This window comes from Mytilus californianus, unplaced genomic scaffold, assembly GCF_021869535.1.
Source record: "Mytilus californianus isolate M0D057914Y unplaced genomic scaffold, xbMytCali1.0.p SCAF_10, whole genome shotgun sequence".
Lineage (NCBI taxonomy): Eukaryota > Metazoa > Mollusca > Bivalvia > Mytilida > Mytilidae > Mytilus > Mytilus californianus.
Genome location: NW_026262582.1, coordinates 7,481,421 through 7,553,509, shown reverse-complemented (window position 1 = coordinate 7,553,509; position 72,089 = coordinate 7,481,421). Strand labels below are relative to the sequence as shown.

Sequence of the window (72,089 nt, the reverse complement as noted above, 5' to 3'; positions counted from 1 at the left end):
ACAAACAATGACTCATGATTCACTCAGAAGAAGCGCTACTTGAGATGAAAGTGTAATTGCAGTTCATAAGTGCCACGCAAATAAGACGTGAAATTGCAAGTTAATAAACTGCCTTAAAATTCATTGAAGCTACTTTTGGAATTTTGTCACGAAACAATGGAGCTGGTGTTCCCCTTAAAAAGCCTCGCATAACTGATATTTATTTTACACGAGAGCCTGAATGAGGGTTCGGTCTTTATTTCTGTATTGTTTAATAGAATCTGCCGTTTTTTTTCTCTCTAGTTGATTCAATGCCCGTTGTTCCATATTCTGTGAGCTTCATCAAAACCCTCACACACTTGCTCTTGCTGTGAAATGTTCAGGAGAATTGCTGATCTCCAAACTTTAACAGTAAGTTTAACACGCGAAGTGACTTTATAAACTGTGATGTCTTAAACGGGTGCTGTTTGTATTTAACGATTGCAAACTAATGGTACTGAAAAGTTAATAACAGCAACAGTTTTACAACACTAACGAAAATCGTATGATCATATTTGTTCTCTGTTTTGAATGCTAGTAAACTTTTGTTGTCTCATAATATAACTTTCATGAATTGTATTTTTAATGTTGCCTGTATTGCAGTCTTTACTGATATTGATAACATTTGTAATATTCCAAAGGGAGACTACTTGGATTACTAGCTTAAATGAATGACTAGAAGTTCGTTAGAGCCTGTATCTATGTATGCTAATGACTAAAAAATCACCAAACTTTAGCGCTTTGACAAATCTATAGAAGAAATGAGGTGGAAGACAACAAAAGGAAAATGAAAACTCATAAGTCGATCGACCAACAAATCATGGCAAAGAAAGAAAGAAAAGAAAAAACGAAATAAAAAACAAGTTTAAAACCCTAAATAAAAGAACTGAGTAATGAGCAACATTAACCCTTTAAAAACTAGAGATGATCTAGTAATACTCTGTTTGGATAATTTAAAACAACAGGAGAGTGGTTCCCCGTATGAAGTCTCACCAAGCTGAAATTTTTCACTAACATTTTTTTTATTTCTTACTATAGAGGAGATGTTCTAACATCCGAGCTTTTATATTTTTACACATATTTTATATACATAACTACATATACTAGAAAACATGTCGATTATCATACTTGATTCCTATTATATTGTTATTTTTATTTTCATGTGCTATCAGTGTGCAACACAGTGTATTACCGATCTATTGCAGTATAACGTATTACTGATCTCGTGCAGTATAGTGTTTGTTTGATCTCGTGCAGTACATTATATTACTAATCTCGTGCAGTACTGTGTATTACATCTCGTGCATACAGTTCAATGTATTACTGATCTTGTGCAGTACAGCGTTTTACTGATATCTTGCAGTACAGTGAATTACTAATATCTTGCAGTACAGTGTATTATCGATCTCTTGTAGTACAGTGTATTACTGATCTCTTGCAGTATAGTAATAGTGTATTACCGATCTATTGCAGTATAACGTATTACTGATCTCGTGCAGTAAGTGTATTACATCTCGTACAGTACATTGTATTACCGATCTTTTGCAGTACATTGTATAACTGATCTCTTGTAGTACATTGTATTACTGATCTCTTGCAGTATAGTACTATTGTATTACCAATCTATTGCCATATAACGTATTTCTGATCTCGTGCAGTACTGCGTATTACATCTCGTACAGTACAGTTTATTACTAATCTCTTGCAGTACAGTGTATAACTGATCTCTTGTAGTACAGTGTATTAATGATCTCTTGCAGTACATTGTATTACCGATCTATTGCAGTATAGCGTATTACTGATCTCTTGCAGTACAGTGTATTAACGATCTATTGCAGTATAGCGTATTACTTATCTCATACAGTACAGTGTATTACTGGTCTCTTGCTGTGTATTACCGATCTATTGCAGTATAGCGTATTACTGATCTCGTGTAGTACAGTGTATAACTGATCTCTTGTAGTACAGTGTATTCCTGATCTCTTGCAGTACAGTGTATTACCGATCTATTGAGGTACAGTGTATTACATCTCGTACAGTACAGTATATTACTGATCTCTTGCAGTACAGTGTATTACTGATCTCTTGCAGTAGTGTATAACTGATCTATTGCAGTACAGTGTATAACTGATCTCTTGTAGTATAGCGTATAACTGGTCTTGTGCAATACAATGCATTACTGTATTTTTTTCCTCTACTTAAAACTTAGACGTTTTCTACGTAAGTGGTTACAGCTCATACGAATGTCGTTAAAATCACTTGTCCAAGAAACGAAATATCATTAATACAACAAGACGTAGCAAGCCTCGCAAGTCTCATATTTATCATGCACGAGGGTCAGGGGAGGGGGGGGTCTTCGTTTCTTCATTGCTAAATTCCATATGCCGTTTTCCCCTTATGACTTACTGCCCAATTTTCCCTATTCTGTAAGCTGCATTCCAATCTTCTTACAAGTATATTTGTTCGGGAGATTTTCTGATCTCCAATGTTTAAAAGCAAATTCTATACAATAAGTTATTATACTGAGATGTCTGTAAAGGCTGCTGTTTCTATTTAGCGATTGCAAATGAATGGCACTGTAAAAGTTATAAAAAGATGCAGTTTTACAACACTACAGAAAAATCTTATGATCATAATTGTTCTCTATTTTGAATACTAGTTAACTTGTATTGTCTAATAATATAACTTTCATAAATTGTATTATTAATGATGCCTGTAGTGCAATTTTTGATATTTATAACATTTGTAATATTTCCAAGGGAGACCACTCGAATGAAGAGATGAAATAAATAACAAGAAGTTCGTAGGAGCCTGTATATACAAATGTATGCATTATAATGACTAGTAAATTACAAAACTATGGCGCTTTGGTAAATCTATAGTAAATAAAGGCGGTAGATACCAAAAGTAAAATCAAAACTCATAAGTCGATTAATCAACAGATCATGGCAAACAAAAAAAAGAAAGAAAAAAAAAACAAAACAAAAACAATTTTAAAACCCTAAATAAAAAAAAACTAAATAATGAACAACATGAACCCCTTAAAACCACGGATGATCTAATAATACTCCTTTTTGGATCATTTAAAACAACAGGGGATTTGTTCCCCCGTAAGAAGCCTCACCAAGCTGAAATTTTTCACTAACATTTTATTATTTCTTTCTATTTGGGAGATGCTCTAAGATCCAAGCTTTTATATTTTCACACACATTTATATACATAAATACATATACCGGAAAACATGTCGATTATCATACTTGATTCCTATTTTTTCGATTTTCATTTCCCATCAATAACACTAGTGAAGCAAGACTAATGCTTACTCTTCCGGGACTACATGAGTTTCCCTAGAAAATAGGAGTGTTGCTGAAACTTTACTTGTAGTTGTAGTGCCTTTATTTATCTATGATCATAGTGTTGTTGGTCTTCCTCGTGATTTTTTAATTGCCTCCAACAAATACAAGTTTACCTTTTTTGTTTATCTTGTATTATTACTTTGCACCCGCCTTTTTTCCACAGATGGTATTTAATCATATATAAATACGAACAGGAGAGAAAATTTAAGTTTATCTAAAGAGAGAAATCATGATGAGGATAAATTAAAAAAAAAAGATCTGGTATGTTTTTAATGGTACAACTATTCACCAAAGACCAAAGGAGGTACATGTTAGGAACTAGTGTAGAGAGGGCGGTAGGATATTTATCGGGATGTCAGTTGGGCCTAACCCCGCTTCATACCGGCAGAAATAAAATACAAAAATAAAATAACCAAGTTCACAGAGCTTTCAATAGCAATGCTTCTAAATTAGATGTTTCCGGTATTACGTAAAATATCATTTACAGATTTACTTGATTTTGTATTTAAAGTGGAGATGTGGTATTATTATCAACAAGACAACAAGTCGCATCTCAGCTTTCAATAACGAACAAAGCTGATTTCGGTGCCCAATAAGCTGTAAAAGGCCACAGGGTGGTGAAATATGAAACAATTGAAAAGAGAAAACCTACGGCTAGATTTACAAAAAAAAACCAAATTTGACAGACAGCTAAACTAACGAATACCTTTGGATTTCGATTCCTGGATTTGAAAAGTCTCACAAAGAATGTGGCGGTATTAAATATATTGGTGAGCATTCCTCCCCCCCCCCCCCCCACCTAAATATGGCACAGTGGTGAAAAGCACAGCTTATGAACAACCTGTAAAAATTTGTTGGAAAGGGGCTTTACTCATCAGATCTGTATTGATACCGATCGCTACAAGTATAAGTTATTTCAGTGCATTTTCTAAATATTTTGCAGTCTTTATCTGAGTCATCTTGAGATATAAAAATGTAAATATTATGGTTTCGAGATACCGAGATAATATTACTCTATTGGTGTGGCTTATCACCGATAAGATGATAAGCTGTGTCATTTTAATATTGCTTGTATGAACTATATAAAATTTCGATAACTCTATTGACATTTAACGTCTTAGTCAATTAGAGTTGTCCTTCTTACTTCATTATCCAATGTTATTCTGTAACAGAGATGAGGTCTGAATATTGATACTAGCTAATAAAAAATGCATATAATGAAATTTTCTTATTTAATTGTGCATTCATAATTTATATTGTTGATGGCTCTGATTCTGACTGATGCTTATATATAAAATATACATGTACACTGTGATGTTTATTGTTGTATTTATCAATTGTATCAATCAATTGTAACTGATTTTTATGCCCTTTATGTGCCCTGTAATTTGGGAAATAAAAATATTCTATTCTATTATATTCTATTCTGCAACAGCTGACTCTTGAAAAAAAAATCGTGTGATTCTCACTTCTCTTGTTTGTTAAATAATTTTTCGCCATTTCAAAGTTTGTATTAGGTTTTGGACTTTCAAATAGTTTGGCCTTGAGCATCACTGAAGAGACATTAATTGTCGGAATGCGCATCTGGTGCAATAAAATTGGTACCGTTAATGTTATTTGAAACATCATTCCATTTTATGCCCATGATAACGAATTACAAAATAGATCGATAATAATGCAAACAAATCATAAAAAGAAAGTGTGTTCAGGAATGTTACGATAAAAAAAATTCAAACATTGAGTCGATGCCTAGTTTCTATCATAAATAAAACTTTTTCTCTTCATTTCGTCAATGATAAAATCATTTTATCCTTTTACACAATATTTGTATTTCCCATTATAAACTTTTTGTATGTTTACATACTTAAAATAAATATAAATGCCCGCGTTTTCTTAAATCAAGAGTATTTCTTTTCGATAATCTAAGCCTTTATTTTCGTGTTTGTCTTTTTCGTTTAATATCACAAAACTATTATGTGATATGTATTATGTCAATTGATTAGCAGTGTTATCAACGTTAAACTGAAATGAAGAGGTTTCTAAGCATGTCAAATTTCTGACACCTGTCACCGTCACCTTAATTAAGGACATACAGTCCAGTGGTAAAATTATTATTATCTCTAATGTCTCTGTTATCTCCCATTATTAGGTGAGATATGAAAATTACAATAAAAATGATGAGAAAATGTCAAAGTAATGGCGATTTAATTAAAACGTTGCAATGCCTCCGGTTATAGTAGTCAGACACAGTTGACATCTATTGAAAGATTGAAAGACATGTTACAAAGTTATTCTTTGAAAGTATGATCGTAGAAGAAGACGGCCAAAACATGTTTTACCCGAATAGTAAAATCGATTAAAAAACTAAAAAAGCACCAAGTCTAGAATTAATAATATATTTTCTCTGTCGGTAGTCTAAAGTTGAGCAGTGAGCAAAGATTAATGACAAACTGATAAAGTAGTCTAGGTTTACTTCATGTCGGTAGCCGACAGTTGAAATCTGCGCAAAGATCCATGACAAACTGATAAAGTAGCCTGGGATGTTGGTAGCTAACTGAAGAGCAGTGAGTAAAGATTCATGACAAAATGATGAAGTAGTTAGGTTTTACTTCATGTTGGTACCCTACAGACAAGCTATGAGCAAAGAACCATGACACACTAATGAAGTAGTCTGGGTTTACTTCATGTCGGTAGCCGACACTCGTGGTCTAAGCAAAGAACAATGACAAACTGATGAAGCAGTCTGGGTTTACTTCATGTTGGTAGCCGAAAGTCGAGCAGTGAGCAAATCCACGACAAACTGATAAGTTAAAGAAGGTTTACTTGATATCGGTAGCTGACAGTCGAGCTCTGAGCAAAGGTCCAAAAATAGTCTAGGTTAACTTCACGTCGGTAGCCGACAGTCGAGCTCTGAGCAAAGATCCAATGTAAACTGATAAAATAGCCTAGGTTTACTTCATGTCGGTAGTCTATAGTCGAGCAGTGAGCAAAGGTCCAAGGTAAAATGATAAAATATCCTGGGTTTACTTCATGTCTAAGGTCTTTAGTCGAGCAGTGAGCAAAGATCCAAAGTAACTGATAGAATAGCCAAGGTTTACTTCATATCGGTAGTCTTTAGTCGAGCAGAAAGCAAAGATCCAATGCAAACTGATAAAATAGCCTGGGTTTAATTAATATCGGTAGTCTATAGTCAAGCAGTGAGCAAAGATTCAAGGTAAACTGATAAAGTACCCTGGTTTTACTTCATGTCAGTAGTCTACAATCGAGCAGTTAGCAAAGATTCAAGGCAAACTTACGAATTGTCTGTGTTAACTTCATGTCGGTAAGCTTTAGTCGAGCAGAAAGCAAAACTGATAAAGTACCCATGGTTTACTTCATGTCAGTAGTCTACAATCAGCAGTTAGCAAGGATCCAAGGCAAACTTACGAATTGTCTGTGTTAACTTCATTTCGGTAGTCTTTAGTCGAGCAGAAAGCAAAGATCCAAGGCAAAGTGATAAAATAGTCTGGGTTTACTTCATGTCGGTAGTCTACAATAGAGCAGTGAGGAAAGATCCAAGGTAAAATGATAAAATAGCCAAGGTTTACTTCATATCGGTAGTCTTTAGTCGAGCAGAAAGCAAAAATCCAATGCAAACTGATAAAATAGCCTGGGTTTACTTAATGTCGGTAGTCTATAGTCGAGCAGTGAGCAAAGTTTCAAGATAAACTGAAAAAAGTACCCATGGTTTACTTCATGTCAGTAGTCTACAATCGAGCAGTTAGCAAAGATCCAAGGCAAACTTACGAATTGTCTGTGTAAACTTCATGTCGGTAGTCTTTAGTCGAGCAGCGAGTAAAGATCCAAGGTAAACCGATGAAGTAGTCTAGGTTCACTTCATGTCGGTTATCTATAGTCGAGCAGTGAGCAAAGATCCAAGGCAAACGAACGGATTAGCTTGGGTTTACTTCATTTCGGTAGTCTACAGTCGAGCAGTGAGCAAATCTGATGAAGAACAGCAATGTGGTTTTGTTGACCTATTGGTTTCGTCTATAATGTGGTTTTGGTACTTTGACCTATTGGTTTCGTCTATAATGTGGTTTTGGTACTTTGACCTCTTGGTTTCGTCTATAATGTGGTTTTGGTACTTTGACCTATTGGTTTCGTCTATATCCCATTTTTTGGTACTTTGACCTATTGGTTTCGTCTATATCCCATGTTTTGGTACTTTGACCTATTGGTTTCGTCTATATCCCATTTGACTGTTTTCTCATCTACTCTTCATACTGCATGTATGTCGCTGTTCTGAGTGTAGATAAGTTTTCATTTTATTTCACTGTGCTTATTTTACATTACTTTGCTCTTAAATTCTGATCATTTTATCAATCATTTGAATTTATCCTACGAAGTTCTCAATGCAAGTTAATCGCGAATATTGAAGAGTGAACAGTATCCTGTTCCCTAAGAATGCTAAATGGTACATGGTAGCTAAAAATAAATAAAAATTCAAGAGTGAGAAAGATCAGTACTATTTTATTATTAGATTAGCTATGCTTTATTTTAGAGTTTATTGCACAGTTTCATATAGATAACTCTAATTCATCACCTGTTTACCTGTAAAATGAATGCACGCAAATGTAAAGATTTTTACGCGTAAATATAATGCACTGTGACCGTCAAGCCCACATCCTCACCTGTCACCCTCACCTTAATTAAGGACAGACATACAGCCCAGTGGTCAAATTATAATTATCTCCCATTATTAGGTGAGATATTAAAATTACAATAAAAATTATGAGAAAATGTCCAATTAATGGCGATTTATTAAAAAAATTGTATCGCCTCCGGTATTCTTTAAGGTATTTATGTAGTGTCTTACTGACCTTGAAAAACGGATCCCGTGCAGTACAGCGTATCACTGATCTCTTGCAGTATAGCGTATCACTGATCTCGTACAGTACATCGTATCACTGATCTCTCTCAGTACAGCGTATCACTGATCTCGTACAGAACAGCGTATCACTGATCTCGTGCAGTACAGCGTATCAATGATGTCTTGCAGTACATAGTATCACTGATCTCTTGTTGTATAATATATCACCAATCTCGTGCTGTACAGCATATCACTGATTTCGTGCAATACAGCGTATCACTGATCTCTTACAGCACAGCATAATTATCACTGATCTCGTCCAGCACAGCGTAAGCCGTATCATTGATCTTGTGAAGAACAGCGTATCACTGTTCTCGTACAGCACAGCATATAACTGATCAAGTGCAGTACAACGTATAACTAACTGATCTCGTCCCGTACGGCGTATAACTGATATCCTGCAGTACAACGTATAACTGATCTCGTGCAGTACAGCATATCACTGACCTCGTGCAGTACAGCATATCACTGATCTCTTCCAGTTCAGCATATAACTGATCTCCTGCAGTACAACGTATCACTGTTTATTTTTCAGTACAGCATATCACTGATCGCCGTGCAGTACAGCATATCACTGATCTCGTCCAGTACAGCGTATAACTGATCTCCTGCAGTACAACGTATCACTGGTGTCGTGCAGTACAGCGTATCTGAACTCGTCCAGTACATCGTATCACTGTTCTCGTGCAGTACAGCATATCACTGATCACGTCACGCGGCAGTACAGCGTATAACTGATCTCGTCCAGTACGGTTTATAACTGATCTTAGTGTAGTTTAGCTTACAACTGAAGATGCGTTGTTTGGAATGAAATTGTACATGCAGTACGTAAGCGTGGCGCCACGCAAATGACACATCAAATTGCAAGTTAAATTGCCAAAAAAAAAACAAATTAAACTACTTTTGGACTCAAATAATAAAGTTGGTGTTCCCTTTCACAAGCCTCGCATGGCTGATATTTATCATAGACGAGAGTCTGTATGGGGCGGTGGAAGGACTCTCTTTCTGTACTTTTAAATTGAATATGTCATTTTCCCTTATTCTGTTACATATATCCGACCCTCATACACCTGCTTCTACCTTCTTCTTCTTAGTATAAGCCTCCTTTAATTAGGAGCACCTCCATATGGAGTTGTACCTTAACTTTAAAATTTTAAGAATATAATAAAATAGTCAAATCCCAGAAGTCGACCGACCAATAGTTGTTTCGGAGATGTGCTCATCTCCAATCTTTCAAAGTAACATTTACACACGAAGTTATAGTACTGACACGTTTATACAGACTCCTGTTTTTATTTAGAGATTTCAAATTATTGGCACTGAAAGGTTAATAATAACTACAGTTTTACAACACTAAAGAAAAATGTAATGATCATATTTGTTTTCTATTTTGAATAATAGTAAGCTTTTATTGTTTATTATATAACTTTCATGAATTGTATCTTTAATGTTATCTGTATTGCAATTTTAAATATTAATAACATGTGTAATATTTCCAAGGGAGACTACTTGGGTGCATAGATTGAATAAATAACTAGCCTGTATCTATGCATAATAATGGCTGCTAAATCACCAAAATTTGGCGCTTTTGCAAATCAAGAATAAAAAGAGTCGGAAGATCCCTAAGGGATAATCAAAACCCAGGAGTCGACCGACCAAAGATTCATGGCAAAAAAAGAACGAAAACAAAACAACCGTCTAAACAACAATACATAAAAACTAAAGAATTCGCAACGCCCTTAAAAACTGTGGATCTATTACAGTACAGTTTATTACTGATCTCTAGTAGTACAATGTATTACTGTTATATTTATCCTCTTCTTAAAACATGGAAAAACTTAGGCGTTTTCTACGTAAATAGTTACAGATTTGTCCAAGATACGAAATTTAAAACAATAGGACGAAGCAAACCTCGCATGGCGGATATTTATCATACATGTGTCTGAATGGGGTAGGGTCTTTATTTCTATATTGTTAAATTTAATATGCCGTTTTTTTTTCTCTTTCGTTCATATAATGCCCGTTCCTCCGTATTCCATTCGACACATCCAAACATCATACACCTGCTTCTTCTTTTAAATGTTCAGGAGATTTGCTGATCTCCAAACTGTAAACGTATGCTGTAAACACGAAGTCACTATACTGAGATGTTTCTTCGGAATGCTGTTTCTATTTGGCGATTTCAAATTAATGGTGCTGAAAAGTTGATAATAGCCTCAGTTTTACAACACTAAATAAAAATTTTATTATCACATTTTTACTCTATTCTGAATACTAGTGAATTTTTATTGTCTAGTAATATAATCTTTATAAATTGCTTTTTAATACTACCTGTAGTGCAGTCTTTAACATTAATAATATCTGTATTATTCCAAAGGGAGACCACTTGTATGAATAGCCGTTAAGTAAACAACAAGACCTATGCATTATAACGGCTTGTAAATTCCCAAACTGTTGAGATTTGGCGAATCTAGTAAAAAAAAAAAACAGGCGGACGATTCCAAAAGGGAGAATTAAAACTCGTCAGTCGATATAAGAGTTATTCCTCGATAATAGAAGGGTTCGTGTTGCACAATCATTAGTTTTCGGCACAGTGCCTGTATCCATTGTCATGATAATAGAAGGGTTCGTGTTGCACAATCATTAGTTTTCGGCACAGTGCCTGTATCCGTTGTCATGGTGTTGTTTGTCTTCCTCGTGCTATTTGAATTGCCTCCCTATAGTACATGTTTACTTTGTTGTGTCCCCGTCGCAGCGGAGGGGGGGCTTAAGTGTTACCCTTGTCCGTCTGTACGTCCGTCCGTACATCCCCAAATTGGTTTCCGTTCTCTAATCTTAGTTTACCTCAACCACATGTTATGAAACTTATACACAATGTTTTTTATCACAAAACACATATCAGGTTTGAATTTGAGTGGCGCCACTTTTATTGTTCCAGAGTTATGCCCCTTTACAAATGGAAAAATTACTGAATTTCTCGTTTCCGTTTTCTAACTTAAGTTTGCCTCAACCAAATGTTATGAAACTTATGCACAATGCTTATTACCACAAAACTCAGATGAAAATCGAATTTGGGTGGCGTCACTTTTACCGTTCTTGAGTTATGTCCCTTTATAACGTTATTTGCAAACGGGGGCATCATCTATTTCCCATGGACACTTTCGCCATTTATTTGTTTTACTCGAATGAATACTTTGCCTCCTCCCAGACACGTATGGCATTTGATCATATATAAATACAAGCAGGAGAAAAAAGTACATGTAAGTTTATACAAAGATTGAAATCATGACTAAGATAAAAAAAATAAAAATATAAAAATCTGTATATAAAAATAAGGAGGTGTGGTATGATTGCAAATGAGACAGCTATCCACCCAAGTAGTACATTTGTAAACGAGACAACTATTTACCAAAGACTAAATGGCGTAGATGAAACAACTCATTTATACTGGCCGATGTCACGAGGCTACGTTAGATATCATTTACAAGTTGACTTAATTTTGTTTTACAGGTTTTTAAAAATTGGAGATATGGTGTAAAAATCAACAAAACTACTATCATCAATGACCGAAGGACAGCTTTCAATAACAGTGGCGATTCAAGGGGGCTTAGGGGGCGTGTGCCCCCTTCTTTTGGTTGGAAAATGTATCATTTTAGTATAAAGTCGTCCATTTGTTTTCGCCTAGCTCCGCTCGGCGGTGTATGTTCACTTTTATGGAATTACGGCCCCTTAAAATTCCTGGATCCGCCCCTGAATAGTGAACAAAGCTGACCCCATTACCAAACAAGATGTTAAAAAACCACAGAGTGAAAAAATGTGAAAGAATTAAAAAAAGATTTATGTTACCATACAAAAAATGGCAGATAGCTGTACCAACGACTATCTCTTGATTACGATTGCTGGATTTGGACAGACACAGAAAGAATGTGGCGGGTTTGAAAACGCTTAACCCCCCCTTATCCGGGACAGCGGTGTCAACATATGAACAAACTGTAAAAATCTGTGGGATAGGGCTCAATTGGCTCATCAAATCGGAATCAATACCGATTCCTACACATATGAGTTATTGCAATACATTTTCTGGATATTTTGCCGTCAGCGTCTCATCCGAGTAATCAAGAGATATAAAAAAGTAAATATTGTGATTTCGAGATAAAAAGAAAATAGTACTCTATTGATGTTGCTTACAGATCGATAAGCGGATAAGCTCTTGCGTGTTTGAAATGTATAAAAAGACGATAACTCAATGGATATTAAACGTCTTCGTCAATTAGAGTTATCCTTCTTACTTTATTATCCACAGTTTGACGTGATAATTCTGCAATAGCTGATTTTTGACAGAAAAAAATCGTGTGTTTCTATCTTTTCTTGTTTTGTAAAATTACTTTTCTGCTCTTGCAATTATATCAGGTTTTGGACTTTAAATCTATTTGGCTTTGAGCGTCACAGAAGAGACATTAATTGTCAACATGCGCATTTGGTGCAATAGAATTGGCACCGAAAATTTGAAACATCATGCCATATTATGACCATAATGACGAATGACAAAGTAGATTCACTGATCAATTCATAACGAAAATAAATCATAAAAGAAACTTTGTTCTGGACTGTCACGATCAGAAATATGCAGACAATTGGGTCGATGTCTATGTTCCACTATACATACAACTTTTTTCTTTTTATTTCGACAATGAATAAATCAATTTATCCTATTACACAATATCTGTATTCCCATTCATAAACTTTTCGTATGTTTACCTACTTAAAATAAATACAAATGCCAGTATTATCCGAAATCAAGACTTTTTCTTTTTGATAATCTCAGGCTTTATTTTCATGTTTATTTTTTCAGCTACAATCACAAAATCATTATTTAATATGTATTATGTCAATTGATTATAGAATCGTTATCAACGTTTAAACTAAAACGAAGAGGTTTCTAAGCATGTCAAGTTTCTGACACCTGTCACCGTCACCTTAATTAAGGACATACAGCCCATTGGTCAAATTATAATTATCTTCCGTTATTAGGTGAGATATGAAAATTACAATAATAATGATGAGGAAATGTCCAAATAATGGCGATTTAATTAAAAAGTTGTACTGCCTCCGGTAAAAGTCGCCAGACACAGTTGACATTTATTGAAGGATTGAAAAATATGTTACAAAGTTACTCTAATTCAAATGGAAGAAGCAAACGAAGGGACTTTACGATTGAAAGAAGATCGGAGTACAGGATCGGACATGGTTTAATCGCCGTGATTGAAAATGTTTTTATTTAAATTATTTACTGAAAATTTTTAGCTGCAAATTTTTGAAATTATTCCTGTCTCAGTGCTTCATATAAATGTTTTAGCAGAAGTCCATTACTAGTCTAGTAATGGACTTCTGGTTTTAGTGTTAGCAAGATACAAGTATATGCTAGAGATTATGTGGTGCTGTTTTATTACTATTCATTTGCATGCTGCATGCCTTGTTTTATTTGTTATTGTATATGTTTTTATATTCGGTGAAAGGCTCATTGGAGCTTATGTGTAACAGTGGCGGATCCAGGGGGGTTTCGGGGGTTGGAACCCCCCTTTTTTGACGATCAATGCTTTTGAATGGGGACATATAGTTGGAACCCCCCCTTTTATCCTGGGTTAGGAACACCCCCACCCCTTTTATAAATGGCTGGATCCGCCCCTGTTTAATATGTTTGTCAGATATGCCGAATCCAAATAAGGTTTTACTTATTTACTAACATATAAAAAACCAAGAACACATCAGTTTTTTTTGTTTTGTTTTTTTTTTTTTTTTGGGGGGGGGGGGGGCGTTTATCGGTTACAGATATAAAAATAAGGAGATGTGATTGCCAATGATACAACTAAAGTTATATCCACCAGAGTTCAAATGAAGTGGATATAAGAAATTATAGGCCGTCGTACGGCTCCCAACAATGAGAAAACCGCATACCGTATAATAGATTATGTTTTTTTTTTTAGTGATCAAATTATAATTATATCTCGTTATTAGGTGAGATATGAAAATTACAATGAAAATGGCGTTGAAATGTCCAAATAATGACGAATTTATTAGAATTTTTTACTACCCACGGTATCCTTTTTCATTGACGCATGTCTTTTTCTCTTCATGTTATGATAACATCTAATTTTTTTACGCGATAGTTTTTGTTTTACCAGGAGTGACCTACAAAAATTCAGGGGAGAAACAAATATCCTTTTTCTCTCGAAAAAGAGATGTCCGGTAGAAAACAAACAAAATAAAAGTTTGATTAAGCCGTCATACAAAAATATGGAATTCGACTTGTCGCGTTATTCCAAACTGCAGTCAGAAAACGTTGACTGGTTTCGCTACAATTTCTAAATAACGAAGGTTAAAACTATTTATTATTCAGCTTCGAAAAGTCCATAAAACTCAGACTTATTCTGCTTTTTAGATTTGCTCAAACTCATTCCGATCATATTCAGACATAAGAATTGTCCATTGTTATATTCATGAAATGTTTTTTGTGGTACAAGAGGTGAAAATTATATTTATGACTAATAGAATAGAATATTTTTATTTCCCAAATTACAGGGCCCATAAAGGGCATACAATCAGTTACAATTGATGATTACAACAATTAACATCACAGTGTACACGTAAATGTGTTATATTAAAATTTTGTCTTTGGCCATTCATCATTTTACTATAACAACTCTATAAAATAGTGGGGGACGAGCATAATAAGATGACAGAACTGAATATTGGTATGTCTGTTTGTAAGGAAATTGTTTCTGGTGTGAGTTTTCTTTCCATGTTATTTTAAAGTATTCTATTTCAGGTAAGTCCATTCCAAAATTGAAACAGAGGCTCCAGTATAAATCAGATATATAAATATTAATTTCAAAGCTTCCAATCCCTTCAAAAAGAATTTGTTTATCATTAAGAAAAGTATGACCGAATGAACGGTATGCCCTAATGGACTTATCTGGTAACTTAATCATCAAAATATAGAAAACTTAGAGCCGTAAAATAAATAGTGGAACTAGAAAACGCTAAGTCATTTAAAATATTTTCAAACTACTTGAAAATAATACATTTAAAACGATTCAAGTACATGTTTGTTCAACATGATTGAAGACTGTTTCCTTCAAATTAGCCTATTTTACAAAGTTTGAGTTTCCATATTAATGAAAAGCCATGTTTACTCTAGTAGTTCGATATACGTAATCAGGAGTCACTCCCTTTTACAATATATTGTAAGTGTTTTGAACGTAGTTACAAAATTAAAAGTTCGAAAATACGTGTGTAGCGATAAGGTTTCGTCTGTTTGAAATTTATAAAGAAAACAGAAAAAATAAGATTGAGAAGTAAAAATAGAATTTTACTAGGTCTTGTATAAATTTGACAGAAATCACGCCCCCTTCTTTTACACACACACACACACGCAGATTCTTTTAAACAGTAATGTTATATAAGTAATATCAAGCTCATTTAGAGACCAATGAAAATCTCAAAATAAATCATTAGAAAAGAAAGAAAAATTCACACTTCAGATCTTTTTAACCAGTTTTGTAATATATTTTGTTTCGTACGTGTTTTTACAATAGTCAATTTTCTAGTTTGAAATTGAAATAAAGAAGAAAGAAAGGGTATAGAATAAGTGTCATAATTAATCATTAATGACAAACTATGGGTCCAAGGCCTTAGTACGTGAAAAGTCTCCATGCTGAGTATTTTCCCGCCTCCATCTTTGATGTGGACATTTTGTTCGATATTTACGATGGGCCCCAAGGAATTTAGGGTCATGGGGTCTGTATTTACAAACATATTAAGTGTGTTAGCGTTTTATCGGGTGATACATTCCTATATTGTCAAGGTGTGATACTACAGAACTCCTATACCATATAAACCAGTATCCCACTGTGTTACACTTTAGATAGCTAGTTATACCAACTATCAAATGTGGAGAACCGTCATCTGCCATGCTAATTCAATCGGAGGGGGTAGAGGGCTAAGGGAAAGCTTTTGTTTTATTTCTATTGGAAATCTCAGTTTTATTTCATGACATGACTTTTCTCAGAGAGAGAGAGAGAGAGAGAGAGAGAGAGAGAGAGAGAGAGAGAGAGAGAGGGGGGGGGGGGGGGGGTTAAAGTCTTCAAATGAGAGAGGGAGAGAAATAATTTCTTATTTATTGCAGGACTTTGAAGTCTCCGAATGAACATGGTGGCAAGGAATTATAGTACTCTTTAAAGGGTAACTTTGGTGTTCATTACAAGCGAAAGGGCTTAAATTCTAACGTAGTCTTGGTAAAAACATCTAGCAAAATATATTATTATTACAATTCAAAAGTTCAAACTTAATCCATATACTGGTGTACTGAATGGCTCCTTTTAAATGTATTGGGTAGTATTACGTTAGAGGAAATCCAATTTTCCACTACTGAATGACGTCGTAAAACTGATTCAATGGGTCCTTGTGTCTGATTATCGATGGATATGTCGTAAAGATCTGACATTAAAAATCTCGGTCCAAATACATGTACTAATGCAAAATCAAGCTTTGTTTATTTAAAAGCAATGTTCAGACACGTATGAGCGTGTTTGATAGTCGTCAGTAAAACCTGAATTTTAAAATAGTTTACAGTGGCTGAAGCACCGACCATTTATCTTGTGTGTGTGTGTGTACGTGTACGTGTGTGTTGCGGAGGGTTATTTCATACATGTGTTTTTTTTAAACATAAGTTGTATCATCATAAATCTTTTTAAATATTTTTTTTTCAGTTGGAAATGAAAAAATATACTTTGTTTCCGTCGATGATTAGGGGGAAACTAAATACGGCACTGAGTTTAGGGGGAAACTAAATACGGCACTGAGTTTAAACCAAAAGTTCTTGTTCCTGTATTTTATTGCAAAAAAGTTTTTTTTTTTCATACAAAGTCGAAAAAACTGTATGTCCCTAGGAAAAAAAACTATGTCCTCCGTGCTTTATCTCAGGAAGATTAGTTTTAACTAATGGGATTATCCTCTTGAAATAAAGATTATTTATTTATTTATTTATTTTATTTATTCATTTCTTATTTTTCTTTAGTATCCAAACTATTGTGTTATATGCAGTCAATCTGTTCATCTATTCTAAAACTGTGTGAATGACAATTTTATCAATCAATCCATCAATCTTCCAATATATAAGTTCTTACACCTAAAAAAAAAAATAAAAACAAGAATGTGTCCATAGTACACGGATGCTCCACTCGCACTTTTATTTTCTATGTTCAGAGGACCGTCAAATTGGGGTCAAAACTCTAATTTGGCATTTAAATTAGATACATGTATATCATATCATAGAGAACATGTGTACTAAGTTTCAAGTTGATTGGACTTCAACTTCATCAAAAAACTATCTTGACCAAAAACTTTAACCTGAAGCGGGACAGACGGGCGGACGGACGAACGAACGGATGCACAGACCAGAAAACATAATGCCCCTACAACTATCGTAGGTGGGGCATAACAAATAAAATCAACACACATTTATGTAATTTTATGAGGTGGATAAAGCGTTGCTCATGCGCACACTTTTAGTGATGAAACACTACCTCGCTTCATATATAAAATATGCTTCGGTCAACACTGTTACATCACAATAACCATTACAATAAGAATTCATTTAATACTTAGACAACCACTGACGTGATTCCTCACTTGAGACAGACACATTAATATGTGACTGTGCGCAGTGATATTAAGGCACTTTACAAGAAAAATGCGTAAAATTGCATGTTATATGGTAGTTCATATCATAAGAAAATGGCAAAAAAATCAGGAAAACAGAGATCGTAGAATGAAACATAAAGACCTATATTTAATCTTGCATGGGTTTTTCATATCGAAAGTGAAAGTAGTCACGTGACCCGAGTTGCCAATGAAGGTTGTACATTACATTTTCAACTCAAAAGTCCAGCGTGTTAAAGGAATATTTGAATGTGAAACAAAGTATCAAGACATTCGTTGAAATGTATATTTTCTAAAAAGTGCTATCCAAAGATTGAACTATACTGTCTTACGGTAAAAATTAATGTAAATCCGATGAAAAATGTGACTTTTTAACGAAATCCCCATTTGATTCTATGATATTTCAATGATATGAACGCATACCAGTGTTTGGATAGCAGTTTTCTTTTAAAAGAGATATCAGTCGTTTTAAATCATGTCCAATCAAGTAAATCCATCGTCAGTAACACGCTGGACTTTTTAATTTTTTAATCGTGTACCGTTTTATATATTTTACGTTCATTATCAACAAACGCTTTGATGACGTGATCGGCTGTACTCAATAGCGGACAAAACTCCGGAAAAGTATTAATGCCGCGTATTTTTAACTACGGACTTCAAGTAATGTTTTATTTGTATTTACTAATACTGGAGATATAATTGTTCATTTATTTATTAAATATATATATTTGCAACTTTTATCCTTGTAAGAATAAAAAAATAATGTGTTAAAAGACCTTAAAACAACAGTATTTTCCCAGATTTGCTTTTAGATGTGCATTTTTTTTTTATATTGTTCGTTTACACAAGATAAATTTGTGAGAAAAAAATGTATAAAGGACTCATGAATCCCCTCCTTTGAGTCTCACCTGTGATTGCTGCCATCAGTGTGTGTGTATGTGTGTGTGTAGGTCATCTGTGTAATGTTGACTTCCAAAATATTATAGCACATCCGAGATTCTCATGACTATTATCAAAATATAAAATTAAGATATTGAAACGTTCTCTACAAATGCTATTTCTTGAACATGAAGAAGCTATAAATGTCCAAGAATCACAACATTTCATGAAGCACCCCCCTTCCCACCATGTATTAAAATGTAAACTGAAAAAACTAAAGTCCATTCATCAGTAAAGTTGGGTATCAAAAATAAAAATTTAAATTTTGCTAGATATTATCTCATACATATAAAGAAAAGAGCTAATCTGCCCAATAAAAAGAATAATCTATGAAGGTGGGGGACTATCTTAATGTTAACTGTAAAAAAAAAATTCTTCATTCGTGAAATAGAAAAAGAAATCAAAAATTGGCTGTCGAATTGTCCCAAGTTTCGTAAAAACTCTGTTTTTTAATTGTGCAACACCTACCTGATTCCAGTCATAATTCTTATTTGTCTGGATATTTGCCCGGATAACAGTTGACCTGCATTCATATATCATTCTGCATTTTTTAGACAACAAAAATTTCAGCAGACACCACTCTCAAAGTCAGTGTGAAAAATTATGTACTTTGGTAAATGTTTGAAGTGGCAGAAATTGGTAATGGAAAAGAGAATATAGGGAAGAAAACCGCAACTATGCTAGGCTCTCAGAATATGCAAATTGTTTGCTGTACTATATAACACTCCCACAACTGGTTCAGTTGTTTTTTTAATTATATTTTCTACTCCACTGATCCAGCAAAATTTACACTGCTCAAGAATTAATATAACACACTGAAATCATGTGGTCAATATTCAAGTGAAATTTATGAAATTGTTCTATGCTGTGTTCCACTACTCTTCCAGGTTAGAGTTTGAGCACTCACAAATATGTTTAACCCCACCACATTCTTTATGTGCCTGTTCCAAGTCACAAACCTCTATTGCAGTGGTTGTCGTTGGTTAATGTCAGTCTCATGGAATTATATCACATTTACCAGACTGGGTCCTTTTATAGACGATACTACAGTATGGGTTTTCTCATTTTTTACAGTAGCTAAGTATATTTGTTTACATCTACGTCATTTAAACTCTAGTGGGTAGTTGTGTCAATGGCAATGATAAGACATCTCATTCTTTGCAGTATATGGAGCACAAAACATTAATCTGTTTTGTTACTCAGCTCAAACAGGATAGAAATGAGGCAGGCGAGAATTCAAATTATACCCGTGTTTATGTCTTGTACAAATATCGTTTTATTTTATTTTGAGACCATGTATATATATATATATATATATATAAAATCTACAATGTATACTTAGCAATTGTGCACCTTGATCAACTTAACAATCACACCATTGTCCTTAAAATAGATTTTTAGAGATTCTTTCAGTGGCAATCATATCACCTTATTATTTTCATGCTCAACCAATATCAATAAAAAAGTACAAAGTGGATGTACTATAAGCATGAATAATTGGTATGGGATTTGCACATTGTTGAAGGCCGTAGTGAACTGCAGAAGTTTTTAAATTTCTGTGTCCTTTTGTCTCTTGTGGAGAGTTGTCTCATTGGCAATGATACCATATTTTCTTATTTTTATAAGGAATGCAGATCATAATATGAGACATGTTTTTTTTGTTTCTAGTATTTATATTTTTTATACAACATATACATGAAATACCATTTTACTCCATATAGAAAAGAAAATCCATAGATTTCTATTTCAAAGACCTCCACTCTTGGTAATAAATTTTCTAAATAAAAAAAAACAAACAAACACTGTTTTTCTGATTCATTGATCATAAACAAATATTAATGCAATTTTTTAAAAATGAAGTAAATATCATTATAACAGATTAATTGGGTCACAATAACTTATGGCCTTATGCTATAAACTAACTATTCATTGAGTAATAAACAACTAAGAATGTCCAGTGTCATCTTAAAATTAAATTGTAGCTAATATGTCTCCTGGTTTAATATATTTTCAGAAAGCTTTAAAGTGTAGCTTTAGTTTGAAACATTTCATAAAAGTTTACATCTGTACTACAAGCATATAGTTGTATTAGTTCTTGATCTTTTTAATTAATTCTGTCTTGAACTTTACAAAGATTTTTTTCTTCTCCAGAGATGTGTCTAATTCTATCTGTCGAGTGACGAAGAAGTGTAACAATATGAAATTTAGGTTACACATAAATCATTGTAATTAGTAACTGGAAATGTACACTCAGGTATTGTGTAAAGCTGAAATAGAAAAAATACAAAAATTACTAATCACATTAACCAAAACAGAACATTATCCCACAAGCAATAAACAGAATGCAAGTACAGCAGTTTTAACATAAAAGTAGGTAAAAGACAAATAATGTGTCAATAGAGCATCAAAATATAACCTCAAACTGTTCATGCTATGCCCCATTCAAGGAAGAGTATGAGGAAAAAAAGCACACACTTGCAGTTTTTAAATTAGAACTTTACTACTTTGCAGGATGTTTGTTCTTTAACAATACATATGCAGATCAATAGTTTGTATATAATAAGGATTTTGATGTTCCTTTAATTTTCCACAAGAACTAGTAATTTTCCTAATGCAGTAATGACAAGTCCTGTATATTCATTTGTCCTAGCTATAGCTAGTAAAAAAAAAATTGAAAAAAATAACATACAGAGACTTATTTTTAAAGATGAAAGTATCAGAACTATAGAACGGCAGAATCAAAATTGTAAATAAGAAAAACATTCTTCATAAATTGTTAATGTGCGAAACATGAAATATTGCTTATTATGTCAAATTTTAGTGTCCCATAACTCTTAAAAGAAATTAGTGGAAATTAATGCAGAGCCTTATTCTTTATAATTTGGTAAAATTAAAAGTTAACAAGATTTACTGACTAAGATTATTTTTCATTTTCTGTCAGTTTACAGACATATTAATAAGAGCAGGGTGTCAAACAAAACACTCATGCACTGTACTGTAGTGGTGAAACAGGGTATGTCATTCGACCTGAAAAATTCTCAATTCGACCCTGAAAAAGGCAAAAATTTTTTAAAGTCTTCTTCTTTTATTGTCTCTACTAAATAACAAATAAGTATAATATCAAACTTTTTTTACAACCACTTACCCTTGAACAGTTACTGAGTCCAGTTTATGGAAATGAATGCATTAGCCCATCTGACTCCTTAGGTACATTTTTTGCAAGACCGCTCAATCATCAGGTTTTCAGATGAATTGAAAAGGGATACAAATCTTCATTCATTCATTACTGTTTCCTAAAATAAAAAAAATGTTATAGATAATTGCAAATAACTGTAAAAAATATTATCCTAAACCAGATTTAAGCATATCTACTAGTATTTATACAAGAACATACATGACATATATATATATATATATGTGATATATAATCATGTAAATTCAGAAATTATTGCATGCGTTTATTATTGCGACCATTGAAAACAGAAAAAAAGTGCAAGATTAATTATTGCTCTTTCAGGAAAATATGCATATCTCTGTCCCAAGTCAGGAGCCTGTAATTCAGTGGTTGTCGTTTGTTTATGTGTTACATATTTGTTTTTCGTTCATTTTTTGTACATAAATTAGGCCGTTAGTTTTCTCGTTTGAATTGTTTTACATTGTCATTTTTGGGCCTTTTATAGCTGACTGTGCGGTATGGGCTTTGCTCATTGTTGAAGGCCGTACGGTGACCTATAGTTGTTAATTTCTGTGTCATTTGGTCTCTTGTGGAGAGTTGTCTCATTGGCAATCATACCACATCTTCTTTTTTATATATACAGTTTGTTTAAACATAACTGTTTCCAAGCAACAGAAGCCAGATACCTGAGAAGATTAAATATTCCTACTATAGCTTTCTCTTTAGATTATCTGTATACCTGTATTTGTATAGTAAAATGTTCAATAATATTTAATTATAAACTCCTAAATTTGAACCAAATCTATTGATGTGAGCTGATGATTTTTTTTGTATCACAAACATGCCTTTTCCATAACTTGTAATTATATTTGAACTAGCTTTCAGAATTTGCAAGTAATTTGTGCCTTTTTTTTTTGTACTACGTGTTGATCTGACGATTTAGTCAAGCCTTTTTTACCATCTTTGACCATTGTTTACAGTTTGTTCCTATGTTGTAATGATACACTACTGTTCAAGGTTAGAGAAAAAAAGGGGGGGGGGGCCTTCTACATGTTCTTAAGCTTAATGTGTTATTGGTTTTGCTTATTGTTGAAGACAGCACAGAAACCTATATATAGATGCATACATCTACATCATTTGGTCTCTGGTGGATGGTAGTCTCATTTGCAGTCATACCACATCTTCTTATCTTTATATTAATAGATTTTCTTATGTAACTATTTGTTATATGAATGTAATGCTCCATATATGCATATAGGTCACTGTACAGCCTGATTTATGTACATGAACATTAACAATAAATGAATAAACAGCTTTGCCATGAGTGCACATGATAGGCCCGTAGCTATTTCAAAGAATAAATTTCAATAACTTCTTAAATGTCATATCAGAAATTCATGAAAAAATCACCCCTTTTTTATGAATAAAATCACATAACTCTGAAACGTAAAATCTTAAATATATAAAAAAACAAAAGGGAGCTTACGTCAACAGATATAAACAATTCACCAAAGTTTCATGAAAACTGCTGAAATTATTTTTGAGTTATTGTCAGATAACTAAATATCCCCCTTGTTTTAATGAATAAAACCCCATAACTCAGAAACGTTAAATCTAAAATTTATAAAAATAGAAAGCGAGCTCAAGTCAATAGATATAAACAATTTACAAAAGTTTCTTGCAAATTGGTGAAAGTGTCTGAGTTATTGTCCGAAAACTGGAAAACCACCCTTTTTTAATGGAAAAAAAACCCAAAACATGGAAACTTAAAATCTAAAATTCATTAAAAAAGGAAAGGGAGCTTAGGTCAATAGATATAAACAATTCACCAAAGTTTAATGTGAATTGGTTCAAGTGTTTTTGAGTTATTGCAGACATATTGACGACAGACGGACGGACAGACAGACATACAGACGGACAGCGGTATACAATAATACGTCCCGTTAACAGGCGTATAAAAACAAATATGATATACAATTAAATGCTCCGCTGGGTGCAGCTTGATACGACTGCTGAGGTCGAACCCTGAACAGTTGGGGCAAGTATGGACACAACATTCAAGCTTGATACAGCACTGAATTTGGATTGTGATTATATTTTTGACACAGCATAGGTTTCTGACACAGAATGAATGTGGTCTAAGAACTTAAAATTTTTTAATTTACATATTCAAACCATGTCATTATTATTTGCTTTTATATATAAATCAGAAATAACCAATTTAAAATGGAAAATCTTAAAGAAAAAAAAAAAAGGAAAAAAAGGAAAAAATAAATCCCTCCCCCAAACTTTTTGAACCCCCTTATGATTCATCACCCCCAAACTCAATCCCAGCCTTCCCTTTGTGGTATGGTACCTTGCAGTACAATTTCAGAGAGATCCATACACTTGAACACAAGTTATTGTCTGGAAACTAGAAAAATGCTTGTTTTTAGGCCCCTTTTTGGCCCCAAATTCCTAAACGTGTAGGGCAATTACCCCCAAACTCAAACCCAGCTTTCATTTGTGATATGGAACCTTGTAGTACAATTTCAGAAAGATCCATACACTTACACACAAGTTATTGTAATGAAACTAGAAAAATGCTTGTTTTTTGCCCCTTTTTTGGCCCCTAATTCCTAAAATTTTGAGGCAATTACCCCCAAAATCAATCCAAGCATTCCCTTTGTGATATGCAACCTTGTGGTACAATGTCAGAGAGATCCATACAGTAACACACAAGTTATGTTTGGAAGTTACAATAAAATGCTTCGCTGAGCGCAGCCTGATACGACTGCAGAGGTCGAACCCTGAACAGTTGGTACAAATTTGATTCAAGCTTGATACTGTCTGAATTTGGATTGTGATCAAATTTTTGACATAACATAGATTTCTGACACAAAATAAATGTGGTCAAAGATCTTACAAATCTATTGCGCAATACTGTGCAATTGAAGATTTCTTCTTGAAACTTTTCAAAAATTCAAAATTTGAAAAATTTTGAAAAAAAAATATGAATCCTCTAAAAAAATTGGACCCCCCCCCCCCCCCCCCCAACTTTTTGAAACCAACCTTGGAGCAATAACCCCAAAACTCGATCCCAGCCTTTCCTTTGTAGTATTGAACCTTGTAGTACAATTTCAGATGATCCATACACTTAAACACAAGTTATTGTCTGGAATCTAGAAAAATGCTTGTTTTTGGCCCCTAATTCCTCCATATTTGGGCAATGAACCCCAAACTCAATCCTGGCCTTCCCTTTGTGATATGGAACCTTGTGGTACAATGTCAGAGAGATCCATTCACTTACACACAAGTTATTGTCTGGAAACTAGAAAAATGCTTGTTTTTGGCCTCTTTTTGGCCCTTAATTCCTAAACTGTTGGCCCCAAAACCCCTAAAATAAATCCCAACCTTCTACTTGTGGTATTAAACATTGTCGTACAATTTCAGAGCAATCGAAATACTTATACATAAGTTATTATCCTGAAACTAGAAAAATGTTTGTTTTGGGCCCCTAATTCCTAAACGGTTGGGCCAATCAATCCCAACCTTCCTTTTGTGGTATTGAACCTTCTTTAAAAATTTCATAGAGATCCATTTACTTAAACTAAAGTTATTGTCCGGAAACCAATGTGTCTTCGGACGACGACGCAGACAACAACGACGACATCATCAATGATCATACCATTATAAGATCCCCAAAATTTGTTTGCGGTCGTATAAAAATGCTTATTTTTGGCCCCTAATTCCTTAACTGTTGGTACCATAACCCTCAAAATCAATCCCAACCTTCCCTTTGTGGTATTGAACCTTATGGTAAAATTTCATAGAGATCCTTTCACTTTAACTAAAGTTAGAGTGCGAAAACCAATGTGTCTTCGGACGACAACACCAACGACATACCAATAAACGACCAGGGATGGGCACGATTACTGACAAATGTATTAATAATCGATTACTTGAAGGATTTTTGTGTAATCGATTAATAATCGATTACTCTGATTTTTGTATGTAATCGATTGCAATCGATTACTTTAGCAAAAGTGATTACATTACTTTTCGGTTACTGTCAATTACATGCTACAAAATTACAAATTAAATAAAGTAAGTTAAACACAAAGTCAATTATGATGTTCTATGTATGTATAGTGGAAATTTTGAACTTTTTTTTTTACAGATGTACATGTTCATGTATAAGGACTGCAGGCTTTATTTTGAACATTTCTCAGTGGCGGATCCAGAATTTTTCATAAGTGGGGGCCCACTGACTGCCTAACAGGGGCACGCTCCAGTCATGCTTCAGAGATTCCCTATATAAACAACCAAATTTTTCCCCAAAAAGGGGGGCCCGGGCCCCCTGAAAAACCATCTAAATCCGCCACTGTTTCTAATTGATCCCTTTCAAATACTAACTTGTTCATTAAGAATTGGCAGAATCTGATTTCATGGCTGTCATGGTTTAATTTTAGTCACTGACAACTGGACAAAAAAGTTCTAGATATCTTTTTTTCCCTGGTGGTCCTTAAGGAAAATCTGCTGGTCCTCACTTTATTTCTATTGCAAAATACCAAACTTGCATTCAATCCTTTGAAAATTATTGGTAGTCAAAACCTGCGGACAACCACTTTATGAGAACTCTGGTATTTTAATACTATTTGTAAGAATTAAACCCTACACCATGTACACCAACATGACCAACCTTTGTTAAAATATATATTTAATTTAAAACCACAGCAACCATAAATAATTTCCTAAGGGAGCAACCATTTACCTTACAGGGGAGGGGGTTATGGTTTTCGCTACCGTTAGCTTCAAATGAGCCTTGATTTTTTATCTCATATCTCATTTTGTAGCTACTTGGTATCAAATGGAGTAAAATGTTTATCTTTAACGTTATTTACACAAATATTTTATCGTCATTCGCCATTTGGGGTACCCAATTCTTACCCTCTTAAAGACCTGTAACTCTGGAATGACACAGCCAAAATGTTTTAAAATAAAATCTTGATATTGTTGTGATCAAATTACATCAAACATAAGTAATCTTACAAAGTGTTGACAGACAGATGGACATCATGGACATTGGTACAGTTAATATGTCCCGTCTTCGACAAGCGTATAAAAAGTCAAGTGATTGAAAATTTCGTAACAGGAACCATGTCTAGATAGATCTTTTTGGAACAAAAATCACTCAACAATAAAAGAGTGGACATGAATGCCCCAGCTCAACCTTTTCAATTTTGCAAGTTAAAAAGGCATACTTGCCAACTTATCAAAATGCCCATGGGGGTTTTGCCTGAAAGATGGCTCTAATAGTCTGATAAAACCTTCAAGGGGGCCTTCAAATGTATTTTAATGTTGTTTTTTTTACTTCTCCATACTTTAAAAAGCCTATACATGCTATAGCAATTGTAAAATTAACTGTTTTGTTTAAAATTGAACACTAAATTGCTCTTACAAAATTTCTATTTGAGAGCTTTCATGGGGGAAATCCCCCACAAATAGTGACAGTTTGCAGGTATGAAAAGGGGCATAACTCTAGAACAGTAAATAAATCACAACCGAAAGTCTGTCTGCATTTTGTGGTTCTTAGCAATTGTGTATGAGTTTCATAAAATTTTTCATGAGACATACTAAAGTAATTGCGGAAACTAAAATTTGACAGATAGTCAAGGGTAACACTAAATACCCTTGTTGCCTAGAGCAGGGCATAAAAAACACCCACAGATTTTAGCAATTCATGTGTCCAATGTAATTTGTAACCTTTACTAAGATTATGAAAAACTCCCAAGTACCTATAACATTTATAAAAAAGTACTACCGGTACATTTTTTAAACCATTTAACAAAAAATTAACACACACATTTTCTGTTGCATTGTAAAGTCAAAATTTGTCTGACTTTTGTTTTATTATATGGCAATACAAAATCCATGGATAGTTCCAGGCCTCATTAAAAATAATACAACATGTATGTGGTTTGATTACAAATCATTTGCCAATGAGACAACTATATACCCGAGACCAAACAAAGTAGATGTTAGCAACTATATGTCACTGTATATCATGTACTTGTATATATTTATTCTGTAATTTGTTGGTCTCTAGGGCCTATAGTGTTTGGGATGTTCCAAGAACTATATAACACTAAGAAAATAATACAAGCAATATTTACAGAGAAGGATTTAGGGGGGGTGGCTTTTGTGGGAAAAATTTGGTTGATTATATAGGGAATCACTTAAAGCATGACTGGATTGGGCCCCCTCTTAGGCAGTCAGTGGGCCCCCACTTATGAAAATTTCTGGATCTGCCACTGATTTAGTGTTAATTTACAACTACATGTACCTCAACAAGCTCAAATAAAGCAAGCCTACATTGTTTGTATTTAAGCCAAGACTTAACAGGCTCAGGTACATGTACAGTAGCTCTGCTTCATGATTCAACCAAAATGAAATTTACATTGTGCAGTATATATACCCAGCTAAAAATTGATTGTACCTAGATAGAACCTCCCCTCCCCCCAAAAAAAATAATATGAATGGTTAGTACATGCATATCCAATACTTGTCAAAGTAAAAAATTAAGCTTTCTCTTAATCTTTCCTGTTCATAAATCCTGAATTTTAAGGCCCTACTTTTCTAACTCAATATCAGATATTTAGGAATCAGATTTTCAGTAGTTGTCGTTTGTTGATGTGGTTCATAAGTGTTTTACGTTTCTCATTTTTTATATAGATTAGACTGTTGGTTTATACCGTTTGAATGGTTTTACACTAGTCATTTTTGGGGCCCTTTTTAGCTTACTGTTCGGTGTGAGCCAAGGCTCCGTGTTGAAGACTGTACTGTGACCTATAATGGTTTACTTTTATAAATTTTGACTTGGATGGAGAGTTGTCTCATTGGCACTCATACCACATCTTCTTATATCTAATTATGCTGATACCCGAATGTGAGTTTTTATAATTGTGATACTCATTCAGTCGCATTATTCACATTCATAAAAACCTCGCAATTCTTTCTGAATTTACAGTACTAAACAATTTACTGCCTTGACAATGTTTGCTATGACTGAGGTACATGTAAGATATCTGATCTGCATGCATGCAGTGTTATTTTAATTTAAATACTGATGATAACCATATCTTAAAAGAACATGTCAAGGTGGGCAGTCATGATTAACAAACTACATAATATATTTATTAGTCCAATTATATATTGTCATGAAAGGCTTCTTTATTTTTTTGCTGTGATGCCTTCAGAAGGCTTCACAGTAAAAAATCAACAAATCTGTTTTTCAAGAAATCATAATATTATAATATTTGGACTATGCTTTTAAATTGGTCAATTCATTCAACAAGTATATATATTTGCTATTGGTCATATTGATGACTTTGAGTACATGTGAAAAATACTATTTCTAAGATAATTTATCCAAGGTGCAGGCATTTTTCAGATAACGGTGTAAGGTCAGGGATTAGTCCAAATAATTATGACATCTAAATTATGAAAGGATTTCATGCTGTGTTTTGCTTTCGAAGCTTTCATCTTCAAGTAGGAATCTATAAAAAAAGGGCGTTAAAAAATACCCAAAGCCTTCAGCAAAAAATATTATAATCTGGACTTGAGGCTGGAATTGGGGGATCCCATCATGGTCTGTGGGCTCCAAATTATTAATTAAGGGATCAGGGTTCCTTGTGTCCCAGGCTCCAAATAAGGGGCTCATGGTTCATTCGAACATTTTTAGGTCAGTCAGGGGTACTACTTGTACAAGTAATCTTTATTTACTTGAAGAAGTAAATAAAATATACTTATACAAGTTAATTATAATGTTTGAATAATCTCCCCTTAATTTTCTGAAAAATTTACTTGTATAAGTAAATTTTTTTTACAATCCCACAAAAATTCTCAAGTTTTGAGATGTAAAATCATGCCTTTAACAATTTTTCTCAGGTTAGCTCATAATTTTTGATAAGAGTTCAATGTTTCATCTCATTAATTCAACAAAGAAACTGATTGAGCAAAGATCTTAAGTATTTGCACAAGGCCTTCAAAAATTGCTCCTTGGGGGCTTGTAAATAAGCAGTGTTCTAAAGATAACATACAAATGAGATTTTCATTGTGCATGAAATTACACTTAAATGAATAGTAAAGACATCTGCAAAGGACAGACAATTCAAAATTCTGTTAGAGCAAAGAAGTTCTAAGAATTCAAGAAAGGAAGATAGGATGACTTTTTTACTTGTATAAGTAAAAAAATCTGAATGTCTAAGGGACATAACTAGGCCAAAAAAAATTTTACTTATACAAGTAAATAAAATACACTTGTATAAGTATCCTACAAATTTACTTATATAAGTATATTATAATTACTTCTTCAAGTAAATAAAAATTACTTGTACAAGTAGTACCCCTGACTGAAGGTTGTGTGCCCAAGGCTCCCGTGTTCGGTCTCCATGCTTTGGAGGTAGAGATCCCGGCTCAAGCAATGTGGGTACCGGGCTCCGAAGCAACTGCGGAAACAGTGTTTAAATTTACCAGACAGGTTGCCTACAAAACGTAAATTAGGAACGAATTACAGGGCGAGTGTTGAGAATGGGATTTTGACAAGATGCAGAAAACTTATTTCATACGATATTCTGTTCATTTACTGACTAGATTCTATAAATTATTCTAATTTCATATATTTTTTGCAGTCTACTTTCGTTTTGACCACGTGTATATCATACTTGCTAACACTGAACTCGTTTTTTTCTTATACTGTGCCATTTTTCGCCATCTGAAAGGAATGATCAACAAAAGAAACAATGTATGTTTCATAAATTTTACATATTTCGTGTCTTAAACTTACTTTTCATGTTAGATTTTCACGTAGAAGTGAAAATATTTTCCGCAGCAAGGTGCTTTCCATTCTGCAAACCACAAACATCTTTACGACGGCGATCGTCTTCTGATTGGTTGATCCTCAAAAGGAGGCGAGTCTCGCAAGCGGACAATCTCCGCAAGAAAAACAGCTATTGTAACCGTTTACAATATAATTAAGGCACAAACATACAATATTCGCGTTTCAGTAAATAAATTAAATCATATTGATACCCGTTTTTAATTCAAATGCATGTATGTGATTTGTTATCATACATTTTTATCGATAGACGCAGCTTTCGGGCTCATCGCCATTAATGAATATATGAATATTAAATGAGGTCTTTGCGGAGTTACCTCACCCTGACCAAATCTAATCGAAATTGCCTTAACATCACTGCGTGTTTATAGATTCAATCCTCGCCATATTTCATTCGTTTATCTATCATAACAAAACATGCCCTTTAAACACATTGGCTATATATAAGCAAAGAAAAAGACCATAGTTTTCTCTTTGAAATTTCATATTTCCTCCCATCTTTCTTTTAAAAGTATTTCGTTGTCATAATTATTTACTAAATATCTAATTTCATAATCATTTTAAATAAGAATAAGTCTTAAAATGAGATAAATGCCTCTAATTTGAAATTATGATTTTAATCTTTGTCATTTCAATGCCGTAATGAAATTATTTAGCTGAATGGGTTTGCCTGTAAACCGAGACTATCGCCAAATCTAAATGAGATTCTCGGGGAATACAATCTCTTTAAGGTTCTACATTCAATAAACACAGTCGATATCATGTTCATAGTTTTATAGAACTATAGAATGTATATCTTTGAATTTATATATTCGTTAATATTTTGTTCCAAGTTTACGGTTGCGGTTCACGAACGTTTTCCTATTTATTTAATACAATAACGTATACGTATGAGCTTGCTCATTGTTGAATACCATATACATGTAGTATCCTTTAGTTATTTACCTCTGTGGTGGGTAGTTGTCGCACTGGCAATCATACCACATCTCCTTATTTTTACTCTGCTGGATAGTTGTCGCACTGGCAATCATACCACATCTCCTTATTTTTTTTTATGAATAAATATGCCATTTATACACAAATAAAAATCAATATGACTGATGTAATTTCTTCTATATGTTTTGCGGAAATGTACGCCCTCAATTTGGGAAAAGGGGGGGGATAATTGAAGGGTGATGTTTCCAAAATATCATATTGAATTTCCAAAGACAAATGTTGAGTAGTAAAATGTCTCTCTCTTTCTCTTCGCTAAAATAGATTATAAAAATTACTTTTCATTCGTAAAAGTTTTAAGAAAAAATCTCCATATACTTTAATCCGAATGCCATGAACGCAAGTACCAAGATTCAACACGAATATTTCTTTAAACTTTCTGTTGAATATATTTTGTATAAATTACATTTATATCAACCACTTAAGAATGTGAATTTTCTACATATAAGCGTGCACTTATTAACTTCTCACTTTGTTTTTATCTTGCATATCGTTTAACGAACGCAACAATATTTCCATACAAAACTTGCAACAAAAAAGAAACAGATTTTCTATACCAACAAGATAGTCGAGATAAACTGTACCTCTAAAGTTGAATAGATTTAAATAATGTAGAAGTCAAGTGAAGCATTGAAGTCATACTTTATCAAGTAATCAAACACACCAAAGAGACATAAAATACGTTGATCAATCTACCAAATTTGACTGCGATACATTCAGTAATTTTTTGTAACTGACCATGTGAAGTAGAACCACGTTATCAGGGTTATCGTATACCATCTGGAGAAGACTAAAGTGCACATTGTCATAATGTGTGTGGTACTTGAGATGAACAGACAAAAATTAGACCTATATTATATATGAAAATCTTTACTGATGATGAAACACATTCATATTGTTGAGATATAGATAAACATGTTATGTTAAACTTGTCGTTGATATTTTCCAATTTTAGTTTGTAGTAAAATTTACTTTATCAGACGTTCCTACTGTCAGTGGAGAGAGAGAGAGAGAGAGAGAGAGAGAGAGAGAGAGAGAGAGAGAGAGAGTTGTTTCGCCCATACTCTAATAGTCTACATCCAATATCAAAAGTATCGTGTGTTCTGAAGAAAAACTGGCAATTCATTAAATTCCTTAGGGATTTCATGGCTAAACGATACTATAGTGTTTTGCGATTAATTCGTCAGTGTCAATATGCATGTAGGTCCTTGAAGATCGCAAACTAAACGGTTTGACTTAATCTAATATACAATGAACGGCATATTTGCTGCTGAAAACTTTACTCCCCGCGAATTTGGGACAATCTGATTAAAATATAAATCTGTCGGAGGAGCACGCGAGTTCCGAAAGTCAGATTGGATTTAAGACTAATACACGAGGGTCTGGATGGGGGTCCTTCATTTCTGTATTCTTTAATTTTTTATGCCATTTTTCTCTATTCTTCAAATTTTTGTCCATTATTCTCTATTCTTTATATTTTGGTCCATTTTTCTCTATTCTCTATATTTCCCCCCATTATTCTCTATTCTGGAAACCCGCATCCACATCCTCATACACAAGCTATGCAAGAAGATACCTCAGATGATGCATACTGTAAGGGGTGAAATAAATTCATACTGTCTTTCTAGGTAACAAACAACAATAAATCGTGCATATATGGTAATGTTAACGTTGATTGATTATTCCTTGCTTAAACGCCCAGCAGCTAAGCAAATATATTTCATGCATATTCAGGCCATCTTATGTAGTGTTGGTGTTATTTTGCTTGTAATATTTTCAAAATGGACTATTAAAAGCGGATATTCCAACTTTTGTCAATCAACAATTTGAGTCTTTTATAAACAATATAGGGATTATGTAAACATTTATATAAATATTAATCATTTTGTCATATAAAATAGATCAAAAGCACGCTTTCAAAAGATTTCTCGGAATCGAAGCTGCTAGTTCATTTGTATTCCGAAGTTCATTGTATTATGATTACTTATATATATATAGATCCTAATATCATAATCCTTCTATTCAGTTTTAGTTTAAAAAAGGTATGCATTACATAATAGATAAGCTGCTTTTTATAAAATACCTGTTTTTAATAAAAACATACCTTCTTTGTTTCTGTACTTTTGAAATGGTTGAATCTTGTTATTTTGATGACTATCCTTCAATCGAGAGACTTATTAAGGGTTTACCATATAAATTTATATACTAATTTTCTGTTTTGTTTGTCGATCCAATCGAAGTTGTATTTATACTTTCATGTATTTTGACAATTTCAAAAACATATGCATATATATATATTAGGCTTAATAGATTAGCCAAATAATGACATTCCCACTCTAAAATCGTCTCTACGCACATTTTTTGTTTATTTCTATGTCATATCTCGAGACACGAACTTACAACCCTTTTCCACAGGCACTTGTCTCTTAAAACAAGGATTTGTATAGTGTCTCACTATACAAATCCTTGCTTAAAATAAGAATTTCCTATATACCTTAATATAACACGTGTTATATTCAGGTAATAGGGATAAACATTTTCAGAGACAAGTGCCTGTGCCATTTTCTCGTCTTTCGACGACCATACATATGCGCCATGAGCATGTTAATTGACAGAGGTACTACATGTAATGTAGTGGAAGTTTCTGCATGGATGGGGGTCCTTTCTTTCTTTATTCTTTAATTTTTTAGACCAGTTTTGCTCATTATTCTCTAATCTTTATATTTAAGCACCACATTATTCTCAATATTTTCATTATTGTTTTTATCTATTTTTCTCAAATTTTCACTATTTTCGCCATTTAATCTGCACTTTTTGTCCATTATTCACTGGTCTGTAAACCACATCCAGATCCTCTTATATGGACATAGCTAAACGCAGATCATAGAGGTCAAGTTTAGATAGGTTTCGATTGACACACAAAAACAGATGATACACAGGAAACATAGAAGTTCTTCAAGGAGGAGAGTTGATCAACATTTTATTGTTTCATTTTATTATCTTTTTCGCTATCAAATAAAAAATAATGTATATCCACAAATATATATGTTGACATTTTGCCTTTGGGATATTTTTAGAAGACAACACTTGTCATATCTTATAAACATGACATATTTTATGTATCTAGTAACCATTAAGTACCCGGGTACCACAAAAATATTTACTTAAACTTTGTGACTAAGCAAAATTAACATGTAATGGGTTATATATATCTGAAATTTGATTTTTCGACGTGTTTATCCGACAGGTTTTGGTGCTGGTATGTTAGACTTGCTAGCGTATCAATAGCCTGACGGGGTCCTGGCTCACTGCTCCAAATGCTAACTTTAAAAATTAGATCGGATACGGAAAAAACCCTGCCCTTCTTGTATGTGACGTGTGCAATCTCCAATGAGTCAAAAAGTTCCGAGCAAATATTATAAAGCAATTAATTTCATGTCCTTGCAGGCCCGAGTCTAACTGACTCCCTCCTCATATATATAAATGTATATAACAAGGCATCAAATAAATAAAAAAAATATATATCTTGATAATGTGGCAGTTTGTCTTATAAAAATAGGTATTGTAAGATTATTTTTTTTATATCTCCAACTCGTCCCGCTCATATATTTTTTTCACGAAATGCACGAATAACAATTATCCCCCCCCCCCCCAAAAGTGATAAAATAAAAAAAAAATTGTATGGAAAATTGGTTCTAAGACATATATATATGTATACTTATTTATATGATTATTTGACTAATTGTTTAAATGTTAATATATTTCACTGATGTAATTGAATATTTGTAATATTTATATTCTATAAGTTTTATTGCTTACGAATAAAAAGATTATGTGTCCTCTCGTTAAATAAAAAAAGACGGTTTTGATTAAATACGATAAAAAATAATCACTTTCAAGCAGTTTTTTTTTTTTTTATATTTCATTGATCTTATTGCATTTACAAAAATATAGGCAGAGACATACAACATAATTGTATTATATATAGGTGAATCATGCCTCCTTTGGTATTTTATCATTAAATAACTACTATTCAAGAAATATAGTAGCGAAAAAATACATTCGTTGCATTTCACACGATTCAGTTAATTGCACGTCATAAAATCTCTGAATGCAACTATGATCCGTAATTTAATTAGTGAATTGTAATTTCACCTGACAAGTTTTCTTTGTCGCTAATTAAATCCGAAATGGATTTGACATGTTACTTTCTCGGAGTGTTAATTGCAAATAATCACTCAACCGGTCCGAGATTTACTCTAGCCTTGTTTATTCCAGAGGAGGTCATCAGAATAGCTTTCTAAGATTAACCAATCACATCAAAGATTACTTGAACAGAAGTCGATAATTGGTTGTACGTTTCTAGATTCCCCTTGCTGTCAGACAACGACGATTGCTCAAGGGGAATGTTGAAACGAGCTAATTGTATTCCAATGTTGAGAAACACAAAGGCTGAGCGATTTGAGTAATATGTGCTACGATCGAACATGGATATATGTAAGTGTTTCTAATTAAAAGGCAGTTTAAAACAAGGTTGTGAATTCAAAATATTAAGTGAATTATTCATCAGTCAATGATTGTCGATAAATTAAATTCAAGAGGTGTATTGGAAATATAAATAACAATGGCGGCTACTCAAACAGCACTGCATTTTTGTGCTTTTCTTGTGTTCGTCTTACTGACAAATGTAATCGCACAGCAAAAACCAGAGCATGGAAAATGTGAACCAATTTCAATACCTCTTTGTAAAGACATCGCTTATAACCAGACGATAATGCCGAATTTACTGCAACATCAGAAACAAGACGATGCCGGTTTGGAAGTTCATCAGTTCTTTCCGTTAGTTAAAGTCAAATGTAGTCCACATTTGAAATTTTTCTTATGTACAATGTATGTGCCAGTATGTACCGTGTTAGAGGAAGCGATTCCTCCATGTCGTTCTCTATGTAATCAAGCTCGAAATGGATGTGAAAGTTTAATGAACAAGTTTGGATTTTACTGGCCAGAAAGCTTGCAGTGTGATCAGTTTCCACCAGACGGTCTTTGTGTAGGAGAAAATAATACTGAACCCTTGCCTAGTGGCACAACTTTGAAACCGGGTACCGGAGGAGGAAATGATTTCGGAGGGTACTATCCTTGGAACCCAAACCCTGGAATAGAAAAAATTAATCCAGGAGTAATCCTCACAAACTCAAGTTATCCAAATAATCATTTCAAAACATCATTTCAGTGTTACAATAAATATGAAGTGAAAGCCGGTCATGATTATCATTTAAAAATCGGGGAACATTTCATTCAAGACTGTGGTGCTCCATGCAAGGATATGTTTTTTAGTGACGATCAAAGACAAACAGCATCGCTTTGGATAGGTGTGTGGTCATGTATCTGTTTAGGATCAACCCTTTTCACTGTCATGACATTTCTTATTGATATGACACGATTTCGTTATCCAGAAAGACCCATTATTTTTCTTTCTGGATGTTATTTCATGGTTGCGTTATCTTACGTTGTTGGATTTGCATTAAAAGAGACTGATGTAGAGTGCACAAAATTTCGTGACGCTGCTGATTCTGATTTATTATTCATTACACAAGGAACTAAAAAAGAAGGATGTACAGTATTATTCATGGCAATCTATTTCTTTAGCATGGCTAGTTCTATTTGGTGGGTCATTTTGACCTTAACTTGGTTTCTTGCTGCAGGAATGAAATGGGGTCACGAAGCCATAGAGGCAAATTCACAGTATTTCCATCTAGCTGCTTGGGCCGTACCAGCAATCAAAACAATTGCCATTCTAGCCATGGGACAAGTTGATGGAGATGTGTTAAGTGGAGTATGCTTTACTGGAATTTCCGATGTTGATGCTTTACGTGGATTTGTACTGGCACCGTTAGTTCTGTATCTGGTCATTGGAACTTCATTCTTATTAGCTGGATTTATCTCCCTTTTCAAAATTAGAACAATTATGAAAAACGATGGCACCAAGACAGACAAATTAGAAAAATTAATGGTGCGTATTGGAATATTTTCTGTTCTATATACTGTACCAGCTACTATTGTAATTGCATGTTACTTTTATGAACAATCATTCAGAGACGAATGGATGAATAATTGGTGCTGGAAAGAATTTACAACAAAAGGAAAAATTATTTGCCCTCCTGGGCCAAAAGAAGCTACGCCAGAGTTCAATGTATTCATGATTAAATATTTGATGACTGTTATTGTGGGTATTACTTCAGGAGGTTGGATATGGACAGGTAAAACTCTTGGATCATGGCGGGGCTTTTATAGAGGGATGTGTACAGTTTTTTGTGGAGCTCCTAAAAATGAAAGTGTTGTGTGAGAAAGTATCTTGAAATGATGAAAATTGGCATGGATATTTCATAGCTTCAGTGACCTAATTTAATAACACAGTTTAATTTTTCCCCCATTTTATAAGATGTAGAGTTGAAGAATTTTGGGAATTGACATTTATTTAAATAAAAAAATACAGGATTTAAATTTCTTTTGTTGTAAAATTTATTCTTCACATTTATTTAACTTATTAACTGTAGATGGAAGAATTAAAGTATTTTGTGATATATTTAATTGTTTTTTGCTAACTATTCATTCATAATTATATATGGTATAATTGATTTCTCTATCATGAATATAAGTGTTGTTTTTACAATAGTCACTGCCATCAAATTACATTTGAGGATAAAATTATATGCTACATGTACATGTACACAGCATTAGTCATATGTATTGGGTCATCATTACATGTATTTCAAGAGGTCATTGAAACTGTGAAATAATTGCTTCTTTAAATTATAAAGACATATTTATTTGCAATAACATTTTGAGGTTTAAATATTATTTCTGTTTTATAATTGTTTTTATTTTGTTGCTGTTAGTAACTTCTAACTTTTACAATAAATAGTGTATATATTGTAGATATTTTTTTAATTGCTTTTACAGTGATCTATCATATTCACAAGTCAGTGAGTCAAGTCAATTTCTGTTGAAGTCATTTTTGTCGAGCCTGCGACTTTTGTCGCAGAAAGCTCGACATAGGGATAGCGATCCGGCGGCGGCGGCGGCGGCGGCTACGGCGGCGGCGGCGGCGTTAGCTAACTTCTTAAAAGCTTTATATTTTAGAAGATGGAAGACCTGGATGCTTCATACTTTGTATATGGATGCCTCATGTTACGAAGTTTCCGTCAGTCACATGTCCAATGTCCTTGACCTCATTTTCATGGTTCAGTGACTACTTGAAAAAAAAGTTCAGATTTTTTGTAATGTTAAATTCTCTCTTATTATAAGTAATAGGATAACTATATTTGGTATGTGCGTACCTTGCAAGGTCCTCATGCCCGTCAGACAGTTTTCACTTGACCTCGACCTCATTTCATGGATCAGTGAACAAGGTTAAGTTTTCGTGGTCAAGTCCATATCTCAGATACTATAAGCAATAGGTCTAGTATATTCGGTGTATGGAAGGACTGTAAGGTGTACATGTCCAACTGGCAGGTGTCATCTGACCTTGACCTCATTTTCATGGTTCAGTGGTTATAGTTAAGTTTTTGTGTTTTGGTCTGTTTTTCTTATACTGTATGCAATAGGTCTACTATATTTGGTGTATGGAATGATTGTAAGGTGTACATGTCTAGCTGGCAGGTGTCATCTGACCTTGACCTCATTTTCATGGTTCAGTGGTCAAAGTTAAGTTTTTGAGTTTTGGTCTTTCTTTCTTATACTGCATGCAATAGGTCAGCTATATTTGGTGTATGGAATGATTGTAAGGTGTACATGTCTAGCTGGCAGGTGTCATCTTACCTTGACCTCATTTTCATGGTTCAGTGGTCAAAGTTAAGTTTTTGAGTTTTGGTCTTTTTTTCTAATACTATATGCAATAGTTCAACTATATTTGGTGTATGGAAATATTTTATGATCTATATGTCAGTCACGCAGGTTTTATTTGACCTTGACCTCATTTTCAAGGTTCATTGCTCAGTGTTAAGTTTTTGTGTTTTCGTCTGTTTTTCTTAAACTATAAGCAATAGGTCAACTATATTTGTTGTATGGAAGAATTGTTAGCTGTACATGCCTGCCTAGCATGGTTCATCTGACCTTGACCTCATTTTCATGGTTCATTGGTCAATGTTTACTTTACTTGGTTAATGTTAAGTTTATGTGACAGTTGTAATAAAGCTTTATATTTAGGACTATCAACATAATATCAATGATTAGTAAAGAAGGCGAGACATTTCAGCGTGTGCACTCTTGTTGTATAAAAGATGAGGTTTTTATACATTGTACATGTACATATTCAATACATGTTATTTCTAAATGTACAAGTATACTTTTCCCCCAAACAAGTTTGTGTCATTGATTTCTTTAAAGCAAGTGAATCTTTTTTGAAAGACTTCCTTTTAAACCCCTCTTTTTGACTGAATATTAAAGCATAAACACACATGAACATTTATTGATTCATTCATGAAGTCAGGTGTGTTTAAAAGGAAGTTTTGTCTTGTTTTTCTTGATGAAGTTGCAAACAAAATATAATTTTACTTGGTGACTTTCATTCAAGAAAAAGACAGTACATAGACATACAAAATTACATGTAAAATAATTCAACAAAAGATGTTAACATCTTAAACACGATGATTAATATTTAATTACTAAATGTTGATTTAACAGGTGTAAATACAATGTACTTCTGAAGGGTACTGGGGTGACTTTGAAATGGTTTCTGGTATTTCATTTTTCTTGGATTTATTTTTTGTGTCTACTTGTATCTCATTCCTGTAGGATTTACACGATCTTAACTACATGTAATTTGATTTGATAAGTTCAAAAGTTTCCCTATAAAATTTATGTTGCTTTACAGACATCAGTTGAACAAATTTGTAGTACCAACATCTGAGTCGGACCATGGTATACTTAGGTACAAAATGTATGCAAACATAGTTGAAGAGATAACAGTTGATAGTTTTTCAGAAGGATAACTTACAAGCTTCTAATTTCTTCCTTGGGGGGGGGGGGGGGGGGGTGTTTAGTACAGCTCCAGAGGGATATACATTGTAGGTTAACAAGAGTCAGGGGTTGATCTTTTTCTAATTATTTGATATAGAAACTGAAACGAAAACACTGATTTTATGCTTGCATGTGTATGTTTCATATTTGTAGTATTAACATGTACGTGTACACACAATAAGTACCACAGTACACAGATAGGAAAACCAAGCCAAGTCTGGTTCCCTAGGAGCTAATGCTCTTCAAGTACCAATCTCGTATTGAAAAAAATCAACCTTTAGATTAAATTCTAGAAAACATTCAATATATAAATCCATACATGTAGAATGTACTTAATGAATTCCATACATATACATGTATTTACAAATGTACCATTTGAATGATAAATACATGCAATTTTATTCATGCCAACTTGGGTTCTTGATATTTAATCAGAATGTGGATTTGCAGGCAGATGACTCATTTGAACACACTGTCAATAAAATCAATGACAATGAGTAAACACAGTAAACCTAAATTATCATCCAGTCACTATTCTTCAGAAAATTGCTTGTAAGAAAAAGTTAGGAGACTCGGACGACTATTTTTGGGTGGGGAGGGGGTGAGTTTTTTTTGCAGACAGAATATTTTTTTGGATTGATGCTGTTCCCATTTTTATTTATGTACATTATGTACATTTATACCTCACGTCTCATTTTATTCACGTTCCTTTATGCTTTTACAATTGATACAAATTCATATTGTACATGTACTATACTGTACACCTATATAGGTGCATTGTGTATAAAGGTCTGTTATTACATTAAATTTTCATGTTTACTCTCAAAAGTAGATACATGTATCTTTATTGGAATTTAATGTGAATTTTATGATAGGAAGTTTTACATGTCAGTCATAAATTTGCACTAAACTCAGAAAAGTTTAAAATCCTGGCATATTTCCATGATATTATTTCATACAGTTATTCAGTCACCTGGAAAATTAGTTATGGTACAAAAATTTTACATTGAAATGTAGCTTCTATTATTTTTATTTGTTATTCATATAGATCTACTAGTCAGTTTGGAATAAATATTAACTTGAATATATACCGAAATTGACCGCTGATAGTGATACACTATGTATCAAAACAAACCATGTTCATACAATTTTATATTAAACATTTAATTGGTCAGTAAACCTATTGTACTTCATCAAGCTTTTCGTACATTGTACACATACAAAATGTACAAGTAACATTGTACTTATGTTAATTAGTATTAGGGTGATTTGTGTACTTATATTGTTCTTCGTTTTTTCATATTTTTAATTTTGGCTAAATACTGAATTAAGATTATTTTTAACCTTTTTGCAAATTTGAAATATCTACCTAATAAGCTGAAGTCTTTATTGCGGGTAACATATTTAATTTTTTCATCTAGAAATTTGAATGTTTTGTTTGTTGCTTTAAAGGTGTTAGCTAGGATCATCAATTGAAAATATGATAATTTCTCAAGGGAGATAATTTTCAATGTCATCTATTTGTGGTGCCAAAAAAATAAAAGAAACATATCATTCAATGTTGGATGTAATTTTTTTATGTAAAGTTTAGAAGAAATTCGTTAAACTAGTAGTGTAAATATGCTGTATGCTTGAATTAACCATGAAAAACTCAATATATGATTGATTGATACTAAAATTAAACATGTAGTGATCTTTTCATTTTTAATTTAAACTTTTAAGTGTTAGAATTGCATAGCCAGTGTGAAGAAAGCACAAGCATGTTTGTCATGTAAATAGTTCTTAATATTGTATAGAATTTTGTAAATGTATGTATAGAAAAAACATGTACAGAGCTTTGAATGTGCAGCATGTGTGTTTGCATTGCAATCTTCATGAATATTCATGACATGGTTCATGTTAAATGGGAAAATAAGTGAAGTTTGTATGAGAATTAATGGTTGTAAGATTACTTACTGTTTGCACAAAATTTTGAATGAATGTGTTAGGAGTGGCGAAAGAATTAATGGTTGTTTTAGGAAACCCTGTTTTAAAAAAAACCCACAATGATCAAGCTCTTTTATTATACAAGGAAAATGTTCGTTTTAGCATTTTATTATACCATTCATTTTATTTAGAGTAATTATTATTTTACATTTTCTTATTCGGTTAGTGATCAAAGTAACATTGGGGCAATTCATTATGCAAATTATTTATTTTGCATATTTTACATATTATAGGTTATGTCATATATGCTTTTAGGTCAAATGTATGATGATTAAGCTTAAGTGTAACAACATGTATTCTGTTAAATGGTGAATTTTAATACCATTCGTGCATAATGTCATGTTGGTAGAATAACATAAATTTACAAATTTTTATGCTGAAGGTTGTATATCTTTCTGAAGTTGAAATACATACATATGAACTTGTGTTGTTTTTTTAGTGTATCTACTCTGCGTTCTTTGAAATTCATATTAGAAGTGATAAGTTGAAATTGATTAGGGTTGTATTAAAAAAAAATGTTGGCAAAGACACTAATTTGAATTTTTAATGTTTTGTCGCTGAGCATAGTTTCATAATATTTTTGTCTCCATAGTAAAAGACCAGAAACTTTGAATGTGCAGCTAACCTATAATTGAACATGTCTTTTGACTAACAAATACCTTTCTGATAATATTGTAAGTTGTCAATGGTTGTTAAGAATACAATCGTAGAAATAAACATAGTGCCATATCTAAATTGGATTTTTTCCTTAGTTAATAAGAAAACATTTCCAATTAACCTTATGACAGTTTAATTATTTTTTTTTTAGTTTTATATTTGTTAGGGAAAATTGTTCCGAATTTTTTTAGTGTTGTAGTTTTCATTTTTTTTTATTTGTATACTTGGCTGTTGAGGAAAAAGAATAAAACTGCATTCTTAATTTACATTATATTTCTAATAGTTTTTTTTACTACAAAACGGATGTGAAGATGTACATGTAACTTAAACAAAGTCATATGGATGACGGTTTACAGTATTTTTTACAATTTAACCTTTTAACCTTGTTTACCATTTAATTTTTTATTGTCAGTATAGGTTGTTCTGTCTGGATTTACTGATGGTTGTAACAAAATGTCAATTGGATTGAAATATGGATCTTATGTCAACTCGTGGCTTACAAGGATCTGACAACACTCTGTTCATCCTTCTGTTCTGGTACATATATTTATTACATCAGCCAATGAAATTTCCACCTGCAAATGTAGGTGTATATAATTTTATAAAAACTTGAGGATCCCTAAAAGCTTAAAAAACTTAGGATCTTTAAAAGATTTTACAACAGGAAGTAAAATATAGCATTGTTAGATCCTTGAAAGCAATGCATGGACAAAGGATACAGTATGTATTTTAATCTGATATAACAAAATGTGTGATGATTGTTATATTGTATGAAAATAAGTTTGAATGTATTGGGTAGTTGAATTGTAAATGATGGTATGACTGAAAGATAGTGCTGAATGTTCTTTACAACAAAATAAAGTATGTTGTAACAATATAAATGTCTTCTTTGTGTTATGAGGTTGCTGTCTAATTGATCTGAACACCTCTTACATGTACATGAATGTTAATTCATATGGTAGTGCTTATGCCAGATAGAGGTGCATTATTTTTTCTGGTCAGTTGCTCCGTCCGTCCATCCTGTATCAGGTTTAAGTTTTGGTTTAGGATATTTTGTGGTCACTTCAACTTGACATTTGGTACACGTATGAAGATGTGGTATGATTGCTAATGAGATAACTTCCCATCAGTGACCAAATGATATGTTCATTATACATGCATATGAAATAAATTATTTGATACATTTGTCAAATAAGGGTTTTGACTGAGGTTTCATGAATCGCTGCACACACTTGGAAATACAAATATATTATACGTTTAGAAATAAGGAGATGTGGCATGATTGCCAATGAGACAAATTTCAACCAGAGACTGAATGATGTAGAAGTTAACAACTACAGGTACAGCCTTTAAAATGAGCAAAACACTAAAGCATAGCAAGCTATAAAAGCCCTCACATCATGTACATGACAAATGTAAAACAATTTAAACAAGAAAACAGACAGCCTAATTTATGTACAAAACAATAAACAAAAATTAAATATGAGAAACAGCAACAAACAACAACTTCCGAAGTACAGGCTCCAGACTTTGGACAGACACATACAGAATTTAGGCAGGGCTAAGCATGTTTATGTACATGTATATATACTGTATCATAGCATATGAAGTGAACTATTTGACAAATAAGGTTTGGACCAAGGTTTCCTGTTTTGCAGAACATGAAAAAATAAAAGGTTTAGGGTAGGTTAGTTTGTGGTCTCATCAACTCAAAATTCTAAATGAAGTGACCTTTCTAAATATATATATATGCGAAATTGGATATCTGACCTAGATTTCTTGGTTCACTGAAATTGGAAATACAGTTTTAGAGTGTCAGTGGAAATGGTGTCATATGGACACAGATTCTTGTTTTCTACCTACAAAAGAGATATTTACTGGCCAGCAACACATAAAAATATGTTAGTTTCAACACCATAAAGCATACACTAGCTATGACTTACATTTCATGCTTGAGTGAATAATAAGTTTTCTGTGAGGGTGCATTTTGTGGACACCCAACAGTACAGAGAGAGACATACCATGATAAGTCACAATGATTTTGATACCATCCTCAACAATTGACTTAATTTTTTCTGTTTGAATTATTTTCTTTCATAATTAACTTCTTCAAAGTACAATGTACACAAGAAAGCAAGAAAAACTATTAAAAAGTCTAACAGAAATGACAATGATATCACAACCACTACCACTGAGTTACGGTCTGCTTCCATTTGTACTGGTATTTCACCACCTCAAATCCATTTTTGTCTGAAATTCGAAGAATGCAAGACAGGAATTACAATCCAGTGGCAGTGGCGTAAACTATATTTCAGAGGTAGAAGACATGGATGCTTCATACCTTGTTTGCAGATGCCTTATGTTACATTAGTCTGTCATTAAGTGTCCTTTGTCCTTGACCTCATTTTCGTTGTTCAGCGACCGCTTGAAAAAAATTTGGATTTTTTTTTCATGTGAAATACTGACTTATTTATGAGTAATAGAATATCTTTATTTGGTATATGGGATCCTTGCAAGGTCAACAAGTCTGTCAACCAGGGTTAATCTGACCTAGACCTCATTCCATTGATCAGTTATTAAGGTTGAATTCTTCAAGTCCATATTGCTGATTGCATGTGACCTCAACCTTATTTTCATGGTTCATTGGTGAATGTTAAGCTTTTTATGCCCCTGCCCTGCTAGGATGAAATTTGAAAAAAATAGGCAGGACAGGAGTTTTGAGTATAAAAAAAGGCAGGATGAGTCACTTTGCAAAAAAAAAATCTGCACTTTTGTAAATACATGAAATAAGTGTGTTTGTCTTGAGTGTGTGGGGTTGTGAATTCTATCCTTGACTTTAAAACTGATATTTGCTGCTTCTCTAGCCTGCTTCTCTAGCCTGCTTCTCTAGCCTGATAATCACTCTGTTTATTAGAGTTAGAGCAAAGACTGGTCAACTTGGAGTAAGAATAACGTGTCTGAGTTGGGTGAAATGTCTTCCTACAGACTATTTGATACCTACTGTACTGAAATATTTTAAATTTTGGTTCACTGCACCAAAACTTGTTATCATTTATAGACTGAAGAGGAAGGATTTAGCACACTGTTAACCGTCTCCACATGTCTACACAGGGAAATTTCACACATCAATTTCAGTGAATTTAAATTCATGTGAAATTCATGTGAATTTCACCTCAAATGAGCTTTTACATGAAACCAGAGGGTGTGTCATAATGTATGTACAACTTCCTAGGTCAAAGGTAAAGGTAAAAAACTTTGGTTTTAGTTGACAACCCCATGTCCTATGGTAAAGATCGTGTCCGCTCTATATCTTGAGAACTGTTATGAGTTCAAAGTTTATACTTGATATGTATATAAACCAACACCAGAGGGTGTGTCATAATTTATGTACAACTTCCTAGGTCAAAGGTCAAGGTCAAAAACTTGTTTCATTTGACAACCCCATGTCCAATGATAAAGATACAAATTTTTTACCACACATTATTCACAGCGGGGCCCACAGAGATGGCTCCCATCTCAATGATATCTAGTTTTTTTTTTGTAAAGTTCACGTGAAATTCATGTGATATTCATGTGAATCTCAATTCACGTGAGTTTCATGTAAAAGCATGTTTGTGGTAAATATCGCATAAATTTCATGTGAGATTCATGTGAAATTCATGTGAGCAAATTTTGCCTGTGTAGTACAAAGCAAGGTTATCATCTTGTTATTGTCCTTTATATACACATAGCATTGGCCACTGGACTCAAAACACCAATGCTGTGTCCATTCTAAAATATTATTACTCAATCGGAGTTCCAGTATATCTAGCAAACTTGTGAAGATCTAAAGTTGATCAACAGTGCCCTTTGTTAGACCAATGCACAGGATTGTGGAGGTGAAGGTCAACTTTAAGAAAAAAATTGGACTGGTTTATTACAACAAATGAAAATGTAGTTTTACATAGGAATGCTTGGCTATGAAAATTCATAAACAATTAACTGAAACAACTTGAATTATTTAAGTCTTTAATTTTCCCAGAATTATTCCAAAGAGCTAGTCTAGGTTTAATCAGACACTACATAGTTCTGCTTCTGCTTCTGCAAGATTACCCACAATCAACAAACTGATTATACTGCCATGGATTTTGAATTTTAGTTCAGCTTTGTCATCGAGGCTTTAAAGGCCTTGACTGACGGTGCTGATATATCCAAGGAGGGAGAGCGTTCCAATCCCGGATAGTTCTTGGGAAGAATGAGTGTTATCAACAGCATACAACATTAACCTGTTTCTTTGCGGTCATTAAAGGGTCACAAATAATATATTGTTCCTGAAGGGGTTTAAACAGTGATACTGAAGAATACATGCATATTTCATGTGATTTGAGTCTCGCAGGTGTCTAATGAAGAACATGCTAATTAACCAATGCTAAGAAAAGTTGCCATTACAGTCAAACCTGTATGTTAAGGTCACTCTTAGGACCAAAGAAAACTGACCAGATAAGAAAGGTGACCTTTGTATTGAGGTTCAAAATGCATAAGTATTACTATAACAGGACATGAAGAAGGTGACCTGACAAGACAGGTTTTACCTTAAAATATGTGAATTTTACAGTACGTTCAGTGGTTGTGGTTTGTTGCTGTATATCATATTTGTTTTTCGTTCATTGTTTGTACATAAATCAGGCCGTTGGTTTTCTTGTTTGAATTGACATTTGTCATTTCTGGGCCTTTTATAGCTGACTATGCAATTTGGGTTTTGCTCATTGTTGAAGGTTGTGCGGTGACCTACAGTTGTTAACTTCTATGTCATTAAATTAAAAGGTCTCTTGTGGATAGTTGTCTCATTGGCAATCATACCACATCATCTTATTTTTATATTGACTAGATGCTTAAGCACCTCTTTAGATATTTCTCTGAACTTAAGCATAATCCATGGTGATATATTTCCATCACTGGGCATCCATTGTTAAATAATAATTCTTTCAAAGTTTTATGTTTTATATTTATATAATCTACTGATAGTTAATTATACCAAACATTGTAACGATTTCTATACATAATCTTTTTCCTAAAAGTGCTTAAATGACCTGATTTTCGCTAATATTTTATATGATATTATTTATCTAATATCCTGCATGACCCCAATGTCTGTTTTGTTTAAATAGGACATGTAGTGAGCTAGGATCCCAGACTATGATGATAATTTTATTTTGCTATGACAAAAGTTGCGGTGTGCTGGTTTCTAAATAAGGCGAGGCTATGAATCTTGGACTCACGATATCCGGTCAGAATTTTTTATCCTCAAAAAGGTTGAATCCAAAGATGCATCAGATTATAAAATTTTGTATCAACTGAGCAAAGATATCCTCATTTTTATAAATTTAATCTAAATGCGTAAAATAAATGAATTTTTCTTACTTTATTTTGTTATAGAGACTTACAATAAACTATATAGCAATAACATTTCTTGTACTTGCCTACAAAAGTCATAAGCGAGAACTCTGGTCACTGGGCAAGATGTAACTTTTCAGCACATGGCAACAGCATGATGAAAAGCAAATTACTAAAATAGTGATTCATGCTTTATACAAAAAAGACAAAAAATATAGGGAGGTACAGTACTTCATGATGAGACCCTGTCAGCCAAACATAGTCATCTAACCTTGACCTCATTTTCATGCTTCAGTAGTCACATTAAGTTTTTAGGATGAGGTCTGTTCCTCATGCAGTTTATACTATACATAGTAGATCAACATGTATTAATGTTATGTATAATAATTAGTTGCAATTAGGAGGAGTAATGTTATGTTTGTTTGAGTGACACCCTTGTTATGCCCTTCACCTCAATTTCACATTTCACTGGTAATGTTTAGTTTTTGGTTATGTCTGGTCTTATAGGTCAACGATTTGTGGTAAAGAGTTTGGTTAAATGGAGTATTTCATTTGTACTTGACCTCAATTTTATGCTGCAGTGGTCAGGATGAGATCTATCTGACATGACATTTGGCCTCTACCTCAATGTTTTGCTCCAGGCGTCCGGATGAGAGCAGTTCCTCAGTGTTTAGATCTGTATCTGATATTTATTCTAAACCTAAATTTGGTCAGGTTAAGTTTTTGGGATTGGGTCTGTTCCTTAGTAACTCACTTAGATCAACCTTTTTTGGTAAGAATATTGTTTAGGAGGAGTGTACATGTATGTCATTAGTCTTTTTTATGTTTGAATATACAAAATGAAGGATGTGTTCTTGCATGAGCAAAGTGGAATTCCAAAAAAGGATGGATAAGTGTCTTGCAAATAGATGGAAAGAAAATCCCAGTTGAGAATAGTAAACCAGTACAGTAAGTATAGATGTTTGTTATGTTCTTTTTTTGCATGTTATGAAAGATTAGGAATAAAGTGTATCTAAAAACTAATAAAACTCCACTTTTCATTCAAATGATAAACAAATTATATATAGAGAGTGGTACATAGATATACACAGTGGAAAACAATATGACAATGTGGTACAATGTACACAGTAAAACAAATTTATTACAATGCGATAATTTATGCATTAAAAGTGATAAGGATAATGATGGATCACAGGCCTGAATAAGACCAGGGGAGATAACTGGCACATTCATGGACCAACTATCAATAATCAAATCAACTTTGAATTTCAATTGTTTCTTTAAAAGACAGAATAGGTTTATATTGGCCCATAGTCCACACTATATAAAAATAAGGAGATGTGGTATGATTGCCAATAGGACAACTATCCAGTGGAGTTCAAATGAAGTGGATGTAAGCAATTAAAGCCAACCATACAGTATTCAACAATGAGAAAAACCCATATCATATAGTTCGCTATAAAAGACCTTAATTAACACGAAAAATGTGAAACAGTTCAAATGAGGAAACCAACGGCCTAATTTATAACAAAATAATTTACAAAAAACCACTGAACTACAGGCTCCTCACATGAAGATTGTGACAGAGTTAAACATATTTTTGAGTTCTCAACCTTCTCCCTAACCTGGAACAGCGGTGTGACAGCACAAATTACATGCAAGAAAAAACTGTAAAAGTCAGTAGCAATTGTCTAAACTAAAAAAATTGGTACAAGGCATAAAAACAATAGACTCAAAGCTCTGGAATAAGAACTAGTACTTGCAGTTACTGAAAGCTAGTTCATAGCCAATTACAAATGATAAATAAATCATGTTCTCCGAAACTAAAGCTTTAAATTTCTAAGTCAGTATCAAGGCAGTGTTGATAATTTTTTATTTAAAAAGATTTATTAAATTCTGAAGTTTAAATAAGTAACAGTACCAAACTTAAAAAAAGTATAGAGCTTTCTAAATTTTATTGGTGATGAATGAGATGAGACAAGGAAATATTTCTGACCACAACCTGTTTCCTTTTAATGCAGTTGTCTATGTAATCATGCATTCTGAATCAATTCAGATTTGCATACTAGTATATTCTAATATTTTAATCAATTTGTCACATATATCATTTCAGCTCTTATACTGTATGAGTCAATTACCAAGAACAGGTGCAAAGTTTAAAAAGTAATTTTTCTTAAAAATTGATAAGTGAAAGTAGAACTAAAAAAAAACTTTCTGAGATTTTAGCAGAGTTATTTTGAAAGGAGCTGACCATATAGAAGTTTGTGAATATATATTATCAAAATATTTAAAGAATTACTACTGCTGCATTTATTATAGCGATTTTTGAAGAATGGACAAAAATGTGAGATTGATATAGCAATTTCAAGAAAATCTGCATACAGATAAATGCATCAGATATCAGAATGCGTCGGTTCTTATTATTGTGATACCCAACCAGTCACACTATTCCCAGTAATAATAACATCAACAATAGTTTCTGAATTTTTATTTTATTTGAGTTGTACATTGTAAACCCTGAAGTCAGTGTCGGCTAAGAATCAACATATTTATTGGCTCCAATTTATACACACACATAAGTAAGGACTTGGACCAAAATAATTCATTGTTTTAATCAAGAAAAAATTAGAAAACAATATTTGCTATGATTGTAATGAAAATTGTTTTTTCAGATTGAGATCTCCCCCTTTGATAATTAGAGAGGGATAACACCTAATAACAATCTACAAGGAATCAGAGCATCCCATGTCTTCAGGTAATCTTTAGTGAAAGTTTCACAAGGGCAGTTCAAGTGGTGCCCAAGCTAGCCTTTGATAGCAAAAAATCATATTTTTTTTAAGATTTGTTTACTTCAAGGCCTGACCCCAAAATAGAGAATACAAAATTTGAAGGGACTCTCCCCTTTTTTTTAAATCCTGGATTTGCCATTGGTTTCAGAAGAATATGTAGAATACAAAGACTTCAAAAAAGGACCAAGGACCCTGTCTGAGCACCCATGAATTAACTTAAATCAGTAAGATAAATTGCTAAAGTGTAAAACTAAGTAAAAAAAGCAACATTTTTAGGATTTTTCTAGCACATCCTCTTTAACACAGGTCCTCGATTCTCTCATAATTTATTGAAAAAAAGAAGATTACTATATCTACAACAGCAAAACAGCCTTAAGTGTGATGGACCAAAAGGTGATGGACCAAAAGGGAAATTCTGAATTACTAAATAATGTAATTGAATACATAGAGATTAGGGGTAAAAAAGGTGATTTGCACAATAATAGAATACGTATTGGCCAGTAATTTTAAACCTATATATGTGAGACCGTAAAACTTTATAATTTCCAAATTTGAAAATAACTAACCATTAATTTAGATTAACTTCCAGGCCTTTCATTGAAGCCCACATTTAGGCTGTACTGTGATAATTATTTCATCTAAAAGAAAAGGGGAAACAAAATATATTTCCATAATGTCTATCTGTCTATGAAAACATTTTCTATAATATAGGAATACTTTTCTTAATTTGTTGTGCATGGACACCTTTTCACTTTTTTGTGTTTTATTACAATTTTTTTTTCCAATAAAATTTATTTTTTCAGCTTGTTTTTTTACCCTTCATGCCTTGCTTGTAATCCTTAAATCTTACAATTGAAACACCACTGACAACAACAAAAAAACAACAAAAGAATAAGATTTGACTCTCTTTTCTGAGACTAATCAATTTCTAAATGGTCAGTTTTAATTCTTTTTTTGACAATCACACAGATTTTTTTATCTATCTGAAAAAGTTTGTTGTTATACAATGCAGTAAAAAATATTTAAATTCCTTCTCAGATATTAGGTTTTTTCCGCTTGTATGTCAGAGCATTACATAAGAAAGGATCAACAGATGTTAAAATTAAAACTTTAAGAGCCAAAAGCTCTTATCATGGTTTATAATTACAATCTGATAGAAATTACAGTCAAAGGAAATTAAAATTCCATTTAATATATTGGTAGTGTATTAAACAGCTGAGCAAATACTGCCAATTGATAGTTATATCTTTTGCATTCTGATAGCGTAGAGCGGAAAAAATATGTTTTGATGCAATTCATATTTGTTGAATAATAATCATGTCTACAGTACAGATGGGCTACATGAAAACTTTTTTAGATTAACAACTTTTGTGTCTATAGAGAATTTGTTGTATGTATCAGAATTATTTTGTCATCTTCATTGAATTTATTAGTAAGTTGTCTAGACTTGGGATGATTCAGAACTTGACATCTGGGAGGGGGAGGGGAGTGGGGGATCACTTCAATCTTTTTGTGGTGGGTTAAGCTGCTGAGACATCCAGTACCCAAACTCTTTTCATTTACTGGAAATTCAGAAATTATTGCGAGGTTTTTATTAATGTGAATAATGCGACTACTTGAGTATGGCAATAATAAGAACTCAAATTTTGATATATCTGATATATATATCTGTATGTAGCTTTTCCTAAAATCGCAATAATTAAACTCATATTTTTGTTAATTCTTCAAAAGTCGCAATAATAAATGCACCCAATAATTTCTGAATTAACAGTATTTTGAATACAAAAAATAGATCTAAAGCAATATCACTGGATTCCATGGAGTCTCAGATAATTTGATTTGACAAATATCTGATATGTATTTAAGGCTGTGAGTTTTAATGCCATCTGAAATTTATATATTTCAGAAACTTAAGATCAAATCAAGCAACCTAATACCATATATTAAATCTAAATGTCTGACCCTTATACTTATATGTAATGAAGCTTGAAAAAGTGACCTATTCTAGTGACTTATCCCTTCCCATCTTTTCTAGTCAAGGGTTACGATCCAGGGGAGGGAACTAGATTGTAACCCTTGGTTTGCAAAGAGGATCCCATCCATTCAGTACCGGGGTACATATTAAGTGGCTCCCCCTAGACTTAATATAGGAATTGAACACTTGTCCATAGTCAAACTTCTGATTTATGATAACCACTAGAGGTCTACCTAGATTTACATATTTTGATGGGTTGCTGTCTCATTTATGTGTACCGCACATCGCCTTTATTCATATCAAACATATATGAATCAGCTAATGTCTATAACTTCTTCATTTTTCAGATGCATTGGACAATCCTTTTCACTCCTCGTTGTATAAATGTCTGATTTCAATACATTAACATGAAATATTACATAATATTCTTCAAAGGATCACAGAGGTATATTAATAAATGTTCCATTTTTTTTAGTCTAAAACAAGAAACAGATGAAGAAAGAGAGAGAGTTACATTGATTCTGTTATATTGAGATGAGTAAAACAGTCGGACATATATTGCTTTGGTTTGGCGTGAGTCATCACTACGAATTAGACTGATGCTGTAACAAGAGGCTGACTTGGGATGAAGGTATCTGGTTCATTTATATAAAATTTAGAAGATGTGGTATGAATGCCTATGAGACAACTACTGTAAATTCAGAAATTATTGCTCAATAATAGAATACATTCAGAGTTTTTCTTATTGTGAATAGTGTGAATCGCAATAATTGAATTCACATTCTGATATCTGATACAAATTTTTCTGAGATCGCTATAATTAAAGGCCTGAAAATGTTACTATTATCTTAAATGAACAATTGTCTATCTTTGACAATAGGTGGTGCCTTTATTCAATTAACTGCTTTTATAATTAAAATAATTGAAAACGGATGTAATTCAATGAGTCAAAATTGATTAATTTGAACTTTTGTATCTTACTAAAATTTAGTCATATTTCTGTTTTCCTAATCCATAAAGGACATTCTCATTTTACAGCATGGAATACATATATAAACTAATTTATAGATGACTTTCTAATTTGTCCACTTTCCCGTAAATTTCCTGTGTCACTTGCTTATGTTACAATGTATTACGTCACAGTAAGAACCGATTGTTCGATGACGTTGTTTAGGCCGATTGATCCTGGATCAACAGATGTAACTCATTCATAAAAAATAAAACGAGATTGGTGTATTACTGATATTCATTTTTTATTGTTTCTGAAAATATATGACAACTATATTTAAATTATCGTTGACAAAAAATAACTTCCAATAATTGATTATGATTTTTGTCCAATATCTAATGCCTAAGATAATCTATTTCTAAAGCTGGGAAGTTGATGCAGGAACATTTAGAAATTGACATGGCATACTGCTCTCCCCTCCCCCCTCCCCGTCCCCCTTTATGGAGCTACATATATGATAAATGCGTAAAATTTTCAAGTATCACTCCAAACATTGGCCTGCCAGGGGGTCCCCCCTTTTACCAAATCCTGGATCCACATGTCGGTAATATGGGTTGAATATCTGACTACAAGATGTGAATGCAATAGTCAACAAAAATTGTGGATGAATGCATCTTGCCACCAACAGGGTCTTAACTCACAACCTCAGTGTGAGATTCAAGTTGAAATAAGATGATAAAATTAGTGATTTTATTCTTCATGGTATTTATCTGATGACTGATTCTACCCATGAATTCATGAATGCATATAATGTAAAAATAAGAAGATGTGGTATGATTGCCAATGAGACAACTCTCCACAAGAGACCAAATGACACAGACATTAACAACTATAGGTCACTGTACAGCCTTCAACAATGAGTAAAACCCATACTGCATAGTCAGCTATAAAAGGCCCCTGAATGACAAATGTAAAACAATTCAAAAGAGTAAACTAACGGCCTGATTTATGTACAAAATAATGAATGAAAAAAAAATATGCTATACAGCAACAAACGACAACCACTGAATTACAGGCTCCTGAATTGGGACAGGCACATATAGAATGTACCTTTTTGTGCCAGCCTTTTTTAGTAGATCAAGTTTTTGTTAAGTGTTTTGCCAAAATAAAAGTTTTAAGTTTGATAATGCACTGACCTCTCTTGAGTGGAAAATTAAGGAAAGAAGGAACCAAATAAAATATATTAGGGTTTTATCTGGCAAATATTCACTTTTATATCTTGATGCTGATAATTTTAAAAGATAGTAATTTGAAAAGTGGTTTAAATTCTATTTACATCTTACCAATTAATGCTACTGATGATTAAGTTTAGATTCATAGACTTCAAACTCCCCCCTCCTTTTTTATTTCTGGATCCCTGTCTGAAATATAGTTTTAGTTATATCCAATCAGTACACTATTTTGAAAAAAAATGTGACTTTAGATTATTGGTAATACCTATATTCTATAAATCACTGGAAGTGCCAAGAACTACAACTTAAAGTGCTTTGTGTATACATAGAATATCTTTAATTGTTAACCGAGATCAAAAGAAAAACAGCAGGTGCTTGGTGAAGCCTGTTTTTGCAAGCTTTTGATCTGCCAGCCATTATGAATGAGAGATGGATGTTGTCTTATCTTCCATTGTATAAAAAGTGCAGTTTTTACTGAGATATGCATGTTTATTTTAAGGAGGAAGATGTTTGATAAGTGATCTTTGATCTGACGGGATGTATGGATATCATCGTTGATGTCATGATGCTGTAAGAAATAAGTATTCATAAATGAACTTAGTAGCTCCAGTACTTGGATAACTTGTTGCAGACTATATAAACATCTTCATTTTCTTCATCCTGAAAATGCATGAAATATTTGCTACTGGAAGTTAAGCAACCAACAATCAATCGTTTCTAATAATCACTATGTCAAAATCCTGAATGTTTTGATTCTGATGATCTCTGATTTCAGCAGAGATTTGGTTCCAATATTTTCAGTTTCCACTTTACCAAATGGTTTTGTTATTTGACTTTTTTATTTAATACTATTAATAACAATTAACGGTACCATTTTTTCTGTACCAGGTGTGCGTTTCGACAATAAATGTCTCTTCAGTGATCGATGTTGGAGGCCAAAATATTTGAAAATCCAAAACTAACTAAAAAGATTAAGAACTTATCAACCAAAAAGAAAGATTAATCTGTGAAAAAAAAACCAATTGAACTAATTGGTATTTTTTTTACCAGTAGTGTAAATTGTAGCAGTTTTGAACATTGACTGTGTTACTTATTAAGTTGATGCTTTATCAGAATTTGATTCTGAAAATCTATGATTTAAGTCATCATTTAACATAAGATTTGGTCCCTAAAAAATGTTGTTTTCTACTTCATCAAATAGTATTTGTTATTCATGACTTTCTCAGATAATGGTATATAGATATCTGTTTGATAAATTTCCACTGTAGAGCAACACTATAGGTGTAGATGTTGTTAAACGAATCAAATAATCAATTCATCTATTTTTTAAGGATCTATAGTAGCTAGTGTAAATTATAGCAGACCTGAGCTTCATTTCTTTACTGCAGCTTTTTTTAATACTTAAGTGCATTGATTCTGATGATCTCAGATTTTAGTTGATAAAGATTTGGTCCAGAAAGTTATCAGCATCTAATGGACCAGGGGGATGTTCTGATTGGACTTTCTCAGTTGGAATTTAACAGCTCTCCTATAGAAGATGGTAAATTCTAACTGTACATTTAGTTCATTCAAAAAGAATTAAATTTTCCTTGACCAAACATGATTCCAATGAAAATTTATCGAATGTCCAAGAGACTTAAGCAATACTGAAATGTATGACTTCCAACTAAATACTTTTATACTAAACATACTACTTTTCCTGTAAGTTGTTGCAGGTGCTCGCAGGCTTATGTCATTGATAAAATTATGTTTGTCAGAAAAATTATAAATAAGGAAAAACTTTTGTTGTTAGATATTTAACATTCTAACAGGTAGTGCATTTTACATGATCTTTCTTTTAATCATTCCCTAGCTTAGGTCAGAAACTTCAATTATCATTCTTTCTTTTCATTACAGATTACAATGTTGAGATTCCCCAAATCTTAAGCAATAAGGTTAATGTTCATTTTGACAAAGTTTTGCTAATTTGCCAAGATCTTCAAGATGTTGAACATATTGTGTAAAAGTGATTGTTATCATCATGTTAAGGTTTTTGTGTTAGAAATAATTCTTACTGAAGTCTGTCATAATCCCAGCTAGGTTTTATGATTTGTGCAGGGTGGAGTGCTGTAATAAACATAATACTGTAAACAGAATCTTGATTTATACCATGGTACATCCTTTGCTATACTAGTAAATATTTTGTTGTTCCTGTTGTTATTGTTGCCAGGTTTTTTTGTTTTCATTTTTTATTGTTTTAGGGGGTAGGGCCAAGATTAAGAGTGTTGTTGATTTCTATTTGCGTTGTTGTTGTCCCCAACCTAAATAAAGTTTTAGAGTAACATTTGGGTAAAAAATCATCCTGTTAATTTGCTTTGCTTGAAATATTTCTTAAATTTTGCTTTTGTTGTCAAGGAATTATATTGAAGGTAGGACTGTTGGAATCCCCCTAAAAAATTTGGTTTAAAAATAACAAAAGATAATTGTAAGTACTTTGATAACTTTGTAATTGTGTTTCCTTTTCTCTGGATGAGGAAAGGGTATCACTTCCTAATGGAGAGAAACAACTAGGGGAGATAACTTATATCTTTACCCTTAAACCCTTAAATGTGTTGAATGTGTTGTATTTGAGCTGCTTAATTCTACTCAGTCTCTCAGTGAAAACCATTCAAATAATAGATTTAAAAAAAAAATTTCTGTATGTAGATGCAAAAAAGGGTATTAACATAAACGGTACCAATTTTTCTGCATCAGATGCGCATTTCTACAATAATGTCTCTTCAGTGATGCTCGAGGCCAAAATATTTGAAAATCCAAAGCTTTTTAAAAAGATGAAGAGCTATATACTCCAAAAAGTTATAGCCAAAGTCGGGCAAGGAATCAGAGGTTTGCATGAAGGAGATATATTCCTTAATTAAAAAGAATTTCCAAAATTTTGCAACAGCAAATTTTGATAAAAAAGTCTGTATTTTCATGCCAGTACAGAAGTACTGGCTACTGGGCTGGTGATACCCTCGGGGAAGTCCTTTCAACTAAATAATTTTTGGTAAATACCTCTATCATATAGAAGAGGAGGCTTAACAAATTTAAACTAAAGTCAAGATTTTAATGTGAACAAAATATTCCATATGTAAATTCATTAACTGTTATGTCTTGCCTGTGGCAAAAGTCCAAAATTTCTCTGACATCAATGTTTTTTATGCCTATATGTTCAGTCTGTGGTTACATTTTGTCTCACCTTGATGGAGTAAAAAAGTGAGACTTTAGGTATGCAGTTTTGAACGACATTTGCGGCGTCAGCTGTGGCGGCGGCAACAGCGGCAACAATGTATTAGTTTGTGATTAGTGTCAGTTTATTGGGAACCACTTAGTGGTAGGTCAATGATATTTGGTATGCAGTTGTATAAGCATTGGCTAATTATCTCATTTCCATAGAGATTATTTGGCCCTGCCCCCTCAGTCATGGTCTATTGACCTCTAAACTTTTGCTTAGTTTACATGTATTAGTTTGTGGTTAGGTCAGTTCAAGGGGAACCACTAGTAGTAGGTCAATGATATGTGATATGTAGATGTATTAGCTTTGGCACATCTCATCTTCATGAAGATCATTTGGCTCCACCCCCTCAGTCATGGTCTATTGACTTTAAAATTGAGAATGGAAATGGGGAATGTGTCAAAGAGACAACAACCCGACCATAGAGCAGACAACAGCTGAAGGCCACCAATTGGTCTTCAATGCAGCGAGAAACTCCCGCACCTGGAGGCGTCCTTCAGCTGGCCCCTAAACAAATATGTATACTAGTTCAGTGATAATGGACGTCATACTAAACTCCAAATTATACACAAGAAACTAAAATTAAAAATGATACAAGACTAACAAAGGCCAGAGGATCCTGACTTGGGACGGGCGCAAAAATGTGGCCGGGTTAAACATGTTTTTTGAGATCTCAACCCTCGCCCTATACCTCTAGCCAATGTTGAAAAAACAAACGTACAACAGTACGCACAGTAAAACTCAGTTTAAGAGAAGTCTGAGTCCGATGTCAGAATAGGAAACAAAACAAAATAAACAAAATAACAATAATACATGAATAACAACAGACTACTAGCAGTTACTGACATGTCTATTGACTTTGAATGTTTTGCATAGTTTACATGTTAAAGTTTTTGATTAGATAAGTTTAAGAGGAACCACTTATGTTAAGTCAATGATGATTGGTATGCAGTTGTATTAGCATTTGCAAGTCTCTTTTCCATGGAGATTATATTGCCCCATCCCCTCATCATGGTTCATTGACTTTGAAACTTTTACATTGTTTACAAGTTAAAGTTTTTGTTTTGGTTAGTGTAAAGGGTACCACTTAAGATTGGTATGCAGTTATATAAGCATTGGCATTTCTTCTTTACATGGAGGTTATATGGTCCTGCAAATTAAGACCCCGTTCACACTAGCAATTTTCTTTAATCGATCTAATTTGAATCGATTAAAATAAAACCAGTTAGCGTTCACATTATCTTTAATCATAACGATCTCTATCGGTCTAATCTGAACCAGTGCGTTCACACTACAATTAAAAATGCAATTGATCTGACCTTATTACCCGTTAAACTGTAAACATTGTGTATAAATAGAACTAATTTATCAAATTGATGTGTAGATACACTGATACACACACTTGAAAAAAAAAATGGATGAAGTTATTGTTTCTCTTGAATCACTAGTTCAAATTTTGATACTGGTGTTATTTAAGTTTTCTTTGATTTTGAAACAAAAAACTGTACCTACGAAGTTACAACAAGATGAAATACTGAGGTTCCTGAAAAGAAAAAATCAACTAAAAAAAGGAGACACAGATTTCGCAAATTTATGCTACGGCGAAGACAACATGTTTTCAGTTTGTTTTTACGTGCATGTACACAAAGGTCTGTTAACAGAGAAATATGGGTTAAACAACAAACCATTGATATAGTTGTGCTGCAATACATGCACATACATTATTTTCGATTCAATTGTACTAGTTTAAACCGATCTCTGCGTTCACATTTAAAGTAAGATCGTTTCACTTTAGATGGATTCAAACTAAACTACCTCTTTTGGTGTTTTAGTTTAGACCGATTGAAGATCAATTCAACGCATTCACATTGGCCCTTAAATCGATCTAAAGTGAACTGATCTAGTTTAAATCGATCTAAATGTCCTAGTGTGAAGGGGGTCTAAGTCATGGTTCATTGACTTTGAATGTTTTGCATAGTTTAGGGAGCTACCATTTGATTTTTATGGGGGCTAGGATGAAATTTGAAAAAAAAAGCAGGACAGGAGTTTTGAGTAAAAAAAAGGCAGGATGAGACACTTTGCCAAAAAAAGGCAGGATGACAATTTATGTAAAAAAAAGTCAGGATAAACTAAAAAAAAAGAAGGCAGGAACGAATAGAGTGAAAAATAAAGAGGCAGGACAGAGATTACAACTAAAAAAAAATGCAGGACAAAATTTGTCATCCTAGCCCCCCCATAAAAATCAAATGGCAGCTCCCTTACATGTTTAAATATTGCTATTTGGATTCAATATTTGCATTATACTACCAAAACTACAAAAAGTTGAAACATATCTCTGTGTCAACAGTTTATTAAAGCTACAGATTACTTTTGACAAGTATTCAAAGAATTTTACAAACTTTTACTGAGTTTTGCAGATAATTAAATGGACTTATTTTTTTTTTTTGCAGTTAACAACTCATTAAGATACAGTCTAAAGATTTCTAGACATCAATTTAAACTTTGTCAAACCCTCATGAAATTTTATAAAACTTAAAGATGGTGTTCTTCATCAGTTAGAGATAGCATCTAAAGCAAAATTTTGAATATGTATTTTTTTTGTATTTTACTGATATTTTTGCAACTATATTGAGATAAAGATTGGGTTTAACTTTTACGTTTTTTAGACATCAATAACTTTGTCAAACCTTCATGGAATATTATGAAATTTTTAGCTAGTTAATGATCAAGAATAGCATTTGAAGAAAACTTTTGAACATTTAACTGATAGTGGAATTAGATTTAGATAATGTCTAGAGCAAAGTAATTTGAAACATCCATAACCTTTTATCAAACATTTATAGAATTTCTTGAAAATTTTACTGAAGCTTCTTCATATTAAAAAAACCATCTTAAGTCAAATTAAATTTTTGTCTCCTTTTTTCCATATTTTAATTATAAAGAATTGGACTTTTTTTGGTCATCATTTCGTAATTTTTTTCGAACTTGAATAACAGTCAATCCCTTCATTGAATTTTACAACATTTGGTCAGAATCTTCGTCATAATCAAGAGATAACATCCTAAGCAAAGTTTTTGATTTTATCTTTTGATTTCCTATTATTCTATATATTTTATTGATCGATAATTGCCTTAGATTTTGGTAGTCAACGTTTATATTTACAGTGATGTCACTGATAGCAGCTAGTTTCAGGTGCTACACAGTACTCTGCCGAATCTTATTGATTTTTTCATCTGTATTCTTATTAGGCCATTATTTTCAATTCTAATCTTAATTTTGGAGTCTTTGTGCTCTATTCATTATTTTTAAAGAATTTATTATTCTGATTCATTAAGACCATCTTAACTGATACTCAGATTTCTTTTGATATATAGATACAGCATCTTAAACTTTGACTGGATATAACAAGTACTTAACTTATATGGTGTCATGTATCACATGAGAAAAAAAACTATCAGGAAAATTTAATAGGGTTAAGATGGCCAATTTTACCTCTTTTTTTGGTTAGGGGGGTTAATGGTATGGAAACTTTTACAGTAGTCAGATGAAAAAGAAAGAACATATCTCATAAACATCAAAAATTCCCTTTTCTCCAAAAATTTGTTTTCCTAGGAATTTTTTTCAGATTTTACAAAAATGTCTGGAACTCCACATATTTGTCTAACTAAATCGTTTTTTATTTCTAAATTAAATCTGTAAATCAACTATCTTCCCTAGGGATTAAAAGTCAGATATTGTCATGAAATTCCAATGATATCCAATTTTTTTTTAGGGGGGGGGGGGAGGGGGCTCAGAAAATTTCTGGAAATTTCAGTTCCATTTTCTGAATTCTTAAGATTTCAAGAAACATAAATAGTTTTATTTTCAAAGATCAGTTAAATTTTTAAGCTATAATTTATTATTTTATTTTTACTGTTTCTAGGTAGTACATCGAACCTTATTTTATTCAATAACAAAATGAAATGTTATTTTACCCACCAAGTAAACATCTGTAGGGCCAGTTACTTTGATCTACATATTACACTTACAGATAAGTTACATGGAAGAATTCAGATTGTAGAGATATCAAATTTCTCTACATTAATTCAGACACATGCCTTTACGTGATGGATTTCTATCTGTAATATATATTGAAAGTGAGGCTCTAGGCTGCAACTAAAGGTTGAAATTTTCACAATAAGTTTTTTTTTAGAATTTACGTAATATTACATTTTTTTTTAGTCGCAAATGTGTTATTACATGTAATTTGATGACAAAGTACTTTTTGGGCTCTAGGCATGATCTTTGCATATGGTACATGTACTATTATTTCAATTTTTTTTTTTGCATTTATTTTTGACAGTGCGTTGAAGTCAAGATCTAGATTCAAGTTCAAAGTCACAGTAGCTATATACCTCAATTATACCAATATATAAGAATTATAACCACACATTAAAAAACCCATTGTTGTGCCTGGGTCAGGTGTTTCAAAACCTTTACAGTTAACTGGTCTGATACCCAGTTGTGGATCCAGAGAGCCCCATCTCTTACCTCTGAAATATTTTTTTTTGTTTTTGTTTTTTTTTGTTTGTTTGTTGGGGAGGGGATTATTTGAAGATTGGACCACATTTGTTTTTTTGGTGCCCACCCCTCCCCCTTTTGGAAACTCTTTGAACTGCCACTTGTGCTTATTCAGAAGCAATTAAATAAAAGGACTGAAATAAAATCCTTTAATTTCAAGTCGTACCAAAATATACTTCTATGTTGCAGCTCAACTTGAAACCCCTGGAAAGTACATGTATAAATATATACTGTATTGAAATGTAGAGACAAATGCGTAAACAAATTGCTTGAAATGCAAAATTTTACTTTAATATGTGATGCAATAAGATCTTCTGATAAAATATGTGTGTGGTTTGAATGAATATTGGAATGTTAAATATGTAATTGAAACAAATTGCATATTTTGCATGTCTTATTAAATATAACCTGTGTCATATAATTGACAAAAATTTAAGCTCTGGGTTCATTCGACAGCAGTATATGGACAGAGAATGAATGCCACATTTCTACCAGAGATATATATTACAATTGTATTATATGTCTCTGGTTCTACACTGAAAATATTAATTCATTATTGTCAACATAAGATGTATGACCAAGCTCTGAACTATATTGATTTATCAACAGAAGCTGCAGAATTATTTCTATAGATTCCATACAGCTTGACTGGAGCCAGACAACTGAACAAAAAAAGTTGATTTTCTCACGTGAATGAAGTCTTTTTTTCCTATCAGTTTTGCTTGAAAGGCTGGGATAATAATACACTTTCATCAAGGATTTGTTGGTCTGTCCTTTTGACCCTAGTGACTTTTCACGACTGATGTTTACTATTTCGTACCAGTTTGTGAATAGACTGGTGTCGCGACTGTCATAAGATATGTAATTACGTTATAATTATATAAATGGCTGTAGGTTGATGGGGCAAGCAGAGATAATAGTTTGGTGTCAAAGGACGGGATACCCGAGTTTTTACCTTTAAGGTGCACCTGTAATTGTTACCTGAATGAAAAGTTCTTTGTTCTTTAAATCTGATCACATCTTTTCTTTAAGGCCAGGCTAATGTGATTTTGTTATCATCTATCCTCATACATGTGATATATATAATTGATATATTGGCATTATACATGGGTTGATTCGGGTTGGGAGGATTTTTTGTAGACAGAATATTCATTTCTATCTGTTGCAAGACAGGCTTATTATTTCTGTGTGAACATTTTTGTTCCATTTTGTACCCAATTAAATTGTGCATTTTGTTGGGCAGCAGCATATCTGTTTTCACTCTGTCTTGGAAAAGATAATTTATTTTCAATTCTTACCAGGCCAGCACAACCTTTCCTTAAATCCTCCTCATTGCACAAAAACATGACTTCATGTAAGTGTACTGTGTATGACAATGCTGTATGAAATCTTATATGATACAGCAACAAATATTAGAGAGTAGGATTAGAATGCTTTCATATCAACAGTCTTAAAGTTCTTAAAAATAGTAATTCAGTTACTGTGAGCTTCTTTAATACAGTATCGTATCATTTATTGTATTTTCATTTATCCTTTTTTGTATTTTTGTCTATTCTGTTATTTCAGAGTTTTCTCTAGCTATTCTAATGTTAAACATTGTATAGTGTGTGGCCTTGACAGTATGATCAAAGGACAGAGGTAGTATCACAGATGGAATTTAATGAATGCTTTTGAATGACACTGAATAACTTGTTGCACAGCTTGGGTTTCTACTGTGTTTTAATTTAATAGGGCATTTGACTTGTGGACATAAAAGGTACATTTTAACATGATCACAGCAGTGGCCATGTTAAATCACAAGTTCTGCTATTTATGGTCATGGAGCCTATAATTAGAACAACACTCAGGCTATTGTCTGTCCACTTGACTGTATAAGTGCACAACTGTCATATAAATACTGTCTGTTCAGAAATTTTAGGGAAAATTGTGGCAGTATAGCTTTGGCATTTTTAGAATTTGATACTTAATTACCAAGCTGAAATCACAAAATTTAATTTACATATTTGTCCATTATTCACCAATCCCATTAATAAATACACACAGAAATTTTCTGAATTTACAGTAAATTTGATCAGTGCTTTCATTTAGACAAAACAAAAAGAAGAAATACATAATAAGAAGCATTTGATTTATTTAAGATATATTCTTAGAAAATGAATTGAACATTACGAGAAGCCACCTTGATCAAAAGTATTTTTATCTAAAAGAATAAAGCAATTAGAGCAAATCTGACTGGATAGAATTGATTAGCAAGTCAAGGTCTATCTCAAACAGAATTTTCAGAAAAATCAGATGACCCATTTTGGAGTTATTGCCCCTGAAAGTATTTTTTTGCAATTTTGTGCAGTTTTTGGTTATTAATTACGATGAATTATAAAAGATAGAGAGAGAGATATTTTAAAGAGTTAAAAAATTGACAAAAAAAAAACAAATCAGTCAAACTTGGCAGAAGTCATAAAATAACCACTTATAGGGGGGTAATATTGACTTCAAAAAATTATTGTTACCCTTTTTGCATTTTTTTGGAAACTGTAGTTGATAGAGATAATCTATTGATAGTATAAATGTTCAACAAAATATGATCTTCACGGATGAGTCTTCAATTGCCCCATATATGAATTATTGCCCTTTAAGACCTGAATTTTACTTATTTTTTGCAAGTTTTGCAAAAATTATAATAGATATAGAGAAATTATCAAAAGCAAAATTAAGATAAGTAAATAAGTTAACTTGGCTGCTTTTAAGAGTTATTGCCCTGGAAAGATGTTTTTTTTTATTATCTATTTATTATATATTTTGCAGAATTCATAACAGAAGGAGAAATTGCATATAGAAAAGATGTGAAGCAATATACAATCTACAAATAAGACCACATGGCCGAAATTGTCCATTGGTTCCTTTTGTAGTCATTGCCCTTGAATTACCAATTTCCCCAATTTTATGATATTTTTGCAGAAACAAAGACAGATAAAGAACAACAATATATAGCAAAAATGGACAGCAAAATAATATCTACAAATAAATTAGCATGTTTGAAATGTTCAATTGATCCCTGAGAGGAGATATTTCCCTTGAAAGATGATTTTTTTCTCTTTATTTTTGCAGTTTGTCATACATTTTTAAAAGTTTACAATAATTCATAATGAACATGTGTACCAAGTTTCAAGTTTCACTTCATGGAAAACTAAACAAAACTTTAACCTGATAAGGGACGGATACAGACAAACCAATAAAAAACTAAATACCCCACCTGCTTTTGAAGATTGGGCATATAAATAGGTGATAATAATGATTCACTCCATGAACTGTATGGACAATATTCAGAAGCTTATTTCTATAGAGAAACCTTTTTTACTACCAAGAACTTTATTTTCACTTCCTATATGAAACAGATTATTTTTTCAAAGAAATTTAGAATCAAATAATTCATAAAAAAAGCCATTATCTCTCTCCCAGTGCAAAGTGGGTCTCATTGGAGTGTAAGTATGATGCAGGATTGGCCGAATTTTTGTAAGCGTGACACGTGAAAAGTCAAATTATTTTGTGTGAAAATGGGAAATGAAGTCCGGTGGGACACATGAAATTACAAGCGCTAGATTACAATGATAAACAGGATACAGGATTCTGACAAAACAATAAGGAGGATCCGGGATCAGACCTCCCCCCCCCCCCCCCCCCCCCAATGAAACTTGGGAACTCCAGGTGGCCATACCTAAGGGTCTGGATGGGGTTTACAGAAAAGAGAATTATGGGCCAAGAATACTGCAGAAAAATGGGCCAAAAAATAAAAATTAGAAAAGAAAAAGGCCAAAAAATAAAGAATAGAGAATAATGGGGTGCTAGAATATATTTTAAGAATGAAGAATAATTAGCAAAAAATATTGAATTTAGAAAAATTACATAAAAATTTAAAGAATACAGAAGTGAAGGACACCATCTAGACCCTTGCTATTATTATTTTACCTTTACCCCAGGTCCTGGTAAGTTTTCAGAGTAGATGTTAACTGATCATACAGAGAGAGAAAATTTTGATAACAAGAAAAATAAATAAAGTTGAACCTGTCCTGTTCCTTAATTAATGTATTTGTTTCATTTTTAATGTATTTATTTCATTTTTAATAAATTTTATTGTCCTCTGTGGAGCCATTTGTGACAGAAACTATCATTTATGCTTGTTCAAACAAATTACCTTAACTTTTTCCAGAAAAAAAAAGAAATATTTTAGTGAAATGACAGACAGCTGAAAGGTAAACTTATCAATTTTATTATATTTCAGGTAAATGTGGAGGAAAAACATTCGGGCTCTCTGATTTATCTTTACAAGTTTAAGTTCATCTTGATGTTAAAACAGAACTTTATATGGTAAGTACTCCTTTGGGGGACTTCAATGTAAAATATATGGATCAATGAATAAGAGTTGTTGGGGTGAACATCATTCAGACAGCAACCCTACAGTAAAATATAACAATACAAGGAACTCAGTAGAAATTTAAGTAAGGTTTTTTTTACTTATGAAATAGCAGTTAAGATATAATTATTGCAAAAATCTTTACTCATGTAAATTTACTCTTTAAGGAAGATCAGCTGTAACTATTGGGATGTTTTTATTATTGCGAAAATGTGACGGGATACGTTTTGCAAGAATAAAAACTTGCATAAAACATTTTGAAATTGGATAGCAATATTTTGTGCAGCATTTCCTGAAGTCACAGTAATTAATCGTGTGTTTGTTCAACAATAGCAAATCAACAGTATGACAGTCCATACCAACAACCAACGCTTGACTCCTCCATGAAAATAACAATTACAAATAAGATCATCAACATTGAACAACACAAGGTCCAGATAATCTGATATGTAGTGAGGTTTAACTCTAAATTTTCCCAGACAGATTGTAAATAAGTTCACACACACAACAAAGGTTCTACCATCAAATTTTTTACATATACATTGACCACCAATAGTGAAATGTCCATGCAGAGCAAATTCTGTGGTATACAATGATTACCTTGAAAAAGTGAAAAATTAGACCCATACAAAAGTTTCCCAAGATACTGTGTCTTCGTGCTTTTGTACCTTAAAATAATTTAATGTTAATAGCAGTGTCGAATTTATACACCATTTTTCTAGACGCTGGTTACAAATGGTGAAGTAACTTGTCCGTTATTAATGATCATAAGTTACCAACTATATTTGTCTTCTCATGTTTTCCTGTCTTCAAGTTGCTATCTCAGTGTGGTATACCACACATTTATTTTTGATTCATGTATAATTTTCTTGTCTGATAGCAAGTCAAAACAGTTCAAGGATTTTGTAAAAATCTTTATAATTTATTATCTAAAAAATTAATGCAGAAAGGCATAAAGTATATAAACTTAACAACTATTACTGTCAAAATCTGATGAAATTTACAACTAATTTGTTTAATTGTCTTCAAAAGTTGTCACATGACAAATGACTTTATTGAGGTAGTATTGGTGGAATACCAATTAAATAGCAGATCTTCAAATTTAACAAGTGTCAGTTTAATGATCTTTAATTTGCAATTGTAATGACAAGATAGAAGAAGAATTTGAATTTGTAATTTGAAAATTGAGGACATGCATGTCATAATTTAAAATTTTATTATGTCAAGTTTATAGGTGAAAATCTGTACTTTACAAAATTGATTTATTTTGAGTGAACGTCCAGCGACAAGTATTTCTTGCCAAATCAGGAAAATTTTATGATGTCAAGTTGATCATGTTGATAGGTTAAAATTTGTACTTTATAAAATTGATTTATTTTTTTGTTGAACTACAAGTGACAATTTTTTCATGCCAAATCAGAATAGTTTTATTATATGTCAAGATTATAGGTTAAATTTTACACTTTACAACATGGATTTAGTTTTAGTTGAACTTCCATGGGCAAATATTTCTGGCCAAATTTAAATAATTTAGATATATCGAATTTAAAGGACAAATTACTTTATTTTTTTTTTGTTGGAACTTTCAGTGGCAAATATTTGTGGTCAAATCAAGAAATACATGTACACTTATAATCTTGAGGCCTAATGAGAGTAGTAGATTATATAAGATATCTTATACTATTATATAAGATATCTTATTTATTATATGATATATCTTGAAGTTAGAATACATAGTTAAACAGCTTGTCATATACCAGGCTTATAATTTGGTATGCCAGAAGTCAAGATTGCCAGTGAGACAACTATCTACCAAAGACCAATCTTCATCAGGATGTAAACTTTTAAATTTGCTTTTAAAACATACATTGGCTGATGAAACAAAGTCTCCATTATTTTAAATCATATTTTATATTGTTTGGTTTTATATAAATTTATGTTTCTGCGGTCATGAACGTAGATCTCTGCATTCTAATTATAATGTTTGATTTATATATGTGACATCATTTTATTAAATTATTCTTTTGTAGTCTGCGGTAACCTAAGGGCAAGGAGATGTCATTCTGTGATGGCTGATGATCATGGTTTTTTTCTGTAAACATCTTTTGAATTATTAATAAGGTAAATAGTTGATTGTTTTGAAAGATAACATTACATTTAAAATTTGTCTACAGTGTACTCCTGATAAAACATTCCCAAATCTCTCCAATCAAACGATAAGTCCTTATAATCGTTAGTTGTTATTGGCTCAAAAGTATCCATAAATGTAGAATATTGCTATAGGGGCAAACTAATGTGGGCAAGTTTCTGGTGTGTGCCCCTAAAACTACCAAAGCATGGGTTGCAATAACCCGAATAATTTAGTCGTTATATTCCGCTGATCTACGATTACTTCATTAACGCCTGAATGCATAGACAATGAAAAATCTTCAAACAATCAATCGGAATTAGCTCCGGATTTACCTATCTCGATAAAATTGAGATGATTGCTGCTTGGTCACCTCTTCTACAGGGCACCAATCACAATCAAGGATTTGTGAAGAATTTTTATCGTGTTAGGACTTCAGGCCCTCGCATGTAGGAGAGATTGATTACGGGGAGGGACTGAATTATTCGGGTTAGGGTTGCAAGTACAAAAATCAGAGAGGAAGCAAGAGAGAGAGAGAGAGTAGAAAATTTCAACAGCATGAAAATATTGAAATGTCAGGAGGTTCTGATGGCTTAAAACTAATCTTAAACCTATGACATCTGTAAGTTGAAGACTTTTTAGTCACTTTTGGGATGTTAAGCCAGGGCGGATCCAGGATTTTAGGTTGGGGGGGGGCAGAAACTTAAATTTTTTGTGGAGCAAAGCAAGGCGAAACTTTTTTTTGAGGTAAAGTTATTGAAATATTCTTTATTTAGCTGAGGACAAACCATGCTTTGCAAATTTTAGGGGGGTGGGGGGTGCACGCCCACCACGCCCCTCCTGAATCCGCCCCTGCTTAACACTTGTTTTGATTTCTATGTTATACCTACCTTATTTTTTCTATATGATCATCTAGCTACCAACTATTCCATCTAGCTACCAACTATTCCATCCAGCTACCAACTATTCCATCCAGCTACCAAATATTCCATCTAGCGACCAACTATTCCATCTAGCTACCAACTATTCCATCTAGCTACCAACTATTCCAAACAATTCCATCCAGCTACCAACTATTTCATCTAGCTACCAACTATTCCATCTAGCTACCAACTATTCCATCCAGCTACCAACTATTCCATCTACCTACCAACTATTCCATCTACCTTCCAACTATTCCATCTAGCTACCAACTATTCCATCCAGCTACCAACTATTCCATCTAGCTACCAACTATTCCAAACTATTCCATCCAGCTACCAATTATTCCATCTAGTTACCAACTATTCCATCTAGCTACCAACTATTCCATCTATCTACCAACTATTCCATCCAGCTACCAACTATTCCATCTACCTTCCAACTATTCCATCTAGCTACCAACTATTCCATCTAGCTACCAACTATTCTATCTAGCTACCAACTATTCCATCTTTATCATAATAAGGTATAATTGTTGTCATTAATAACACAGCGACCTAATAACCCAAACCAAAAAAAAATTAGCCATCACCATACAATCTTCACTGTTTGACAACCTTCCATGCATATTTGTGCCCAAATTTTATTACCAGTATATATTTTTTTTTTTTTTATCATGCTTAATATAAAAATAAGGAGATGTGGCATAATTGCCAATCGTCAGCTATCCACCAGAGACCAAATATAGGTCAACAATACAAATTTTGTTCCCTTAATTTATTTGATAATGGTTAGTTTTATTGTTTGAAGATTCTGGGACCCGCCGAGTGAGCTTAATCCTCTAGGGAC

At 32.9% G+C, this 72,089-nt stretch overlaps 1 protein-coding gene and 2 long non-coding RNA genes across 3 annotated transcripts in view; 2 read left to right on the top strand and 1 right to left on the bottom strand.

The window, feature by feature from the left end:
* Positions 1-20,745: 20,745 nt before the first annotated feature.
* Positions 20,746-31,310, bottom strand: LOC127717543 (uncharacterized). Its single transcript, XR_007989228.1, has 3 exons — positions 30,948-31,310; positions 22,091-22,238; positions 20,746-21,212 (listed from the first exon to the last, which is right to left on the bottom strand). It is a non-coding gene; the product is annotated as an uncharacterized LOC127717543 (long non-coding RNA).
* Positions 31,311-36,366: 5,056 nt separating this feature from the next.
* LOC127717542 (frizzled-1-like) lies at positions 36,367-39,010 on the top strand. Its single transcript, XM_052223228.1, has one exon. It carries the CDS (start codon positions 36,616-36,618, stop codon positions 38,332-38,334), a length of 1,719 nt encoding a protein of 572 aa, XP_052079188.1. The 5' UTR covers positions 36,367-36,615; the 3' UTR covers positions 38,335-39,010.
* Positions 39,011-54,273: 15,263 nt separating this feature from the next.
* Positions 54,274-72,089, top strand: part of LOC127719035 (uncharacterized) — a 24,342-nt gene continuing 6,526 nt past the window's right edge. Inside the window, exons 1-3 of the long non-coding RNA XR_007990124.1 lie at positions 54,274-54,420; positions 68,060-68,145; positions 70,222-70,312. This is a non-coding gene — a long non-coding RNA (uncharacterized LOC127719035). The remainder of the gene's footprint in view (positions 54,421-68,059; positions 68,146-70,221; positions 70,313-72,089) is intronic.

Coding starts and splice junctions, on each gene's coding strand:
- LOC127717542 (XM_052223228.1), top strand. CDS start 36,616: ATGGCGGCTACTCAAACAGCACTGCATTTTTGTGCTTTTCTTGTGTTC.